The sequence below is a fragment of the Neolamprologus multifasciatus genome, chromosome 13 (assembly GCF_963576455.1).
Source record: "Neolamprologus multifasciatus chromosome 13, fNeoMul1.2, whole genome shotgun sequence".
Lineage (NCBI taxonomy): Eukaryota > Metazoa > Chordata > Actinopteri > Cichliformes > Cichlidae > Neolamprologus > Neolamprologus multifasciatus.
Window position 1 is genome coordinate 27,932,566 of NC_140451.1, and position 72,089 is coordinate 28,004,654.

The 72,089-nt window shown below is 40.0% G+C and overlaps 1 protein-coding gene and 1 long non-coding RNA gene across 3 annotated transcripts; one reads left to right on the forward strand and one right to left on the reverse strand.

Annotated features, from left to right (window-relative positions):
* Nucleotides 1-3,230: 3,230 nt before the first annotated feature.
* On the forward strand, nucleotides 3,231-14,301 carry LOC146505722 (uncharacterized). Of its 2 annotated transcripts, XR_014877573.1 has the most exons (3): nucleotides 3,231-6,154; nucleotides 6,563-6,693; nucleotides 10,280-14,301. It is a non-coding gene; the product is annotated as an uncharacterized LOC146505722 (long non-coding RNA). The 2 variants fall into 2 exon arrangements; XR_014877572.1 differs by having other exon boundaries at nucleotides 6,563-14,301.
* An 8,384-nt stretch (nucleotides 14,302-22,685) lies between these two features.
* On the reverse strand, nucleotides 22,686-48,712 carry b3gnt2b (UDP-GlcNAc:betaGal beta-1,3-N-acetylglucosaminyltransferase 2b). The gene is made up of 3 exons (XM_085182650.1): nucleotides 48,516-48,712; nucleotides 31,553-31,697; nucleotides 22,686-26,290 (listed from the first exon to the last, which is right to left on the reverse strand). Exon 3 carries the CDS (start codon nucleotides 26,263-26,265, stop codon nucleotides 25,072-25,074), a length of 1,194 nt encoding a protein of 397 aa, XP_085038776.1. The 5' UTR covers nucleotides 26,266-26,290; nucleotides 31,553-31,697; nucleotides 48,516-48,712; the 3' UTR covers nucleotides 22,686-25,071.
* Nucleotides 48,713-72,089: the final 23,377 nt, after the last annotated feature.

Sequence of the window (72,089 nt, forward strand, 5' to 3'; positions counted from 1 at the left end):
TCCTTTAGATACTAAGCCAAGTGAGTCTGAACCACTTCAGTGGAGCACAGATCGCCAAAAGTGTCACTGTTGACAGCTTGGAGGAAGAAGAAAACAGAAGCTGGAGCCTTTGAGTTTTAGTACTGTGTGAATGTTTTAACGGCGCCATTCAGGGTTGGGGGGCTTATAGGCATCTATTTATTTCACATTAATGCACAGCTTCTTAGAGATGATTGGCTGATAAACAGCATTAAGAGTCTGTAGATGTTAAAAAGGCCATAAAGGGGTTAGTTCTTTAACCAGTATGGTAAACCAAATAAACCAGATTTTATGTCATAAAGTGAAAGTACAAAAGGTGTGTGGTGTTCTTTAATTTTTGGAGAAGTGAACTGGTGTCTGGTTAAACATGCTTCAGAGGCCAGCAGGGGGCGACTGCTCTGGTTCCAAAAAGAAGTCGGATTGTATAGATATCTCAAAAATGACGCAAGTTTACACAATTTCTCACCTCGGCAAAGACTTTCTCTGTGAGTTTATGGTTTCAGCTGGTCATTTGTAGTCTCAGTCTTACAGCATGATGTTCCTTCTGTAGATTACAGTCATCCATAAAGAGCCTATCGAGCTGGATATGTTTTAGAGCGTGCATTATCTGGTTTGCTTGACGTGTCCGTATTCTAAACACCATGACAGGGATGGCTAAAATATTGCACTTTAGGCTTCAAATCAGGGTACCACAAACCAGGGTGGCTATTTTTACTTTTTATATACAGAATATGTTATGTGCTTTGCTGTCCCGTGTATCAAACATTCATCATGAGCCAAAAAAGTGAAATTATTCCACTTTGAATGCAAGAAAACACACTGTTATTCTTTTATCTTTTTCAATTTGTCTAGTCAAACACAATCTGACACTAAAGTGAAAAAGTATGGATGATATGGTGGCTTTAGTGAAGTCATTCATGTTGAAATTTCACTAATTTTTAAAGACATCTTGGATCCGTATGTCACACCTCGGATTAAACTGAGCAAAAAAGGTTGTTTTAAGAGTTTAAATCTAGCATGATGGCTGGGCTTTAAGATTACTGATTTCTACTGGAGAACTGATTATCATCCCTTTTTAGCTGTATTTCTCAGAAAATGCAGAGCGTAGCTCCTTTCAGAATTTGTTAAGCCTTTTCTTTACATGAGATTTGTTTCTGGCAATGACAGCAATATGTAAAAACCTCAGGCTTGTTTTCTAAACTCCTACTGTTTTAAAGTCAGGGGTTGTCAGCCACTGATACCTGGACACAATGCCTCTATGTAATTTGGAATTGTGATGAGTTGGGAATGCATCCCATATCTTTCATCAGTCAAGGAAATCTGGAAAAAGCAAATACAAATATAACTGTGTGTAAGTTTGCCAAGGCAACCTGAACCACCATGTTTTCCTCTTTCCACAATCTGGTCTTCTCTCCCTGTGGAGATGTGTGTGATGTGCTTGCAATGCTAGATAGAAATCTGATAGAAACTGTGCCATCCTGACTCATGGCAGAGTGTCTGATCTGTATCTGGTGCTCAGTTACAGGAAGTCTCTGTTTTCAGACGCAGCTGGAAGAAGGGTGTGGCAGCTTCCCCTTTTGGACTGCAGCTATCAAAAGCCACAACTGGGTTAAATTTTGGGTTAAATCTCATAACAGAATTATGGGAGGTGTTTAACTATTAACTGGACAAAATACAATGTTATATTTGACTCCAGGAAATACTGATGTCCTTATTTTACACTGAGACAATAATTTCTAGTTAAAAGCTACACTACAGGCTTTGAAAAACTACGTACACCCTTTCTGCTTCCATAAGAACTAGGATGGTAAGTACCAGCCAGGTGCTGCTAATCAAATTCACTTGGTTTGTTGTTCATCAGAAAGCATGACCACCTCTATAATGGCAGAAGTTTTAGTAGTTTGTTGGTCTGGATCAAGTGTGTGTTAACACAGAGCTACAATCTTTCCTGCAGTAGATTCACTCCAATGTCAAACTGTGCGAAGCTCAGAGAAACTGAAAAACCCCCCGCAGAGCTCCAACGACAGGCCTCAGTTAGCACTTGAATCTGAACAAACCACAAGACTTCAGGAATAATGTCCCGAAGAATGTTTGATATGTTTCATAATGTTAGAGTCAAATGTGAGGCCATCTGTCTGACAGCTGAAGCTTGGCCAAAACTGGGTCACACTACAGGATAATGATTCCAAGCACAGCAGCAAATCTCCAACAAAAGGTCTGAAAAAGAAAAGAATCAAAGTGTTGCAAAGCTCAGTCAAAGTCCAGACTTCAACTTGAGTGAAATGCTGCGATGAGACCTGAGGAACAAATCCCCACAAACCTCAGTGAACTGAAACAATGCTTTAAAGGGGAGTGGGCCCAAATCCCTCCACAATGATGTGAGAGAATTATATTATTATTTGATGTCATTGCTGCTAAAAGTGGTTGTACAAGCTGCTAAAATCCTGAGGTGCAATGAATGTTTCACAGGACTGCATCACCTTCAGTTCAGGTTTCTTTGAATTGGCTGTCACTTGAAAAGAGGAGGTTTGACTTGCTGATGTCCTGCAGGTTTTAGATCTCACCCTGGGTCAACACACCTGAATCAAATGTTTAGTTCATTACCAGGCCTCTGGAGACCTTCGCTGTGTCCCAATTCAGGGTCCGCACGCTTGAAGTAGGCATTTTAAGTGCGATTACGTCACCGCCACGCGACGACGGCTGTCCCAATTCGAAGTGTACTTCAAACGCATACTCCAAATGCGCCGTCGATTTCCCCAAATATCAAGCGTGGTCCGATGCACGCTTCGTGGTCCCATATATCCCACAATTCATAGCGCGGCGGTGGGTGTGGATAATTTTGCCGCAAAATACAGCAGAAGGGAGCGGCCAAGAGTGAACTGTCAAAAGTAAGTACTGAATATGACGTCACTTATTCATGTGCGAATGTTTAATAATGAAGAACATTAAAACATTGCTGTTGGCCACATGTCGGCAAAGTTATGTGACACTAGTGATGTTTGTACTTTCAGCCTTAACTTGGTTTTAAAGCCTCTACTTCTAAATATATATATAGTCGACCTTAATCTTACAGAGAATCTGATGATTTTATGGATAATTAAAGTCAGTCATATATCCACAAACACAACAAGCTGAAAGTCAGTGATATATATATATATATAAATATATATATATATATATATTTATATATATATATATTTATATATATATATATATATTTATATATATATATCATAATAATCTGACAATACTATAATATTGGCCATATTATATTTACATTACCATAGTGAGATGACTTTAGTCTCATGAACAACATTAACTAATTATTATTTACTAGCTAATCTTGAAATAACTGTTCAGTACAGAAATGAAGCCCAACAATCATGTTTTACGGTCCTGTGGTCTCAGCCTCAGATACTCAACTAATCAAAGTGATGTCATGACAAAAATGATTGACCAACAAAACATTTTTCTCCTTCATTTCTGTCACACAAAGCTGTATGTAACGTTTCTCGCGGTTAGTATCATGGTTGCTAGGCAACCTGAACAGCGCGACGAAGGCTAGACCGTCCCATTTCACAAGCCTCTCACTTCCGCACTTCTCGTACTTATAGTACGCACCGTACGTAGTACGCGTAGTGCGCGTACTTCAAGCGTGCGGTTTCTTAATTGGGACACAGCCCTTCACAGCATGTTGAGGAGGTAATTTAACCATTTGAATCAGCTGTGTTGGATCAAGGACACATCTAAAACCTGTAGGACACCGGCCCTCGAGGCCTGGAGTTCGACACCTGTGGTTTAGTTAATTGAACCTTTCTTTCTGTTGGAGGCTACTGGTCAAATGTCCAAGAACCTGTTTCACACCCCCAAACATTTAGCTTTAGGATATGAATTTAAGCAGCACAGCATGTTCTGTAAGAAAAACATATTTTTTAAAGGTACCGTTTGACATCAATCAGAAATCAGAGAACAAAATGCAGCCACAAGGGAAACGTAAATCATGAAGTTATGCCAATTCAGTCTGCTGTCTGTGGGCTGCCAAAATGAGAGCTGAAGGCAACAAAGCGTATTAAAATGCAAGTTGTTACAAAATACTTCATCAGTGAGTAACTCCTGGGATGACTACAAAGTCTCAAGTTGATTATGTTTAACAGTGTAAGAGTAGCGCAGAGGGTGGATAGCATTTTAATGTTCACATTACTGCTTCTGAGACAGCGCATCTATTCATTTATGGACACATTAAACTCAATCACATCTTTGTCACAGTGTCACAGCAGTTCAGTCAAAGCACCTTGCTCTGCTAACGCTCTCAAATTAGAATTAAATTAATCTGTTTTTGCTGAGCAATGAGGTTCCCGCGACAGCAAATTACCCATTTACACTCATCTGAGCACTTATCAGATCTGTGTGAAACCCACACTGAACCAGGGAGAGCCTGGACTGTGCACAGACTGCACAATGATCTCTAGTTTGAAGAATCACTTCTCCTCTGGAGAAACAGGGTGCTCATTACATAGGGCCTGCTCGCTGCTGATAGCGAAAGCCAATACATCACATTGCCATTTTATTCTGACTGTGAGAGCTCCACGGAGCGGGGCGACACAGTGGACGGCAATGCTGCACAATGGCTACAAAATAAATGTTTACTCAAGCTGTCATATTTTGAAATCCCATCATCTGCTGAGGGCAGCAGCTCTGAATTATTTCGGTGACCTGCACTGAGGAGTTCAATGCCCTCATTTGTATTCAAAAGCAGAACTGAGAAAAATCCATTCTGAGTCGGCAAAAACAGCTTAAAGCACACTATTGCCATGCATTTGTTTATTGGGGTGCAAAGTAAAGGCATAAAGCAACATACAGGGGCTCAAACAGATTAATGCAACTGTTTCTTTTAGCTTAAGGATGTTCTTTTATTAAGCAGTAAATCTGGAGCCTTTCAGACTGAAAAATTCAGCCCTTCTAATCACGTTTCTGCTGTTAAGAAATGAAAGCCATTTACTTTCCTCTGTGAATCACTTAGGGGCATGAGACTGGTGAGAGAAGTGGCTCAAATATAGACGTATGAAAGCACAGCAGCACCCATGTTCTGTTAACCTCCACTGCTGCAGAAGAAGAAAGGGACAGAAAAGGGAGCAACCCAGAAAGTGGGCTGTGAATCAGCCCACTGCTGCGAGATCATTAGCGAACAAGTGGCATGCCAGTATCAGCTCACTGAATGAACAGTGACAGTGGAGCAGACAAGTCACTCTCTAGTTACTCTCCCCAAGAGAGCCCTTCACTTCCATTCACAGAACCTGAACAAAGGCGGCTAAATTAGTCCCTGGACAACTGTCTTGGGGCTTTTTTTTTGGGGGGGAGCCCGTTCAGGCGGACTGAGTGCAGAATGACTTCCTTGTGAGCTCTACCACCGGCCTAGATTAGACATTTCCGCCTGCCTTTTTAATCACTTGTTAATTAGCAGCACGGCGACTGGATGAAGTCATTAAGGGGTTCACTGGCAGAAGTAATTAATCAACACCTCAGAGCTTGTTTAATATGCTGAAATCAATACAGCCATTGTTTCTCTTTGGGGTCTTTTATTGAATTTCCTTCTTTCAAGGCCCAGGTGAGCTGATTCAATACTTGCAATTTCACTTGTACTTTTTAATGTGATTAGTTTCAAAAGCTTGTTTCTCTGTTGGTCTCTTTGCTCCAGAGTGAGATATCACAACTCCATGCCATAATTTTCGATGTTTTTCTCCCTTTCTGGTCAGTTTTCACATTATATTGATTTCTTTGTGGCAGTTGGCATTGGTTCTCTTATGACCAGTCACACACATAGACAGGTCTGCTGGCAGCATGATGGCATATTCAAGGAAGAAAGCTTATTAAAAACATTGCTTTTATCAGTAATGCTGTAAAGAAAACCTGTGAAAATAAAGTGTAATTGAAGTCCATCCATCCACTTTCTCCTGTTTATTCAGGTTCTGGTTGGAGTTTAAACAGAGACAATACCTGCTGCTCATCTGGGTGGTGTTCCCAAACCAGCTGAGGGACATAATCTCTCCAGTGTGTCCTGGGTCTATCCTGGGGCTTTCTCCTGGTAGGAGATGTAGCAGACCTTTCAGTATTCTGCATATCACAGAAATGGCAGGATGTGAGTTGATATCTACTAAAGAACAAATATAAAAACTCTTTATATATGCAAGCAGGGTGAGGCTCTTTGCAAATTTTAGGTCATTACGTAAACAGCTTATATGCTATACTTCAGGATCACTTATTAAGGTTTGGCGAAAACAAAATAGTTTTAAAATTGTTTAAAACAATCATGCAATAACATTGTTTCTAGGAATCTATATTTGTTTTTGAGCGATTGCCCATCATGATGTGGATAAATAAAGTATTTCTGTTTGGACTGAACCTCCGCTGTGGCTGTGGTCCCTCCTTGGCAGGGGGGAAAAAAAAAGGGGAGTCACTTTATATGTTATATCCAGGATTCCTCTAGGCTGGGCGTAACATTGGCGCAACATTTAGTAGAGATGTTTAACCCTCTTTTCATTCCCAGGACATCAAGTGCTATTGTTTTGTCAAAGTGACTGGCATCTCTTGGAAATGCACAAGCTGTCCTTTGACGTCGGTGCCTGGACAATCCAGTTGCTGCAGAGCATGAACTGTCCTGCATGCTCCAAAGACAAAGTAAGCATAAAAGAAGGCAGGAAGGAAGGTGTAAGACTGTCAGCTAGGAGAATATAACTCTTCTCCTGTTTGTGTTTTCTTCTCAGCTACATTTGTTTTTAATTGATGATGATGATTATTTTTAACTTAATTGTTTGGTTAGCTTTAAGCACCAAAACCTTGGTTACCTTGGTGACCAGTCCAGGTTGTATCCCGCCTATGACTCCATGACAGCTGGGATAAGCTCCAGCTGAACTCGATAAGGAGTTAGGAAAATAAATTATGGTTGAAAATAAAATTAGATCTTGGAATATTTCTGTATACGGTAAGACACCTAAATCATGAGTAGATGCCATGACATTGAAATATACTTACTATAAAAATATTTTTAAGTTGTAATAAATTTTTACTACCTCATGTTTAGTTGCTATTTTGTATTAAAAGTTAATTAAAAATCGTTTTTTAAAATAAAATGAAAATCACAACAAATCTATTATTATAGTTTTTATGATGAGTCTTAATAGAACCGTCATTTTTGACTGGAAACACAAAATGAACACAACATGAGGGTTAACTGCTTACATTCAGAGTCCAGTCTGAAACTCAAAGAGTCTTCTTGAGAGTGGTTGTGACTGTTGCCTCCCACCAGGAGACACGTACAATCACACTGTGATCAAAAGTGGACGCCAAGATGTTGAAGGTGTCAGACCCTCCTATTTTTACTCTAGGCTGACTGAACCATCAGGAGTCAGCTGTTTACTTTCTTGATTTCCACTACCCAAAATCAGCATATATTACAGTGAATAGGAAATGAATAGGGAAAAATATTGAAGAGATGTGGGCACAAATATTAGGTCTTTGGCAACTTCTAAAGGAGGCGAATGCTTGATGTAAGTGTTTCTAAACCTGACTGATGTGCCATAACTAGCTGTTTTCATTTCTGTATGACTTCAAATCGATTTTCCCTCATCTAAGTCACATTTTTGCAGCGAGAAGAGTTTGTAGGTCATTGTCCGATTAATTAACTTGGTGTGGGTCAAGCTTTTTTACAGCAGAACATGTAATCACATTTTTTGGGCAGAAAAATATGATAAATTTGGGGATCAGAGATAGAGCTGCTCATCTAGCTAATGAAGCCTCAGCGGTTCCTCTGGGAAAATACCGAACCCCAAGTTACCCCATCGGAGTGTGAGTGTGTATGTGAATGTTAGCCAAGCCATTGAGGTCTAGAAAAAAGGGTTTGTGTGAATGTGTGTGTGTGACTGAATGAATGAGGCTTGTGGTAAAAAGTGCTCAGTTAGAGTATAAAAGCCTTATATAAGTACCAGCCTAATCACTGTTTCCAAATGTTGTGCATTAAAACAAGCTGTTAGAAGGTAATCTAAGGCATCCATATGTGAAGACCTGCAGGCTGACACTATAGAGCTTTCAGTGCTTGTTAATGGGGGTTTTTGTCTTAAGCTACTGACTGAGGAAAAAAACTGAGAACACGCTCTCTCTGTTGCAAGAGGACGGAGGGTCACATACCAACTCTCGAGGGCTTTTGATTGTAACTGTTTTAGGAGGGGGGAGAGCATCCTGATCATGTGTGGCTCTGAAGGAAGAGGAAGCGTTACCGGCCTCACTTCCACCACCCAGATATTCTGGTGATTTGAACTGGCCTGCTTCCAGTCACAAGGCCACTTATCTTGCATTTCCTCAACGTAAACAGTTTGCAGAGCATGAAAGGCTCACTGTAAGCAGCAGCGTTCCCGTAATTATTCTCCAATCTCAGTTTACCCAGTATCTCTGGCAGTGCAGAGTAAGGGTTTGCAGGGATGAAGAGGTCAAACTCTGATGAAGAGTTTTAGCTGAAGACCCTGAGAGAGTAACTCACAGCAGCAGAGGTGCTTGAAAAGCATGAGAATCAGAGGTTTAAATTATTTTCTGTCAAGCACTGAGCAGGTGGCTGTGAATTCTCATCTCTCTTGCTGAATCAAGCTCATTATATTCCTGGTTTAACGTTTCGTCTTTCCTCCCTCAGGCTGGTTTGTCAGAAAATACTGCAAAGAAGTAAGAGGAAGTGAAATGCATGGTCTGTTTTTAAAGACAAGAGCAATTCCTGTCTTCACAGTATTTGTTCTAAGTAGTGTTTCAAGACACAGAACTTTCATGTTAAAGCTCTGGCTCATGGAATAACAACAGAAAGCAGGAAATGAAACAGGTTTTTACATTCATTAAGAAAACTGGATTAGAACAAATAACAAGAAAGAAATCCTTTGGTTTGGGAGACTTTGTTCTTGCAGAAGTTTTGACTCTTTCTGGTAGATGAATAGGAGGAGTTGAAGCATTCTCGCTGACCACCCTCTTGGTTTTTCCCAGATAGGAGAATGGGTAGACAGAAGGATAAGAACAAATTTGCTATGATGACTGGGAGATAAGGCACAGAGGACATGAAGAGCCCTTACTGAGGACTAAACACTAGAAATCAGAGGGAGGTGGTGAAGGAAGATGGGGTGTAAGACAGGACTAACATACGAACAAACAGTGGTGGGGAAAGGTGTAACACAGTGGTCATGAAATTCCATTTAGAAGAATGCAAACCAAAGATAAAATTTAAAGATAAGATTTTTTTTTAACAAAAAGAGAGAAATAAGATTGCAAGAAGAAGGAAAAGGATGAAAGTCCGGACATGAAAGGGTACAGACTGAAAAGAGGCTGCGACAGTTTTGTGGCTGATAGAAGTCACAGCATGCATGAAGAGAAACCAGGTCAGCTCTTTAAATACACTGGACCAAAATCAGCCCTGATGACAACCAGCTGGCTAGAATTTCTCTGGTCCAGCCACGAATTAAATGATCCAACAAGGCCGACTAAGGAGAGACATCACAGCAGAAAAGTGACAGGTTTGCCACCGGTAACACATTCTCCTCACGGATGATGACAGGTCCACACTGAGCACATGTTACAGACTGAAAGAGACACCAAGGCAGATGTTATGATGCTTGCAACATCATCCAGCATGACCAGTATGGCAAATCCTCAGACCCACTGTCACACAGTCTGGTTAGAAGTATGCAAACTAGCAGCCCACTGGACAGATTGATATCTCTGAAGTTTAACTGACTCTGGGTTTCACTGTGATGATGGTCCCTTAACCTGAGCATACAGATGTATAAGCGCCACTTGTCTTTGAATTCAGTTCACTTTGTCAAACTATTAAATATCAACTTTTGTTGCAATTCCCATTTTTATTGGACTAAAATTTTAACGTCACCATCAACCATCTATACCTGCTGGCTGAATGGGAATAATAGATGCAGAAGGAACACAGATGGCCTTGTTAATAACATTTTCTCTTCAAAGCTTTAGATTTTTGTAGAAATCATCAATGTTCCCAAACACAAGTGCAAAACTGTCAGTGTCCTTGCAACAGTTTGTCACAGTGAAATTAACCGAGTTGAGAAAATTCCCTCTCCCCTCCTTTTGCAACAGCTGAGAAACCCGACGGCCTGTTTTATGAGGAAGAGCTGCTTCAGTTCAGAAGTTCACTGTGAGAAATTCCTCCCACAGTTTTTGTTTTAAATTAATATGCTTCTGTTTTATTCTGTTTTCTTAATACTGTTAGGTGATCTGCAAGCAGTGATGTCCAAACATTTCACAAGGCTGTGGAGCAGCTTTTTAACAGGTACACAATACCTTCATTTATTATTGCTGTAACAGTATAATCTGGGAGAAAGACAGTTTGCTGACAAGGCAGGATGAAACTGCTGATTACTGTAGTCTCATATCGGAGTTGATTCATTTTTTTTAGGTTTTCTATTTTGTTATTGGATCAGGGCTGCAATTGATTCTGCTGTGTGACATTTATTTTCTCAAAATGTGTATCATAAATTAAAAAATATAAAGGTATAATATTATTGTTTAATCTGACCAAGAGTCCAGACTAAAACGATACTCAGTTCACCAGCTTAAAACACAAAGAAAAGAAAAATAACTCAGAAATTGATGCGATTATTTCTGTAAACACACTCATTTTCACTTCCAGTTTGTCACCACCAAGTTTATTTTAATTTGGTAAAACTAAACTATGACCAGAGAAATGAAATAATAATGAGTAAAACCAGATTTAAACAACAACTATGTGAAATAAACTAACTATGGTTTGTTCTCCATGACCACGAGTCTGTTGCCATAATTACCTCCATATTATCATAAAACAAATACTAAGATGAACACTGAAACTAATAAAACTAAACATGACTAAACTGAAAGGAGCAAACCTACTGTTATCAATGTAAACTAGTCAAATATGTTTTAAATTGATTTCACTGCTGTAACACATGCATGTACAGGATGTTTAATATAAGGTGTGGCCTCCGGACAGACCGTGACTCAGACTGCTCGTGGACTGCACAAGTGTCCAGATCTGTTTTTCAGGAATTGCTCTCCATTCCTGGAGAAGTGCAGCCTGCACACATCCAGACATGTTCAGCTGGAGACATAGTGGGATTAAAAGCTGGCCAAGGAAATGTCTGGATATCCTCTGTATAGAGGTGGGAATTTTCCTGTTGAATCAGGTTGGACCACACACCCCCATTACCTCTGTCAGATCAGATAGGGGGCTCTCATACAAATCTGCAACACTCTAGCATGTCTAAAGGCCGGTTTCGGTCAGCTTTAATCAGTTGTGGCACAATGATATTGTTGTCCATACAAAGGTTTTTTGTGCTTTGAGATCACGTGCTTGGGAACTCAGTAAACGGAATCAATTCTGAGTTAATTTGTGTTTGTGGTGAACAAATGATCAATCCTGGCATTGACTACATAACACAACACAACATAATATTTTGAATATGTAATTTACAGACAGCCTCAGCCTTTAAAGCAAAGTGTGAACGCCAGTTTGAAATAATAATCAGTCAGCAGTTTGTTCTTTATAGTTGCAGCACCTGGCTGACTTGCTAATGCGGCTCATGAAATGCTGCTCTGTTGTGCACAATCTGCAAAATCTCAACCGTAGCTGAACTAAAAGCTCTCTCCGTCCAGCTCCTCGTACTCTGAGAGAATAATTGATCGGCTCTGGAGTTTATTATCAGGAGTTTCTCCTCGCTGGCTGTCCAAATATACTGAAAGCTGGAGAGAGGAGTGGAGGAGTTAATACTCTTGGGAAAGGTGCCTACACAGAAAACAGGCAAAGAATTCAGAGAGAAAAAAGACTGGAAGGAAAAAGAATGTAGGGAGAGATGGAAAATGTTGCTTCTGTGTTTATATGATTGTGGAAAAAAAGTTTTAAGGGAATGAAGAATAGGTTGGACAGCACCGAGTGTGGCGTCCTCAGTCAAACTGCCCTGGAGGGAGCAAGACACGTGTTAGAAACAGTGAATTAATGCTTATAAAATCTCTTTTGATGAGGTTTAAAATAAAATACAAAAAAGCAGAAGAATGAAACAAAAAAAGGGAAAAAAGTAGCTGCTTGAGACAGAAAAAAGTAGAGGTTAAAGAGAGAAAGAAAGCTGGAAGCCTCATATTCTCCTTTAGTTGATCTCCAGCGTGTCGCAGAGCTTGCTGGCCCGCTTCATTGCTTGCAGGTGTAATAACACCGACTGATCCAGGGCTAGGCTTTTGGAGTTCAGGATAACCAAGCAGAGATGATATTTCTACGCCTCTCTCTTCTGGAAAACTTCAGCTCAGCTGTGGTCTGCAGACATTTAAAGGATCTCAGCTGGTAAAATGTCTCATATTGCCACCTCTTCATCGTCCATTAACAGATGAGACGAGGTGCAGCCGCCATTCCTGGCTTGCTTTGTTATTGCATTTTACGGCGTTTCTGCTGCATTAAATCATGTTAGGAGCCCTTGGTCGGACAGCGGCTTGAAAGTATGTGATCATAGGCACAGCTTGCTTGTATCATTAGCAGTGTAACGGTTTAAAGTCCCGTTTTTGTGTGTTTGAGCCATAGATCAAGTCTAAGGCCAAATTCAGAAGTTCGATGACTTGTTTTAAATCTTACATTCAAGATCAGAATGTCCTGTTATGATTCTCTCTTTTTTTTAATCATCAATCATAATCTGCAGTAAGATGCAGTTAAAAAAATCTGCAAATTATAAATTTAAATCCCATGAAATTACAGTAACTCAGGCATGAAATGCTACAAACGTAACTATTTAACTGGTGCAAAGTGAAGTGAAGGTAATTTAAACCAGATGGTTGCTGACTCTGGGTCACTGGGGGCTCTCATTTCACATCTGCTCTCCCGGACCAAATAGAAACAGATGTTATGAGTTAGAATACAGCTACTATAGAGATGTTTTGTCAAATAAACCCTACAATCAAACACTCATAGCTGATAAGCAACGAGGGTCTGGAAGCTGATTTTTTTCTTCAAAGATTTTGTATTCTCATTCTTACCAGATGGCTTTTCTCATTATGCAGGATAAAGCAAACACTGCGTCAAACTGTGCAGCTCAGCAGGCCTGCAGAGACTCTGTGTTCCCCAATAAACACAGAAAATCACAGTATTTTTCATTATTGTGACTAAATGAATGAAGCCAAATAAAAATTCCTCTCAGTTTAAGAAATTTCAACCTCAGTTTTTGATGTGAACTGCTGCTGCTGCTTGCGTTTCTGTCCATAGGAGCTGTAAAAAAGGCACATGATGATAATAATTACCATAATTTCTAAAATCAGCATCATGTTTTATTGATTAGAGTTCAGAAAACTTTTAGTTTTTCTGAAAAATTTGTGTTTGCTGAGCTCACAGAGGAAAAAGCAAGAAGCTGCAAGTCTTCCATCCAGAGGAGTCGCCCTCTGCTGGTCTTTCTGTGGGGACTGGTTGTGTGACAATCACTACAGGAGGAAGGACAGGACACACACAGGAAGACTAAAATCCAACATTTAAATCATGGTGGTTAATTGATGGTGGTCATACACGAGAAGGAAGCAGGGATAAAGTACATATGAGTGCAGTGAACTGAGAAACCAGTTAGAAATGATTTACTGTTTCTACTTCCTGTTTTTTCATAGCAGTCTGCTCATTCTCATCACACATCAACAAGACATTTTCACCCAGTGAACTGCTGCTCACTGGATGTTTCCTCTTCCTCAGACCAGCGAAGGTTGTGTGGGATGAATCCAAGAAGATCAGCAGTTTCTGACGCCCCATTCAAAGTCACCTAAATCACTGTTTCTCCACTTTTTCATCTCCAGTTTGAACTCCAGCAGCTCATCCTAATCATGTCCACGGAGTTGCCATGTGAGCCATGTGATTGGCTAATTACATAATCGTGTTAATGAAGAGTTGAACTGGTGTACCTATCAAAGCTGCCATCATGGACATGGATCATTATTTTGGCTAACTCGCTCTCTGAGTGCCTTCTCTTCCTCCCTCTCTACTCTGTTACACATTTGTTCACTTATTCACACAATTGCTTTGAGCAAAAGGCAAGCTTCTGGGTAACCCATCCCCAATAATTAGATTCAATACTTAAGAAACAGACTGACACAAAATTTACACAAACGCCCACTTTAATCTAAGACTTTTTCAAGAAAACAACACTGCGTTTCTTTGATGAGGTCCCACAGAATAAATGTGTATACAGCCTGTTAATGACAACTGTAAGTGTAGCCATGGCCCTAATGCTCCTTTTTTTTAAACATACATCTGTAAGATGAAAAATGAAGAGTTAATAGCCTCTTTGAAGAATTTCCCGTCATGCCCAGAATTAGCCAGTGTGGTTTTATCTTTTATCTGATTTGCGAACCCTCATCTGTGATTGGCCCTGCAACCCAAGAGCTAATCAAACGTTTGGGCTCTTTGCTGCACTCCATCCTGATTACAGAGGCCTCTGTGCTGGCTGAGATTCAATTTGTCCACCTTCTGTGCGTCATGGTGCCTCGGCCTAACCATCCCTTGTTGACGTATTACAGTACCTGTGCTTCCTGATACAAAACACAACAAAAAACCCACCAAATTAAGTCAAATCTCTTGTCATTCTCACACCCTGAAAAGCCACCAAGTGGGCTGGATTTGATTATTCGTCATGGTGGTTAGAACAAGGGTGGTGAGGACTCTTTGCCTCTTTTAAATCTGCAGGAGAGAGCAATCACAGAGGACAGATTACATTTTCATACCTGATACAGATCAGAAAAGGCTGAACTGAGCTGTGAAATTCAGCATAAATTTCCTCTGCTGGAAGAGGTTTTAGAAGCTGCCAGCAGACCAGCCTGCAGTGTGTAAAACTGAAATCAAACACTAAAATATCATCCTCGAAGATCCAGAGATTTGGATGAGGGAGAAAGAGGAGAATACACTTCAGATACTGCGCTGCCAGAAAGCCACATCAGCTTTTATTGAAAGGGATCAAACAGACTTCCATATGAAGCTGAAGATACTCCGTACTGTACTTTTTGCTTGGTTTTACACACTGAGGAGACCATTTGTAGCAACACTAATGGAACTGCTTGCTGAGAAAGTGATGGTCCACTTGGTCCAAGAGAGGAAGAAAGAAGAAATAAGTGAAAATAAACCAAAACTCAACGAGGAAATTTATGATTTAGAAGAAAATTGAGAAACGGAGTGATAAGACGTCAGAAGGGAAAAACAAGGTGTAACGATGTGATTTAGATTTAGGGCATTTTCTCAATGAAGTGTGTATAATCATCAAGTATAATGACAGTTTCAGACAGGAAATTAAAGATGCAGCGATAAGAAAACTTTAAAATCCAGCATTAGGAGAAGTTTTTTCAGCTTTACTCCAAAATCATATCCAGGAGGTTCAGCATATTTATCCATGTTCTGATGGTTCATGCATATTCAAATATGCATTTTATATCACTTGAACATAAAGATTAATCTCATGCAGCTGTTTGCAAAAGCTTAGATTTTAGATGTGAAAAGAAATAAATGTTAATGTGCTGCTGCTTAAATGTTCAAAAGGCTCAGCGCCCGGCACAGATTTGACTAATCCTCCCAAACAAACAAAAAGCTTTGACTCATGATCAACTTTAAGGCATCGCTGCTTCTTTCAGTGGGGAGCACAAGTACAAGAATACTGCTGCAGTTATCTGCACATCAAAATATGAAACACCCAACATACCCACCGCGCTCACGGTGGGTATGTTGGGTGTTCATTGGTGTACTTATGGCCTGCTATTGCATTATGTGGCTGCTGCACATCTGCAGTTCTGTAGATGCAATTGCCAAATGTGGGCAATTAATTTTTGATTGAGTTTGAGTTTTGAAGGAAGTGATCCATAAGTGCTCAGATTAAAGCGTATGGACTCGTAATAAGTTAGTGAGGACCGGACTCAAATTCAGGGAGACATCCAAGTATTTTTTTAAGCTTTAAGGTCTCTCTGTCTCTCCCACACAATTTAACACACAAAGGAGAGAAAAAGGTGAAGGTACTGTAGGTCCTTGAGTGTTACATCAATGTTCTTGGATAAAATATGTGAACACAGCTGGTTAGAATGAAAGCATTCCTGTTCTGGAAATGATGTGAAATTGCCCACAAATGGAATGTCTCCACTCCTGCAGGATACCTTTAACCAAATATGAAGCTTGCAATGGCAACTGAAGTAAAGCATTTCACAATTACACCAAGATATAACTAAAACTTACCTCCATGATAAGTGCCCTGGGTGAACACGAAGGCTCAGCAGCAGGAAAGCCCCGATGCCTGACCTATGCAGGTGGGAGTCATCCAGGAGCCCTGGAGAACCCCTGGGAGAGGACCAGCCAGTTATAGATCAGCATCTGCGTTGCCATAGCGGTCTTTAAAGCTGATGCTAATTTTGCAGAGGAGTAAATGTGCTGTGCTGAATCACTGGCACAGAAACATCACCAGTGGGGCTGAAGTAATGCCCTTGGGATGAGACATTTTCAAAGAAGGGGAAACCAATAAAAGAAGGAAGTAAAAGACAAAATAAAACAGGAAGTAAGTGAACCTAAACATAAAAGTTTAAAACCATGACAGGACTCAGTACTAATCTGACCTGACCCTGAGCTTTAACATCTTATCTTATCCATCAGAAGGGATACTTGTAATTCTCAGAAATTCTCATTTAACCTTGAAGAAAAAACAAATTTATAAATGTTTGTTCCCATGCTTGTTTATTTGTATTTAATGAATCTGTTTAATAATCCAGTTTTTTTCAAGCTAAGAGAAGAAGAGGTGGCCCATTAGAGGTCACACATCCTCACGCGTGATTTGTCCCTGGAGATGACCAAGGACATGAGAGACCAGGCAGTTAATCACAGCCTTCATTTATGCACAATGACACCAATCTTATGGTGTGTTTAGAAAAAGGACAAAGACAGAGAATCGTGTCAAAATCTCGCGTTGCTGCAGCGACACTTCCAACTGCAATCTTTGCATTTTGATTTTCTGATGATGAAATCTGATGATGAAATCCTCTGCCACAGCTCTCCAGGGCCTCTGCAGTCACACCCTCGTTTTTATTAACACATTGCTTTTCCCTCCTTCCTGTCTTTGCCCATCTCTCCCCTGCCACATCTCCCAAACTTCATCATTTCCCCTCTGCGCTCAATTTGCCTCCGTTTTTATTCCCTCTCCCTCATTATTCCTCTTCTCCCTAAAGGATGCAGAGAATTAGAGCACAACTTCCTCCCCCAGAAACACAGGCTTGGTAAAGCTTTGAGTTTCAGAGGGAGCTCAATCAGAACTCCCTCTACTTTCAGAGCACTTCAGCTCTGTGCGGCAGTAAATTGCCTTTCCTTGCTCTTTGTGCACTGCTGTGCAGAAAGAGCTTCATGGTGAAGTTAAGATGCCGGCACTGCGGTCGGCAAACTTCTCAGCGGGTTGCACTTTTGAAGGAGCCTTATTTTTTTTTTTATAATTGTAACCATAACATCACATCCCTACCCTTCCAGATTCCCAGTGCTGTTAAGATTTAATGAGATTTTGCATTTCAGATAAAAATCCATTCACAATAGTTTGGAGAATCTTCAAAGGAACACGTCCTAAATAGAGTATTTCTTGGATGGTATGGTGGCGTTTAAACATCAACAAACTTATTTCCTGCTTTTTAGTGAATTTAGCTGGAAAGTGAAGAGATGTGGATCAGAGCAGTGACTCACTCCCTCCACGGCCACCGTCCTTCAGTGAGCGGCTTCCCTCCTCTCACTGTTTCCAGCTAGGAAAAAACTCAAATGAGACTCAGTTTGTTTGTTTTTTATTTCAAACTTATGAAACATACACATATGAAAATATGCACGACTATCTGCACTGCTAATATGATTTCACAGTACTGTTTTCGTTCCACAAAAGGCACGCAGTCAGGCATGAAAATTTCCCTTCCTTTCTTCTTCCTCCATTTTCATTTTTTCTTCTTTTTTAATAAAAGACCAGCTGGACTGATCTTGTAGTCTGAGTGCTGCAGGGCACAGAAACATTCAAGGATTCAATTAGACATTTAATAACCTTTTCTTCTTCTTCTTCTTCTTTTTTTATTTTCAGACGCCTGTTGATGCCAGAAGCTTTCTGTCACCAGCACAGGCTTAAAAACATGTGGCTGTATTTGCCCGTGTGAGTAAAAGGTGCTACACTGATTTCAGAAACAGATGAGGGAGCGAGAGCTCCTGGGACGCCTGGCGTACAGATCAGCTCATGGGTGCCTGTGTGTGAGAGAAAAATCGCTGCAGCCATCAGTTTCCCAGAATCTCATCTGCGCTTTATCATATCGACTTCCTGGCAGCATCCTGATGATGTCATCCGTGAGTCAGGCTGTGGTCCGCCTGACTCCTCCGTTTAGATTTGATCATCACCTCCTTCTGCTTGACTTTAACGTCAAAATCCGTTAAGCTGACGTTAACTTTAACCTCAGGTTTTGGAGCTATTTTTGGATTTTGGAAGTTTTGTCTCCGATTTGATCTTTGCACTCAAAGCTAGAGAAGCATCTAGTAGTTTGTAGGTTGCTGAGTCAAGGAAATCTCTAGTGGGTTCTGATCCCGAGGTGTCACATTAACACAGGGGTTTCAGCTTCCTGCATCTTACCATTACACACAAGGTAGCTTTTGGCACCAGACTGTGCACCAAAAAAAATACTGGTAGATTTTTTTAGAGTTGGAGGGTTGTCAATCAGAAGACCACATTTCCTTTCAGCACCATTGCTTTTATTAAAATATTTCCTGTCACAGCATTAATGATGGTAAAACCTGATGCTAAATGCACCTCTGCCACATGTATGTTTATGACATACCTTGTCTTGGAGTTGGTGCCATGGTGCAAGGGATGCAGCTACTCTCTCCATCTGCTTTGATACAGCCATAAAGGTCTCATTTGGACCTCTATGTTTTCCACTTTGTTCTCACTTGTGGTTTAGTTTTTGCATATGTACCAGAAGCTACCTAAACAGGTTTAGGAAAAGATTGTAGTTTAAGTTAAAATATTGCATACTGAAAAGGGAAAGGTTGGTTTTTGGTCTGTTGCTTCATGGCATAGATGCCAGAGCGGTTTTGAGGCACTGCTGGTTTTGAGAAAACAGCCGTATTTTACACCCTGAAGTTAAACTGTGCAGGTTATGCTTTCAAGCACAGGGCTTCCAGTCTGAGGTCATGCTATGCAGCAGCGGAGTCTGCATGCATCAGGGCTGTGTGTTTCTTTTCACTTTTCACTGGACTCGATGCACTGCCGTCCTTAACTAATGAGTCCAGCTCTCGAGCTCATTTGAGGGTCAAATGTGCTGAATATTTCTTGTTTGCAAGCTCTTAGATATTCCCAGAGTGATGCAGTGAGGCATAAATATTCAGTCTATATCATACAGTGTGCAATAAAATGCAATGAACAAAAGATCTTTTTTTACTCAAATATATGATTATAAAGACATTAAGTAGGAATGCATTTAAAATAATGCTACAGCCCACAGACAGAGGGAGGCAGGAAGATCTTCAACAGGACATTTTTTCCTCTTAGTAAAAAGAATTCTCTGGAAGAGAAATTGGAAAACTGCTTCATGGTCAGAATGACTCAGCTGTCGCTCTCTGATTCATGTAGACCTGGATCAGACTGTAGGTGGGCGGAGCCTGTCCTGCATCCAGCAGAAGCTCCAGGTGCTTTTACTTCCCACGACGGATAAACAATTAACAGCTTTCTAAGAACAGCTGCGTGAAGGAGAACCATGAAAAATGTCACTTCTCCGGCTCTCCTGTCACCTGGAACGAATTACAATCCTGGAATTTCCAAACGGGCACGAAAGAGGACAATGAGGGCCTGTCTATACAAGCAGGGAAAAGTAAACCTGGACTCACTGCACGGAGCGTTCGTTTTTCCATTTTCACTGTAACTGGTTTCGCTCTCTTTTTGGGAACTGACTGAAATATAAAAGCTGAAGTTTCATAACAAGTTAATGTTACCACTCGAGTCTCTATGATTAATGAAAAGAATTCACTATCAAATAAATTAGAATGAATAAAAACATAAAAACACATTACAGCGCTCAGGTTTGACCCCAGCTAAATATGAGATAACCAGTTTCAACTGCACTTTTCTTACTGTGGAGAAACTAGCTGTTGTTACTTTGAGCAGACATACTCCTGAGCTTAAACAGGATGTCATGGCTACACATGAGACAAGCAGGGACTACTATTATCATCATCCTTATTATTAATGAGTGCTGAAGTCTTCCAAAGGATGCAACTGTGGAACGTAAAGAGGAAAGGGAAATAGTTTTCAAGGCTGAACACCTAAAGTACACACAGAAAAAAAAAAAAAAAGTAGGCCGAGCTCTCTCTCCCTTCCTGGTTGTAATTTGTTTCCATGGATGCGCTGCAGCACACACCACACTGTGAAGCCTTTTTAAGTTTGCACACACTTCAGGCTGAAGGCTTGGTCGATCTGTTCTTATTGCAACAGCAAGTTAAATCTGCTCTGATGTAACAGGATTCAGGTGTTTATTGTTCAGCATTTCTTCTCACTTACATACCAAGAAGACTTTAACAAACGCCAGAATTCTGTGTCCGTGAAGCTGGAGAGGTTGTGTAGGTTTTGGACTCTCTGTTGGCAAAGATCTGCGGAAACAGAGCCGAAGTCCAAAAAGTTGCGTCTCTTTCCCTTAAAAGGTCATTGGATTGTTATCAGAAAGGAGTACGCACCGACTGTCTGCAGAAAACACACATACACCGTTTTTACACTCCCACACCTGCGGGAGAAAACAACTCAGGCATATGACTGTCATCTCTGACAACTTTTTTCTTTCTTTCTCTCAGAGTGAAGAGGTCCAGAAATAAATAAATAATTAATTTAAAAAAAAAAACAGAGAAAGAGAGAGAGCTGAGAGCTTCTGGTCTGCTGATGCCAGATATCTGTTTATATTAATCAAAAAGGTCTGACTTTGTACAGCCTCTGAATCTTTTTGGTTAGGTGTAATCATCTCTGATACAATAAACTTGAAGACTCAGATAAAAAGAAAGAGTGAGAGGTCTGATATTATGACATATACACATATATGCATGCACAGATATGTGCAAAATGTAAATAAAACTGTTTCCACATCAGTGCTGCAAACGTCACAAATCGGTTTAAAAACTGAACTGTGTAAGTAAAGGAAAAAGAACAGTCTAAGAATATATTCAAGAAAGGAGCAAAATCTCACAAAAACGTTAAAAAGCTAAACAAATTTTGCAGCATATATTTCTTAAACGTACCTCTAAATTCTTCCCAAACACACACACACTTCCCACATGCTCACTGAGCGTAACTCTCCTCTTGTTCCTAATCGTGCCCATCTCTGTGCTTAACAACTGAAATAAATGCTGTGAGAAACTGACATCGCACATCCTGTTTCAGCTGTTTGACCCACAGTTTACATTCTTGCTCTCAAGCTGCGCAGAAATCCATATCAGCGCCAAACACGGAGAAAATACCGCAGAATGATCGGCTACTGCCCTCTGCTGGTGAGACACAATTACTACATTAGAATGGACTTTCATTGTTTTTTCCAACTGAATTGAACCACATGCTCTTGTCAATTATTAAAGGTTAACTAAAGAGAGAAATAACCTTTTACAGGAAGTAATCTGTAGATTTCACAACATGAGGTCCACTGTTCACAGACCGGTGAGGCGATGGGGATCATGTCCTCCATTTCATTGACATTAAAAGATATGATATGGAATGGAGACTTGGTAATGAAAAGTTGAACATATATATAGTTTATTAAATTCTGAATACACTGCTCATTTTAAAAGCTTAATGCAAGCAAGAAACTGCAAAACGAAATGTATGCAATCAAACATATCAGAGATATTATCATTAATGCACAGAGACCAACTGTTTTGGAAAGAGGTCAAAGTGCTCAATGTTTTGGAGCCCATGTGACTTACAGCCTCAGTTTCATGTTCTTAGCTGACAGTAGTGGCACACGGTCTTCTGCTTTTGCATCCTATCTGCTTCAAAATTTGATGTGTTGTGGGTTCAGAGATGCTCTTCTGCACACTTCAGATGTCACGAGTAGTTATTTGAGTTTCAGGCCCGTCTTCTCTGGCATTAACACAGACGGCTGTGTGGGAAAATCCCAGCAGTTTCTAATTTTCTCCCCCAGTTTGGGCTTTGAACTCACTGGAAGACTTTGATTTAACAGCGTACCTTTGGGAACAGACTCCTGTGACCCAGAGAGTTTTTTTTAAGCTTCCTTACAAAAAACCGCATTTCTGTTTAACATCATTAACAAGAAAGGACCACACACACACACCACTCGTGTTTTGATTCAGCTGCACTGGCTAAACGTTTACAGTTTGTTTTTACAGCCTTTCATGGATCAGCTGCGTATTATATTACAGATCAGCCTCGAGGTCGCTGTTGTCATCCTCCCAACTATTTTTTTTTTAATATTGGTATATCTTGCTTTGCATGTGTGTATCTTTAGGTTAACTCCTGCTTTAAAATGCTTGTTATAAAAAAAAAAAAAGTGACTTGAGGTTTAAAAAGCATCAAGATTTTTTGTAATCAGACGTGATTGATTTTTCTAAATTCTCATGTACATCCTTAGAAACCATAAAATCACATAACAACATCTACAAAACCATTAAAATATAGCTTTATTGAAACAATCAGATAATGTTAAAGCGATCACATTTAAGTTTGCGTGACATACAGTACATACAAACATCAGGCACAGATTTGGTAATCATCTTTGACTCGTGCAGGCAGCGAAAAGCGTCTGGAACTCACATTAACCAAAGTTTAAAGGAACCACAAAAAAAATAAATCTTTCTGTGGGTTAAAAACAACACAGATACTCCACATAAACTCTGATTAAATAGAAAAAACACACAATGAAGGAACAGCCACGGGCCTCGTTACATTCAGCTGAATTTCCTTCATGATCCCCAGCTTGGACACATTCGGGACATTCAGGCCAGAAAAACACTGACTGTTCAAACTTAGATAAATTGTGCAGCTCTTCCAATCACCAAATTCAACACCCACACACCTGTAGACAATCATCAACAATTAGAAAGCGATGTAAACAGTTCAGGCAGCCGCGAAACTACACAGCGAGGAGAGAGTGCAACGATTAACGGCATGTATGTCAGCAGTGACAGCGCTATGCACACAACAAGTGAAATATTAAATAATCCAGAAGCATGAAATACACGTCTTTCAGGTTCTCATCTTCTCTTTTTAGTGTTGGTCTTATCCTGCATGAACATGCTGAAGTTCAAAAAGAAAAGAGAAAAAACAAGAGACCTGGTGCGATTGTCTGTAGCATGATTTCCAAATGTCACATAACGGATATACGAAGGATGTAGAGACTAACAGAGATAATTAATAAGCCGATGCTTGAAATAAATCAGGTGGTCGGCAGTTTGGGAGTCGTGGGATCGCCACTGTTTACAAAGCTCTTGCAAAAATGTTTTTTGCCGCCACCCTGACCAGCAGGGGGAGCTCTAACAGAGACAAAGTAACACCATTACCCTTCTGTTCTCAAAAGCCACACCAGACTCAGTTTAATCATCTCAAAGATTCAGACTGAGGGTGAATACTTTTGCTGACCTTAAAACCCCCCAAAAAACCAAAAACAAACAAACACACACATTCCTGACCTTTAATTATTAAGCTTCCTAAGTATCTCATGCTGTGTGCGAGTCAAGCATCTCACCGTGTCGTGCACACAATACTGCTCAGAAGGAATTTTATGAAATATGAGGGAAAGGTAAATATGTGCAGGACGTCTCTTGTCAGGTGAATGAAGCTAAACAGCAATGAGCTAAGCATCAACTTTTAAATAAAACACAAGTTCACACACACACTTTAAAGCTTTCACCAACACACAGGTCCCTTAAGAGTCTCTTGCAAAACCCACGGACACTTTAATCAAGTAACAGTTTGTGTATGTACGTGTACAGCCTGTTTTAAAGAATCTAGACTCACTCAGGTCACAGTAAAGCAGCATTTATCCTCATTCAACGCTTTCCCCGGGCACATAGCAAATACTTCACGCTGAAAGCTTGAAATGACACACCTGTGAAAATGGACTTTGGGCTTTTGTTAAACCTTTTTGAACCTGAAGCTGATTTAGACCAGCATTTGGATTTCTCTAAGCCACAACCGGCCGAGCTGCGGAGAGCGAGGCTAGACATCCCTGTCTCATTTTAATTGCTCCAACGTTGATCAGCCACACCAATTAAGGGAACTGCTAAGGACAACTGTACTTTTAAGAAACCCCAAAGGTGGCTTCGGTAAAAAGACCTGTCCTTTAAAAAAAAACATTTCAGCAGGTGGGTTTAATGTTGTGGCTGACTGAGAGCAGAGTCTCACCGGTGGAAACTGAGGAAATGATGTGAACGAAAACTCTGAGCTTTAGAGTCGTGAGTAAATACTTCTGGGAGTGTGGTTGGAAATAGCAGCACAATCTAAGCCTCCAGCTATGACTACGAGGTTCACCGGGAATGCAGGAACCACTGTTTTGCAGTGTTTAGAAAGCAATCAATTGCTTTTACTCACTTCAATAACCTGACCAGCATGTTATAGCTTTACCAAACAGACCCTTGGCTGCCAGGCAGACACTTTCCAGCTCTCATTTATTTAATACAGCATTGAGACACTTTGTGGTGGAGGCGACAGTGTTAAAGCACATAAAGGCCATATAAATAGCTGTGATATAAATATATGAACTCAAAGATATTCACGTTGGGTGAAGCTCCTTTGAAAGTTAAGCAGAGTTAACTCCTCTGTGGAATAGAGCCATAATACAAAATGTGAAAAACCGGCGCTGCCGCGCCGCCCTCATTTTTTCAGGCCACAACACTCAACCAGGCGGAAGATCCGTGTGCCCATCGTAGTAATATCTTAACTTAAAGCTGCCAACTTTGAAAGTTTACACCCTGTTCAAGTTAAAATATTTGGCCCTTTGGCCTTCCTTGTGATCTATCCTGACATGTTTTCGGACTGACTGCAGTCACTGGCAGGTCAGGTTGGGTGTACTGAGCCAGGCCCAGATCTGGATCATCTCCTGCGGGGTCCTTGGGTGAACCAGCATTAAGCTCTTGTAAGCGCAGGGGTTCGACCTGTATTTCTCCTCTATGTTAAAAGTCCTGAAGCCTTTGTGCTTTTCGGGGGCCAGCCCCAACTTACGAAGACACATACCCGTGTAGACGTCATCTATTGGGTACAGCGCTACGCGCTGAGATGCATTATGCAGGCGAATGGCGATGTCGCCTGAATAAAGGTAGCCGCCTCCTCCTGCGTACGGTGGGTACAATCCAACATACATGCTCTCTGGTATGAAGTATTTGACCCTCTTGTCTCGGTGGGGCCCCGCATTCGTGATCACATCGCCCACAAACAGGTCCTTGGCTTTGGGTCCCGAGAGCCCCTTGAGAAAGTCCATGATGCGGTAGGTGTTGACGAAGACGTCGTCGTCGCCTTTGAAGATGAATTGGGCGCCGGAGCAACGTGCCTGGATCCACTCCAGGAAAAGAACTTCTTTGACAGTCAAATTGAAAAATGAATCACGGAAATCCCACTGGATGATGTCTTTATGGCGGGCGTTCTCAAAATGCAGCATACCAGACAGATCTGGGTGGTGGTCTCCAGGTGTTGCGTTACCAAGGAGGAAAATGGTAACTACTGTCCGATTGGCTAATACGCCTGCTTTTCCCCAGGACTGGCGGATGGCCTGGCGGCGATCAAAGTGAGGCACCAGCGATTTGACAGCCAGCAGCAGAAACGGTGGCTCCTTGCAGATATCCAGCTGGTCCATAATGATCGGGTAGGAGCGGCAGCGCATGTAAAGCAGGAAGTCCTTGAAGCGGGGCAGCAGGGAGTTGTAATCTTTTACCTGAGTGGTCACCCTGAGGTTAGGCTGACAGACGTTGGAGGTCAAACTGGTGTCATTGAGCCACTCAGGGATGTCGCTGCTGTGGTTCGTCATGAAGATGTGATTGCTGTGAATGTCCAGAATCTGCTGCTGGCGGTTCCAGTAGGCCGAGCTGGGAGCCACTTTAGCCCAGAAGCGTTTGGAAGGGATAAGAATCTTTTGATGTCCACTTTTGTCTTGGTTGATGTTCCGCGAGATGATGATGAAGATAAAGAGGTTGACCATAGTCAGTGACACCACGACCTTAAGCCTCATCTTTGGCAGCAGCCCCATGACAGATTACCGCACACGCCGACACCTGTGCAGACACGCAGAAGAAGAAACAAAGACTTTAGTCTTCACCACAAACTGATCTTTAGTTTTCAGCTTTTACTTGTTAATATTCTCAAATCACTCAGGTAATTTCAGGTCAGAGGAAGCACGATGGAGAACCGTTATCTATGGTGAAACGTGCAAGTTTACAACTTCCCTCTGTTGAGAAACAATAGGTGGAAAAAGGAAGAGAAGACACCTCAACCACACTGACAAAACGATCACATGGAAACCCCCGTTTGTGTTGTAAGACGTGTAAAACTATGTCAGAATAGTTTGTTTATCCAAAGCAACAGCAAGATTACGTATTGATCTGATCAAGAAGGTCAGAGGTCAAACTGCTGATAAGACTGAAGCACAGTGGTGTCATCTTCACACTGAATCACTTGACTTTTCACAGGTTGACTAATATGGTGTATAATAATGCTTTGTTTGTTTGGCTGTCATAGTTACTTCTGAGTGAACCAGCATGTTCACTCAGAAGTGATGGCTGTGCTTACCAGTGAGGGTTAAACTGATTTCTTACAAAACACTTAAAAACTTCCCGTAAAACTTATGAGGTGGCATGTCTCCATTATCACCATAAGCAAATCGCAGGTAGGGTAGGTTTTTTTCTTGGAATAATTAAAAACAAAAAATACTCCTCATACGACAGACACAAAGACAATTTAACTTTGAGCTACCCAACTAGATCAGCAATCATCAGGCCTTGTTATTTTGTTCACTTTATCTGTGAGCCTGAACTGATCTAATTACCAAGCTGCATGTCCAGACCAGTCCAAACTAAATATGAGAAACCAATTAGCAAATGATCTGCTTGGTGTAAGGAGAGTTCAAGTTTACCACATTAACTGTCGGGATGAAGTACAATAAGGTAGTCTGCCTGAAATCACAGCATACACCTGCATTTCCACATCAAGTTTACTTGTTTACTACGTCAGAGGGCAATTTAACGGAAGGCAAACATTTGAGGATTCATTGTCATCCTCTCTGCTTTTGTATCCTTTGCTCAAACCAATAAGAAATGAGGACGACATGTGAGCTTGAACAGACAATACCGTCCTTTCAGGAGGCTCAGCTGTGCCTCAGGTTTCTGTTTAGTCACGCTTTCCCCTCTGAAAATGTCCTTACCTGGAGTTCCCCTCACTTTCTCAAGTTTCCTTTTTCCTGCAGACCAGTGAAGCAGCCACTTTAACGCAATATTTTCATCAAGTTATTGATAAACTACATGTTTTGGTACTGCTTAACCATACTTGTGACAAAGTCTAACCGAGTGAATGTTTTCACTGTAAGGCTGCACACTTCTGGGCAAATTTCTCAATCTTAACAACACTCTGAAGTCATAAAGACTAAAAGTAAAATAAAAAGACGACTGGATAATGATATAAGATTGCAAGCTCTGAAAGCCAAAAAGGGCCTGCTCATCTGGGAGACATTAGGGCTCATTTAGGGGAAAGTGCTTCTTGATCATCTCAGTCAGAAAAGCCGCTCCCCAGCATTGTTTTCAATCGAATAATTTCAGTGATTTCAATGAGATAAAGACTTTTGCTGCTGTTATTTATTGTTAAAAATCAAGCGCAGCCTCTTCTTTTCAGCCTTTTGGCACGACTGATGTGGCTGTTTGCTTTCACTTTCCTCTCCTGCGTCTGCAGACATCTCATCGCAGAGCTTGTGGGACAGACAAGACACCGAGTTATATTTTAGGTTTAAGAAAATCCCGTTGTAGCATTAAAGATTACAGGACACAGGATTTGTTTGCTGTCAACCAGGCACAGGTAGGTTACGAGGCACTAGTTTGTGTTGCTGGGGATTTTCATTGTATCTGAAAACTGTTTAGTCTTTTTTTCGAAACATTTGGGTGCAAGGGTACTGCTCATCACTGTGTTTAGAGGTGGTGTAGGTGTTTTTAATTCTAAACAACTTACAAGAATTTAATTTTGCCTTCACCCGTTTCCACCAGGTTTTGAATGTTACTCCCTTTAGCCCCAGACAGCCGAGTCAGGACATTAAGACTTATTTATCTTCATTACAATTATCAATGTAAACAGCTCAAAAAGCGGTGCGAGCTCTGCCTGATGAGCTAACAGATCTGAACTGCTCCCTGGATCCTTCCTGCCTCTGTATTGTGTTGCTCTCTCAGCCTCCTAGCAACAACTCTCCACTGCTGCACTCCTGTTTGCTCTTCTTTCTCTATTCCGTGAGCCTCGTTCACTCCTCCTCACTCTGCCCGTCTCCATCAGGTTTCCTCTGTTCCTTTGAATTTGTTCTGACTCAACGCAGGATAGGAATACATCACACTTATCAGTATTATATCACCAAACAGACAAGCATGGACTTATGCTAGTTTTCCTTCAATCTCCTCTTCTCCCTTACTCTCATGGAGAATTAAGCTTTCCCGTCCTCTGCATCCCATACAAACAAGATCACTTCTGGGAAAAGAGTGGGTGGGTCGGTGGGGGAGGCTTCTTAAGAAGAAAGCTAAACAACATGTAGATGAAACCACAACTTCTGGACCTGTAATTAACCACCAGTAGTCTGCAGCTAAATCCACGCATACCTGCCTAAATCTGGCTGACCATCTGCATCTGGTTTAAGACATTAAACTCAGTCATAGTGTTTCACATCGAGGCCATTTTAGCTGAAGTAATTAAGGCATGTTGGTGGTTTGACACACAAATATAATGCTTCTAGCTGTCAGCATTAAAAAGACAAGGTCTACACTTGTGGTTGACACTCACACAAAAACAGATTAGGCACAGTAAGGTCATGCACCAAACTTTAAGCTATAGCTTCAGTTCTTTTGCATTCAGTAAGTGTTGTTAGAGCTGACTCCAGCTTAAAGACAGTTAAAATCAGTTCACACATGGTTTTCTTAATCTTGAAATATATATTAAATGAAAAACAAAACTTAAAGATGTGGAGGCACTGGAGGATGTGGAGATGTCTGGTCATGGTTAGTTCCTGACTTGAGTGCATTTGACAATAAAGCCTGCCTTGAAAGGACAGCTGGCAAGTTCTGCTTCCACCACAGGAGGTCTGTGGGTGAAGACTGAGTGACAGCCCTCCTGCTTCTGCTGGGACCACTGTGTGTTTTTCTATGTTAGGTTGCAGTTTCCTGGTAGGTAGAGTTAATCAGTGCAACTGGGAGCACCTGGCCAGTTTCTCTCATTTTACACAACACATTCGATTTATTAAACACTCATCAAACCAGTAACACTACTGACTAACAAACTCATAATGTAACTTGAGGTTTTTGGATTCTTTGGGTTAATAATTCATATATTCTGGTTTAACACAGAATCTCTCTCATAATTTGTTTTGGCTCATAATGTCTTCATTATATTATGATACGTCTTTCCATGCCTGCGAGCCCACTGAGGTCCGCTTCGGCCTGAGTGACTTAAATCCCATCAGACAGTGGGTGCAATGGTCCACGCCTGCCTGTTCTTTTGGGACTGTGTGGACTCTTCCTACTGATCTACATTACAATCAACTATCTACGGCAGCAGACTTCAAAGTATAACAGGAATGACTATTCGGCCGTCGGCCCTCCAGATGTCTGTGTCCATGTCTGCAACACAGTATAAGCAAGGCATAAGCTGGACTATGACACGGGCACGCTCACCACAGGAAGTGTGAGAGACCTCGAGTGATCCGAGGCAAAAATCAGCTGCAGACAGCTGTTACACAATTCTTCTACCATTTCTTCTATGGAAAACTTATGAATTTTACTTCCTCTGGAGCTCAGTGACCAAAGGCTTACTTATAGGTACACTAAAGGACGAGTAAGTTTGAAGATTAAGGGGCAGGGGGGGGAAGTGCAGTGCTGCAATGGCAAGAGGTGAACTTATTTATTACACAAAAAGACATCAGAGCTTCAAAGCAATAGAAAAAAGTCACTGTTATCATGTTTCATAATAACTGGAAGCAACTGAATTCAATTGTCTGCCACCCACCAAGTATGCTGGAAAGCTGTCTGCAAGTGAACACAACTGACTGATGGCCTTCTTGATTTGATTAATCTAACTAGATCTCGTTACCTCATAAAACCTCATCAATGTATTATTTTTAAATGGACCCTCATTTTAAGGATATTCAAAAACACATTTAGATCCAGAGCATAAGCAGTGCCCCAAGAAAACACAGCATGAGTCACATCCTGTCATCACAGGAAGCAGTGCACACCTATACTTGTTATGGTGCAAAGTACTCCTAAAAATTACAAAATAAGCGGACAGAAAGTTTTATTGTATTTTTTTCTTAAACCGACTGTATGCAGAATCCATACAGAATGAGGAAAAAAAGTCTAATTATTAATAAACTAATAATAAGAAATAGTCTCACTGTGGTAAAAGACAGCAATGGAGCATAATAACGGTTCAGGCAGAGATGAAGAAACGCAATGTCAAACATCAGCAGTGGCGCTTTTATTGCTCACAATAAACCGTTATGGCTCTTCTTTTGCAGAATTCGTTTGACTTGGCTTTAAAGATATAGGCTAATTATACTTTATTTAGATAACGGATTCCAAGACAGTCAGGCTTCTTTTACACAGATACACTTGACTACTTTGATTCAAGTCAACCATCAAAAAATGCCAATTAAAACCCTTTGTGGTATGATTAGGATTTTTTGGGGGTTAAAGGACCACACATTATACACTGAAACAATAGCATGTAATCTATTTTTTATTCCATATAGATACAATTTGCCACCATCGGGACAAGACCTCTCTGTGTGTACTTTACATGTTCTTTACATGGTTAAACCTCTCTCCATTATTCATTAACTTTATGTTTATCTATCATGAAGCTTGTGGCGACACCATATGGTCTCGGGTAACAAACAGGTCTGTGGGATCGTGATGAGATCAGTAATTTACCAGAATACACTAGACTGTGTTTGACCAGTGTGGCTTCCACCTGATAAAAAGGTTCACTGAGGTAAGCCATCCCACCTGAGTGGGGGATGGGTGTGAGACACTACAGAACAATGGCAGCTTGAAGGGCTGGGTTTGTATGCTTCTTAGTGGACCTTAATAGCTTTCATGATTATGTTTAGATGGCTTTAAATACTATACTGTGGAGAGAACCGATGAACAATGCACCTTCCTAAAACCTTAAACTTCATGTGTAAACATAACAGAATATAGCTATACAGACTAAATGAGAGTCTTAATGTGACAGACATGCCAAGAGATGCACTGCCTATTCAAAACATTTCCACGACGCACATTGTGTGATCTTACCTGTGCAGGTGAGTGGGCCTCTTCAGCTCTTGTTCTCCTGGTGTCTCCTCAGCACTTTTACCCCATACTTTTGTGCACTGTCTGGGGACAACAGCCAATGGGGAAAAGGGATCGGGAAGGGGAGGAGGCAGAGAAAAGACTGAATCTGCAAATGAGAGAGAAAGAACCCAGGTGTCAATACTGAGGAAGAGAGCATGAGGACAAAAAAGACATCAGTTCTAATGTTACATACTGAAAGCGTGCTTAAAGAAAGAACCAATAACCCTGATTTAAATACAAGATGATAACTATATCTATATTAGTGTTTCTAGTAGAAGAAGTGGTGAAGTCTGACCCCTGTGAGCAGTCATGATTGGGTGGGAGGGTGTATACAGCTTTTAATAATAAAATACAGTTTTATGTGTGATATTTGGAACAGATGTAGATTTGCTGTGAATGAAATTAAAACCCTGGTGTCAAATTTCACAGTAAAACAGAACTTGGTTTCATTTAATTTCACTTCAGGGAGGTTCAAACATTCTTATGATTTATTTTTGTATCTTTTCATGGTTTTCATTTTTTTTTTATTTTTAAGTTAATAATTTTCCTGACAAGTACTATGACTAAATCTATGTGAAAGCAACAGAGCTGGTTTCCAGAGGGAGTGCTTTCTTAGTACAACAATTAAGTAATTCCCCGTGTACAGTATTCTTACTTGAAATGCAGATCCTAACTTCATGCTGCATATAAACATGGCACTCTGATTGCCCAGTGGTACAAAAAGTGGTTCACTTCTTAACAGGGTATAGTGCTATGGCAGGTTATGCTGCAAACCTATTTAGAAGAAGTGCGCTGCCACTTATGATCAACATAGCCAGGGTTTCTTTGTGTTAGCTGACTTGACAAAAAACAAAAATACTGGCCACTTCCTGTGCTACCTCTCAGGCTCCTAGTAGACACACTTATATTATCGATTTCAACATCCTATGTCACCCTTTTCTCAAGTTTTTGCATTCACAAGAGTTTCAGAAAACCTACTCTAACCTTTGACCTTTACGCCAAGATCCCTGAGATTCAAACTCATTTGATATTTTTAAGAAGCACACCTATGGTATCAATTTGAAGTTCCTATGTTGCCTTGTTCTCGAGTTATTGCATTCACAAACTTAGGCGCCAGAGAGATTTGGTATCATGACAATGGTTTTAAAAATTTACCAACTGAGCGTCAATCAGACATTATCAAAAGGAACAGATGATAGATACAGACAGGACAAAGTCTTGTGAAGTCTTGTGATTTGACGTCCATAAATGCTGAGTGATTCAAAAATCAAGCAGAGGAATTTTCTAATCTGTGTTCTATTAGCTGCGGTTCCAGAAGTGTCAGAGAAACAGATCAAGCAGAAAACATTAAGACATTTTCTGCATCACCAACTGAACCGATCTCCCGTGACAATGTGACGCACAGTCTGCATCCCTGTAACTTTATCACTGAACTACATTCAGTGGTGTTTGTAACACATGACTGAACAGACTGCACGTGGAACTTCTTCGTATAGCAGCAGATAATGTCTATTACACTTAGAGCAGACCGTAAATTAAAAAAACAAAACAAAAAAAAACATCAGTGAGTACGTGGTGTCTCAAGCTAAACTTTGAACATAACCTGATCCTGACCAGGTTATGTGTTCAGAACAAGTTGCCATAACGATCTAGCGAGGTAAAAAAGAACACTGAGTTTAAGCTTGCTAACCCATTTAACTTTACAGCACACCTCTCTGCTCCGGTGTAGGTTATGTTCCAGATAAGAGACCAGTGAGGCGCTATATGTATTTATTTATTTATTTTCTTAGACAGAAATGTTTGCATTTTTCTCTGAGCACCAATCAAGAAATGGTCTTAGAAGCAACTTTATATTTTATTCCCCTCTATGTTGCAGGAAATTTTATGATAATTTGACTTTCCCATATATTCAGTAAAGTGATAAATTAAATGTTTACAGTCTGAGCCTGAGTTTATCTGATATACAGTTTGCCTAGAGGCTAATCACACTTACACATTTGACTAATATTTTTACATTTGCTGCAGCTAAAAGAAAAAGGATAACATCTCACTAAGCAAAACAAACAACATAGTTTATTAACTTATTAAATTGTCCAGCTGACATGTCAGATCCTTTCATGCACCGATGACATACTGACACGTTTGTTAAGTTAGTAATTTTTACAATACTTTTTTGCACACTTTCAGCACCATATACACACACTGTACTTCTATAATCGCATACAGACACACACCATGACCCCCCTACCTCAATTGTTAATCCTTAATGTTTAAATTCCATAAAAATTTAGTTACTGCCACAAAGCTCTGGAGGCTGGTCACTCAAGTGCAGGTAAACATCTGACTGACAGCAAAGCCATGAAACAGACTTCACATTCATGAAAAACAGTGCAGACTATTATCACCATCTCACTGAAAGACAGGAGGGGTTGCTGTATATAACAGAGCTCTTCTCTCCACAGAAACTGGACTTTGTGCTGTTCAGGACTAATACTCATTTTCAGTTTTAGAGATTTGTTTGCTTGTTAATATTTGAGCTTACCCAAGGTACTTTTCCTTCTTAAGAGTCCTTAAACCTGAGCTTCTCCTCCTTACACAGACATGCCGTTGCGTGGATGTCTGCATAAAATCATCTCTCAAAGCATTTTGACTTTAAATTGTGTATGGGAGCAACAAGCAGGATCTTAAATAAACTTGTACAGTTTGTTTTTGTTAGATAAGTCTCTCACAAACAGAAAGAAAGATATAAATATAAAGAGAAAAGTGAAACACAAACACACACACGCAATAATAATCTACTGCTTTTGCCAAAGACTGATGTAGAAAGTTCGTTTTATACAAACATGACTGGGTTTTATTAATCATTAAACCGCCTGTGTGTGCTGGTTAGATATGAGAGGACAGCAGATAGCAAGCATAGGCAACCTCTTAACGAAACAAACTGAAAAAGCCACCGGAGGATAGCCAAACAATTAAAATGGAGTTAATCATCGAAAGGAACGCCTGGCTTTGTTCCATTTCCGTTGCTTCTCGTGCTTTCCATTGTGTTTGTTTGACCATGCTGAGAAACTTTCCTCTTTTCTTTCCTGTATATGCTCCTGTACATAAGTTATTTAAGTCTAAATAACAACAGTTTGTTGGGCAAAAAACTAAAAAAACCTCCCAAAACAAAACTACAATGCAAGAGAACAATGCAAAAGAAAACGGTGCAGTTTTCCTATTTAAAACATTTTATAGCCCACGATCTTAATGCTAAAAATTAATTACAGAAACCAAACACATTTTTGGGTTTAGATTGTGAGTCTTAGAGGGCGTCTAAAATGGACATAAAACATATTTTTGCAGCTCTGGAAATTTCCCGAGTCTCTAAAATGCTGAAAAAGGCAACACAAATTTCAAAAGTGAAAAATCAACACACCCCTTTTTACTTTAAGAACCTGTCTGACCTCTCTTGACACCACTGAAGCTGACATCTCCAGTCACTTCTGTCTCATTTTACTGCCGCTAGGCTTTTCGTACAAACTGCGGATGAAAACGCTAATTACATTTTTAACAGTGAGGTTAAAGCAACGTTAACTGCCATTACTAATCAGATGAATGCACAACTAATGAAGCTCCACTGATCAGCCACGCCCTTCTCAACGTAAAACTTCAGCAATTTTAGGAACTCAAAAATGGGAACAGAAAATGTATCTAGGGCATCCTCTTCACTAGCTGGTTAATATTTGTGGGCTTGTTTTGCAGCAGGTCTGGTTAGCACACATGTCCTACACACTCACGGTTGCAACCCTCCCAAAGTTGTGTGAAACAGGTCAGCAGGGCAGAGAAGCCAAAAAGGCTCAGGCTGCTAACTGCTGTGTGCGAGTGATAACAGATAAGTCTCCTCCACAGGCCACGTCAGGTCTGTGGACAAAGTTCAACCTTCAATTGATAAAGGCTAAAAAAAAAATTCTAACCATTTAGAGGAGCATGCACCTGACTTAAGGGGTGCTAACCCATTTACCCAACTTCCCTTTAATTTTTTGGACCGGTGTTTATGCTGAAGGTAAAACGTCTCGTCTCTGACCCACTTACAATATTTTGGTTTCACATTTAACGATTTCCTCTGTGGGTGTTTCCAGTGGCAATGCATCGCAGTGAAAACTGGCCATCAAGATCTGGCAAAGCAATGGGCAGGTCCCAGTTTTAAGTTTTTCCTTCTAGAGCGAGTGGAGTTTTCAGCATCCTCTGGATCCAAAACAGTTTTTCCACCACATAAAGAAACTGAGCAGAAAACCTGTTAATGACTTGAGGTGACAGAGCCACTGTTCTTGATGTACCTCTCTATGGTCTACTTAATAAATTCAACAACAATAAAAGTCAAGGAAAGGAACGCAGCAGCCACCCATACCAAGCTAAAAATGGATCTGACTGGAACACTGTCACACATTTTTGTTTAAACAAATGTCCCATGAAGCTATACAAAATGAATCTCGGGTTATATAAATAAAGCATGATAATTACTGATGATACTCAACAAGAGGATTACTGCCTGTCCCCAGTCAGGATCATGTCAAATACATTTTGACAGTATGCATCTAGAAGTTCATCATTTCCTTTTATCTCTCTGACATTGTATATGCCTAATGCATTATGTAAAGCACTTTGAATTACCTTTGTATATGAATCATCCTTATCCATGGATTGTAAATTGTTGAGCAGACTCTCTTCACCTTTGTAGGTTGAAACTACCAAAGATAATTCTTCATACAAGACTAAGATATTACTGTACGAAAAATGTGGGCCTAATGGGGACACGGTGCAAAGAGAGGACGACCATAAATAGCCTGAAGGCTGCAACTTAAAGAGGGACTGTCTGAGCTGGAATATATCCACCAAATGTCATGCCTCCGTCTCAGAATTTTCCATTGATGTGAGACAGTCTCCTAATTTTATTTGTTGGTTCCGATCGCTGTGTTGGTTTTATTAAAATGCAACACATGCATAACTAACCTTAGAGGACATTCTGTGAACAATCTCCCATTCATCTTCATCAGAATTACTATAAAACCACAATAACAACCTAAATATTTCAACCTAGAGGTCCCAAAAAATTGATTCCGTTCATGATCCAAGTTAATTGGATGAGTGACAAAACGTTTCTCCCACTGAAAACTCTACGTCCAGACAAAGAGAATCAACCTTTAGGGTTTTACTTACCTCGATGATTGAGCATGCACCGAGACAAGCGAGAGGTCCTTGAAGTACACAGGGTGGGATTAAGTTCCTGGTTTTGTACATGAGACCCACCAACAACAATCCTAAAATAACAAAAGCCCAAAAACTGAACTAATATCAGGAACACTAATTTCCTTATTCAAATATGGCTATGGGGTGGGTTCTACACGGCGACGAACAGCTCTCAAGCTCTGCACATTTATTCTCAAAACAACCTGAGGAAATGTTCTTTTTTTCTCCTAGTAATGCTAAAGTGACCATTTCTAAGCTACAGTATAGTGATGGGGAAATGAGAGACATTCACTGCCTCACAATAGCACTGGAACTTAAAATAGACTGGAATTTCTCATTATCAACAAATACTTGTGACCCTGGCTACACTTAGGCCACCTGCTAGTCATTTGCTCACACTCAGCACTCACTGAATTTAGGTAGTGTCACTCCAGCGTGACCTGATGAGCAAAGATGCAGTGCACTCTGCAAAACGAATCATAAACTTCCAGTCTTTAGAGAAATGCATTGACAAGACCCTCCCTGCAACTATGACAGATAGCCATGTTTCCACTGAAAGGCTAATTGCAAATAATGACAGGAACTCCTTGAGAAAGACAAAGAGATTAACCGAAGATCTCTGTTTAAAGGGATTATAGTGTACATCTTAAACATTATAAAGCTTGTAAAAATGAAGTGAGACATCCTAGAAAGTGTTTGCCAGTAAGGGGAAAAAAAAACGGTAGCTTTGTTTACAGAAATTATGCATCTGATGCTAATGCAGCAAGAAAGGAAATGGACTCTTTAAGCTGATCAAGTGACAGTGTTATCACATCTCCTGAGGAAGACGATAAAAACGAGTAATTTTGCACCTGCACATTTAAATTGTGAAGAAAGCGTGTATGGATTCAGATGACTGCTAAGCCTTAGTTTTAACTCTACATTACACATAATTAAACACCACCAATATCTCAAGGTTTTCTTATAAATCTACCCTTCTCTTCATCCCCTGATAGTTTTATTAAAGCCACTATTCAACCCATGTTATTATGTGCGTGCCAGCACAGCCACACCCACCTCGCCATGTACACTTCTCAGGCTCCTAACATGACATGGTGAGCTGCATGCTTTTTTGCTAAAAAATCTTTTTGAAGCCATTGCATTGTGCATGCACAACTTTTCTTTGTGTCAGATGAGATCAGAATCACATTATGATAACAAGATTATAGTTTTCCATGTATAATTAAATAAGGGGGAGAAAGTCCATAACTCAGATGTCATTAGGCTGGAATCCTTGAATGACCTGTGATATCGAACCCACTTTGAAATATACGGAAGACCTTAAATCCACCTAGGAACAATACAAATGACAAGCCATGTGGTCTCAACTTGAAAATATCTGTCTGGTTCTTGTGCATTAGCGAAGTCCTATAGCTGGTATTGCATCTACATAGTTACTATAAATGGCTAAATGGATACAGATTCTTAGGAACTGAGGCCAGGAAGTTGTTATGTGGTAAAGACAGGAAGCACAAAGACAATGGTTCACACAATGACTGTTGTCAAAAGGGAACTGATGTTTTCATTTTTAAGTGTTTTATTATTGATCATTTTTAATAATAGTTTAGATTTTCCATAAGATTCACCAAGAAACAATGCTTGTAAATTAATTGGGTGACAAAATAGCCACTGACAATTTAGTTTCCATTATCTTTTTTATTTTGAGTTTGTGTGAGTTGCTGACCGCTCATATGTTGCCCAACTCCAGTGTTCCTGTTACCAGACCGCTAAAAGCTACCTCATGACAAAGACTTAATGGAACAGGGGAATACAACAGTAACAAGATTTCATTTAGGATGCAACAATTCACATTTCCATTGAAAGTAACAGCTTATAATATGAACTTACATGCGTTCATAACCACACACTGGAGAAGATGATACATTTTCCAATGATCTTTTATCAGTTTAATAAAGTATTACTCTAACCTTCAGTGAATTAAACCCTACTTACAAAAAACAACAACTTAAAAATCGAATTTCTTTTGCTAAAAAAGTGGGCATCAAAATCTTTACTTTTAAAAGCGGACAACTATAAACCATCAACAAGAACTATGTTGTGAACCATTAACTTCAACAGTAAGTTTTAAACTTAGGAGATTTAGTGAAACTACAGACACTATTAATTATGTTTAAGGCTAAAAATAATACTTTGCCTTTCAAGTTACAAAGTTTATTTTCAATGTGTTCGGAGGGTGAAAACAGCAGAAGGAAATTTAATTTTATGCATCAACTAGCTAGGACTACACAAAGATTAATGAGTCCAACAGTTAGGGGTATACGACTGTGGAACTCTCTTCATTATAATCTAAAGAATTGTACAAATTTACATTGTTTTAAAAAGTCTTACATGTCTAAAACGATAATTCAATATGAAGAATATGAACCAAATTGGAGTTAATTGAAGAAGGACTTTTTTTTCCCCCTCTCTCACCTTATTTTATTCTATTTACTTATTTTTTCTCCTTGTTATTATGTGAAATGGTATATTGCTGATTGTAAATGTGATGTTTGGTGTGTGTTAGGATCTGGAGATAAATGTTAGTGTGTTCCTTGGTTTATGGTGCCCACTTGCACTATTAGTTGGATTGCAGATAGGGGCAGGGTTTAATAAGAATATTTTCTTCTTCCTGCTCCTTTTCACGCATTGTTGCAGTGTTATACCGAGAAAAAGCATGGTTTGTGTGTATGAAAGGACAAAACTGTTAAAACTGTTGAACCAAGTGTGAAATAAATCAATCAATGAAATGACATGAAATGAAAACGCACCTTCAAACTTTCTCCAGGTGGTTTTCATATACAAATAAAGCCAAGGATACAAAGCAGTCTAAACTTTAACTTCGAAAAATGGCTCGGCTTCTTTTAGAGTACTATTGACAGCATAAACGTAGGACCCGGATAAAGACAAAGTAGTACAACTCAGTTGGCTTAGGCTGTAGACATATCCACTGACTGAATGGAGCTATTCTAGAATTTAACCTGAGTGTGCTGGAACAGAACTACCACCATAAATGCAGTCAGAAATACTGTCTTTAGTTTCCTCAGTGTGCCATCATCCTGCAAGTCATCACTTACATTAAGGCAGTTCTGTGAGTGTCCTGGCTATTATACTGGCAATACTGGCATCACTTTAGTTTTCCTCCCATTATCATTAATGTCTTTTTAAGCCCACTGATGTATTTGCCATATTCTGGAGCTACCACGGACTGTAACATTATGGATTAATTCTGTCTACTCAGTAAGCTGTTTTTAATGGATCTTGGGAAAAAGCGGCAGCCAAGCAATTTATAGCTGGTGCTAAGTTGTGTGCAAATACACATCTCTTCATATTAGTGATTAAGAAACCCCAGTATTGTGAAACGACTCCGTTTCATGTGACGGTTATGTAAAAATTTGAACAAGCAGCCATTCCGGAATCTGTTTGAGCAGTATGTCTCAACCTTTGCGGTTTAACGGGGCTAACATTGAAAGGTTGCTAAAGGTTCCGTTGTGAGGCTGATGTAAGGAAAAGGAGAAGAGGCTTGTGTGTTTGATTTTGGCAGTCTTGTGCAGAATACAAAAAGTCAGACAAGTTGAGCCTGGATGCGCAGAGAGATCTGAGCTGCTCTGCCACTCTATGACTGACTTTATGGCTCACTCCACCGTGAGTTGATTCCACTTGTGGGTCCAATATACAGTGGGGCAAAAAAGTATTTAGTCAGCCACCGATTGTGCAAGTTCCCCCACTTAAAATGATGACAGAGGTCAGTAATTTGCACCAGAGGTACACTTCAACTGTGAGAGACAGAATGTGAAAACAAAATCCATGAATTCACATGGTAGGATTTGTAAAGAATTTATTCGTAAATCAGGGTGGAAAATAAGTATTTGGTCAATAACAAAAATACAACTCAATACTTTGTAACATAACCTTTGTTGGCAATAACAGAGGTCAAACGTTTACTATAGGTCTTTACCAGGTTTGCACACACAGTAGCTGGTATTTTGGCCCATTCCTCCATGCAGATCTTCTCAAGAGCAGTGATGTTTTGGGGCTGTCGCCGAGCAACACGGACTTTCAACTCCCGCCACAGATTTTCTATGGGGTTGAGGTCTGGAGACTGGCTAGGCCACTCCAGGACTTTCAAATGCTTCTTACGGAGCCACTCCTTTGTTGCCCGGGCGGTGTGTTTTGGATCATTGTCATGTTGGGAGACCCAGCCTCGTTTCATCTTCAAAGTTCTCACTGATGGAAGGAGGTTTTGGCTCAAAATCTCACGATACTTGGCCCCATTCATTCTGTCCTTAACACGGATCAGTCGTCCTGTCCCCTTGGCAGAAAAACAGCCCCATAGCATGATGTTTCCACCCCCATGCTTCACAGTAGGTATGGTGTTCTTGGGATGCAACTCAGTATTCTTCTTCCTTCAAACACGACGAGTTGAGTTTATACCAAAAAGTTCTACTTTGGTTTCATCTGACCACATGACATTCTCCCAATCCTCTGCTGTATCATCCATGTGCTCTCTGGCAAACTTCAGACGGGCCTGGACATGCACTGGCTTCAGCAGCGGAACACGTCTGGCACTGCGGGATTTGATTCCCTGCCGTTGTAGTGTGTTACTGATGGTGACCTTTGTTACTTTGGTCCCAGCTCTCTGCAGGTCATTCACCAGGTCCCCTCGTGTGGTTCTGGGATCTTTGCTCACCGTTCTCATGATCATTTTGACCCCACGGGATGAGATCTTGCGTGGAGCCCCAGATCGAGGGAGATTATCAGTGGTCTTGTATGTCTTCCATTTTCTGATGATTGCTCCCACAGTTGATTTTTTTCACACCAAGCTGCTTGCCTATTGTAGATTCACTCTTCCCAGTCTGGTGCAGGTCTACAATTCTTTTCCTGGTGTCCTTCGAAAGCTCTTTGGTCTTGGCCATGGCGGAGTTTGGAGTCTGACTGGTTGAGGCTGTGGACAGGTGTCTTTTATACAGATGATGAGGTCAAACAGGTGCCATTCATACAGGTAACGAGTGGGGGACAGAAAAGCTTCTTACAGAAGACGTTACAGGTCTGTGAGAGCCAGGGATTTTCCTTGTTTGAGGTGACCAAATACTTATTTTCCACCCTGATTTACGAATAAATTCTTTACAAATCCTACCATGTGAATTCATGGATTTTTTTTTCACATTCTGTCTCTCACAGTTGAAGTGTACCTCTGGTGCAAATTACTGACCTCTGTCATCATTTTAAGTGGGGGAACTTGCACAATCGGTGGCTGACTAAATACTTTTTTGCCCCACTGTATAAATAGAAAAAAAGGAATGAAATTCCAGACAAATGTTATAAAGGTACTGTTTTACCTGCTCGGCTCTTTATACTTTGCCATATGTGAACAATGTTAATTAGAGGTGGGAATCACCATACATCCCACGATACGATATTATTGCAATTTTTTAAAAATATTTTGCGATATTCAGATTCTGTACATAAAGGTAAACTTTATCAATATTCATTTTATCTAATATCAAAGTCTCGCACTCAGTCTTTCTCTCATTTCAGTTTTATTGTTGACAAACTGAACGGTTTGTATTACAGTCTAGTCCAACTTAACTGAATGCAACCATCTGGTACAATTATAGCTATTCTGAACTATGCAATTTGTGAAAACTATGCAGCCCCTTCAGCAACTGAAGAATTTGAAAGTAAATTAAAACAAAATATAATTTTACATTAAATAAAAAAGTTTTAAACTTAATTAAAATAAAACATGTCTTAAATTAAAATAAGTAAACCGTCATGTTTATTGCTGCCAAAAAAAAGTTAAACACATTTGGACAGTGAAGGAATGTCAGGATTCTTGCTCAGAAAAAGGATCAACATGCTCTGAAGTCGGAGCACAAAAACCTTTTTTGTAACAAAATATCGATTTCTGCTGTCCCTGTATCGATACATTATTAGCAAACAAAATATCACGATACTACACAGTATCGATTTTTTCCCCCACCCCTAATGTTAATTGTAATTTAGAACTCTTTTTCCTGGCAAAAGATGTTCAAGGTTTTTCCCCGGCTCAAAAAGCACAGTTTTGCATAAGGCTTTTGATTTCCCTTGATTTGTTTTTGTTTTCAGATCACTTGAATTTGCCCATTTCCGTTTAGCTTGAGTGTCTGGTTTCTTCATTAGTCCGTTTAATTATCACGATATTAAGAGTCGTTTCAGAATACATTTTACAATACAAGCCTTTCATGGAGGCAGTTAACGCACAATCACGCCAAGAATCACCCCAAAATCGTGCAAAGATATATTTACCAAATTGACAAGACAATGAAAAAATATTTTACTTTTACTTTGGAGTGTGTACACCCCCCCTCCCCTGCTATAAAAAATATTTTATATATATATTTAGTCATTGCTAGATGTTTATTAAATAATGAGTAAACATGTGTACAAACATTTTTAATCACAGCAATGCTGAGGTTTATTTGGGGAGTTGGAACCTGATTTTTTCTTTTTAATGTAAAAGAAATTCTGTTGTATAGTGAACTAACTAAAACTTTATAAATACATTTTTCCCCATTTGAAAGAAGAGCTTACTGGTGGTGTTATGTTGACCTTCATATAAAATCATTTGAATAACTGAGAACAAAATTACTAACTTCTGTTGAACAAACAATGCCCACGAAAGGTTTGCTTTTGATGTTCAGAAACTGAAACAAGTGGTTGTGTGCATAAGTGACTGTGGTCACTTATGCACACATCTTGGCATTACTGCCAAGTTACAAGCTTTATAGTGTGTAAGAACCAAAGAAAAACAAAGAACTCCCCCAAACTCTCTGGGTGTTGGATGTGATCATGAATATTTGAGAAAGAGCAATGTTAACACCGTCGGGTAGCAAACAAATGAACAACATTTAGAGAAACTACGTGATGTAGGATGTAGAGAAATACCTTCTTAAACAACAGAAAATATACACTGCATTCACTGTACATGGGCACACGCACCCCAAAGACTTCTTCTGGGGATAAGCAGTGTAACAAACTTACAGTGCGTGTGCTTTGCTAAGTGAACATTAAGCTGTATAGCTGATCAGGCTGTGACTGGCTGTCTAAATGGGGCCTTGCAGATTTCTGTGTTAACGATAATGTGGTTATAGTACAGATCTATTGGGATGCCACCATAATTAGCACCACCCCTGGGTATTGCCAGATCTCCAGTTTCAGGATGTGCTTAAATTAATGACCTTGAAACAAGAGGAAGACGGCTGAAAAGCCAAATGTATGAATTCAACTCAGAGCAAAAAAGCAGCATATGCAGCAAATAGGGCTGTTCGATATAACGATATATATCGGATGACGATATAAAAACGTCTATCGTTTCATTTTACGCTATCATTTGTTTCGTGGTGTCGCAAAATAAACTGTTTACGGCAATATTTTTTAATTGTTTTGATGGTCACTGTAGCGGCTATATTAATTTCCTAAAATTCTCTCTTTCTCTTATATTTTATATAACCACACTATGGATGGACAAGCGCCTGTATTTATGCGTTGTGGTTAGCAACAACGACGGTAAAACCATCGCGTGTCCGCTTGTTTATGTTCCTCATAAACCTTTCACAATAAAGCTCAAGATCCTGTTGAGACTTTTCAAAATAAACTGAATCACGTGAAAGAGTCGATTATTTTTACGGATGAGAAGTAAAAAAGAGCGGCCAGGTGCTAAAAAATAAACCTTAGACTCAAACGTTAGAACAGGCTTGTGTAATAATTACTCACAAAGAAAACGGCGGCCGTTATAACTTATGTCTAAAAATGTATCGTTTCATGCATCGGTTAAAACACTCGACTCCAGCCACATGACGCACAGCTGGAAACACTTCCCGCAAGTTGAGCTGCCCGAGAGTCACAGAATTTACAGAAAATGTTACGTTTTTGTGATTTATATCGTTATCGGGACGATAGAATTCTTATATCGGGATATGAGATTTTGGTCATATCGCACAGCCCTAGCAGCAAATGTACTCCTGTGCTTGTGTGATCTCTCTCCACTGTAGTATATGAGGAAGAAACCCTTAAGTAACATCAAGCCTAAAGTAAATAACCCTCACTCCTTTCCATGTTCCTTGAGCCACTAATTTGCTTACTACCCATGATGTCTGTATATTTGTCTGTCTGAATATTAATGAAGAATTTGGGTGGTATGGATTAGATGAGGCGACACAATAATCTAGGGCTAAGGTCACAAGTCTTCAATTAAAAGGACACTTGAGTTTGTTCACTTCCTGCTCCGGAGTAGACATGAAAAGAAGTATCCTTTTAATTGGCCATTTATGCAAATAGCCACTGGAAGAAACTATAATAAACTCAAAACAACCTTCTGTTATATTTCACAACAGTGCAAAAAAAATGGAAACAATAGTCATGTGTGGCTATCTATAGTGCACATGGGATGAAGCCCAAACACCTAAAAGGAAACCGTAACAGTTCCTCACCCTCCACAGAGAAACAATGACAGCTGTTACTTGCGGAGGACACATATACTAAAGGAGGTACCCTCACACTTTCTTAAGTAGTTAGCTATCTGTCTATTAGGCTTCTTCACCCGTGGATGGTCTCCAGCTCCACTGTATTGAACTCCTTAGTGTTACAGAAGCCTGCAGTCGATATTCTACCAAAATGGTGGAGTAGGACCTTTTTAAACTACTGGATGAAGGCCTGGGGGCTGCCAAAAATAGCAAACTGATCAGTCTACAAGTAGGAAAACATAAAGAAGATGAGGTGCTGTTTGAATGGGGAGAATGAGGACTTCCACACAGTACAACTGAATGCAATTTTCTCCTCTGAAACAAATGAAATAATTAAAATAAATTTTAAGATACACTTCAGTGGCCTCCGAAATAAAGCCTGTGTGAGAAACACTGCTGTACGAAAATGTGTTAATAAATAGTAAATATTAGCAGAGCTTTTCCTCCCTTAGTGATGCAGGTCTGTACTGTGATGGTATTAAAGACCGACTTAGCAACACAAACAAAAAACAGTCTCACTCAGATACAAAGGTCATTCGTATTCATGAATGTGTCTTTGCGGTTATTCATATTATGTTCTGCAACAGGCAAAAACTAGGTTAGAAAAGGTACAAAAAATATATTTAAGAAAAAAATGATTTCTGTTTATCTTTATGAACTTTTTTTCGGGCTATATGATAACCCAACGGGCGGGGCTGAGATCGATTTTGGTCGCCCGACCGGAAATATTGCTAGCTCCGGGACGTCGGGCTAGCGATTTTGCGAGCCCTGCGTTTGGTTCTTTAGCTGTCAGAATTGCTGTCTGAAGGCCAACAAAGATACCCAACGGATTTACTTTACCAAGCGGATCATCACGGCCATTGGGCCATTTGATTGACCTTTTTTTAATTAACTTTTTAACTTTAAGATGTCACACGGTGTCCATTTTTGGAATTATTGTGATTTAGTAAATAATTAATAAACAGTCACTTGTATAGAACGCCTTTTACTGTCACTATACACTTGTACAATGAGATATAGAGCATCTCCTACTCAGTGCAGATAGCTACGATAGTATCTCATTCATGAATGATTAAACTAGTTTTACGCGAAACCATTAATCAATCACATTTCACACAGCATTATTGTCACAGGCCAAAGTTGGAAAAGTCACTAAGGGGGTAAAATTTGCTGGTTGACTGGCCAGGTTTCTCCCTCAGGTGCTGTCTATTTGGAGCTTAAAGATGAATGACAGTATAATAAACTGAAATTGTCAGACTATGTTTTTAGAGATATATTTTCAGACAATGAAGCCAAGATAACAAACACTGATAACATCAGTGTTTGGGATTCTCTGTATTTTTCTTTGGCTGGCTTTTCACTTGTCACATTTATGTCTGTGAATGATTACGTTTCATGTATACTTTAATGCTGATACAGAATTTAGATCAATTGTACAGCACACTGTCGTAGAAAAATTTAGATTTTCTAAGAGAAAATATCAGCTCTACCAAAATGAATTGATTAGACAGGTTTCTGCTGACCTTTTGAGTCCCTTTTTATTTTTCTTACTGTATCCAAATCAGTATGGGCTACACCCCTGATCTATAGTACAGCAATTTCAAATAAATATCATAGACTGGACAGATGTAATTATAACAACATGTTAAAACTAATACTGTTGATTTTGGCGCCTTTATAATCATTTTATCCGCTTTGTATTCGTAATTCCGTAACAGACCAGTCAGAAACTTCACCATGACTGATAAGGAATGCTCATCCTAAGTGTGGTTTGGATGTTTCTGTCTAAACATAGCACTGGTACAGGGCTGACGCACACACATCTGTGCAGAAAAACCCTTGGAAAATGTTGCTCGTGTGATTCAGAAATTTGATCATGAACTGCATACACAGCAAAAAAAGGCAGAGAACAGACAGAGAAGGAAGAACAGACAGTTATATTGGGAACTTTTTGTTTGTTTGTCCAGGTTTAACATTAACACCAAGTTTAAAACTAACTTTCCTCTGTGCTACTTTTACAGATTGTCCAAAGCAGGGAGGTCAAGCTCATTTTTAACTCAAGGGTACATACAGCCCTAGTTGATCATAAGTGGATCACTTGTTTAATCACTTAATGATAACCTACATGTTTGTGAAATTTCAACAGTGTATCTCCGTATTTTCACATTCATAGGCTTAAAGGCTTAAATTAGGTCCTATTTACTCCAGTTCCTATATGAAATGCGTTGCAGTACAATTAAACACATTTTTTGGATTTTTATTCATTCCTATTTTGAAGTTATAATAAGGGAAGAATGTGTTTACAGTGATATGCGACTTATTTTCAGGGCATCTTAGGCTGGTCAGCAAGAAAGATTATTGAACTTTTTCTATGTTGATTATTATGCAGTGATTTTACTGCTCAAACTTGGCTATATATGGCTAATAAAATAAATATTGACAAACATTTCCATCTTTAAGGTTTAAACAACATGCTGGAATCTGTAAATATATATTTTTTTAACTTCCCAGACACTTTCACTCCCAAAGACTGCTGGCACAGCTCACCAAGAATGAAAATGCATTTTATGGAAAAAATGGATTTTAACCCTATTTAGTAGCCTAAACTGAACTGGGTAGTGCCCCCCTGGCCACATGTTTTGAAATCCCTGCTCTACGCATTCGATGTGACATTTTTTGACTGAGAATAGCTACAAAAATGTCTTACTTTAGTTTCCGATTCAGTCACTTCCAAGAGCCCGAGGTGCTTTCAGTCTCGCTCAAGTTATTGTTAATCATAAACAGATCTTTATATTTGATAGGCAGGTTAAATATTTACTGCATTTAACCCCGAAACGGGTAAGTCCATTAATTCATCAAGGTTAGTCATTTAGCCCTAAAGTAGAATAATGTTGTATTTTTAAAGATAGTACTGCTTTACAAATACCACGGCACTACGTCTTGTCATAGTCTGTTCTTCCTACCGCGTTTCTGGTTTCTTTCTTGAGTTTTCCTGAAAAGGAACAAACACTTTACATGTACAGTCCTGTTCCCCGAGTAACTCGGACTTTCCTGGAAACTTGGGGTCGGTTAACTTACTATGAGGATCTAGTTCAGCTACTCGATATGACTGTTACTCCGGACAGGTGGGGAAAAATAAACTCTGTTGAACTCACTTGCTTGGCAGTCAGCCTAGAGACACTCCGACAGCGGCGAAATAGTGAAATAAATCCATCACGTGCCGTTCCCGGTGGTTAATCGTCGTCTGTTTACCGAGGACCTCCCGTGTTTTCCCTCCGCTAAAAGCCGAGAGCTGCTGCTTATCGCGACTGGTCTATTTTTTAACCGTCTCAATTGTGACTGCACTCGCGGTCGCGGCACCTCCCCAGACCACGCCCTGTACAGTGACGTCACCTAGCGCGCGCTTTATAAAGGCTATTGCATTATTGAAAGGCTGAAATTGTCGAGGCGTCATCATAAAGAAACCTTGCCGAGCCGAAACCGGTTAGGCGACAGTAATTCTTCGAGCTTTAATTCCAGGGAACCAGACTTTCCTGTAATGTTTTGAAGTGCTGTTGAGCAATAGTTCCGGAGGTTTTCTGAAGGTCTCTGGCTGCTTTTTCAACCTTTTTAGTGCCCTGATCATTTAAAGAGGAATGTTTTTATTATTTGTTAACACTAACTTATGAATTATTCAAGCATAAAAAGGCAGCCAACTGGTATGAACCAGTGTTGTGATCTCTCTGTGTGTATTATCATCAGTTAAACATTTTAGTTAACTAAAATAAAAATAAAAACTAGACTTTTGGAATAATAATAATAATGATAATAATAATAATAATGTGTTTATTGAGACTTTTGATATTTACAGTACTGTTAGTCTTGCCTCTGGCATCCACACAATAATACCACATTTAACACTGAAATGAATAAAACCTAAAGTAAAACTCTTAACCGAAAAAAGAAAATTCACTTTGGAAACTAACCTCAGTTAATAATGCCATTACAGATGATATAGAGGCTCTTTCATGAATACAGGTGTGCCTTGGTTATATATTGTCATATGGTCATTTGTAAAGTTTGCATATTCATTATATGCAAACTTTACAAAATCACAAATGCATACTGTATTTGACTTCCACATTAAAGCTTAAACTCTCATCAGCTGTGCCAGTGTCAAAGCCTTTGCTCCTGTGGAGAGTGTGGTAGTGGCGGAGCAGCTTCATCTTGTGTGATGGGTGTGTGTCCTCCAAACAGCAGGGGGTCAGTAGCCATTCTGTCTACTCTTAATGACTGGGACCAGGACAATGGAGCTCTGCTGTGTGGTGGACTAGGAGGGGTAACAGAGCCACAGCTGGTACTCCTATGAAAAGAATGGACATCCAGACTGTGGTCATAAATAATTAACCAGAGGACACACAGAAGTTTATACAGATGGAAGTACATGCTAAACCTTATTGACGTTCATAAAATATATCATAAAGCCAACTTGCTTTCAGCACTTCCTCGAAAGCAGAGGTAATTAAAGGATTGTAAAAAAAAACAAACTCTTGAAGTGAAATAGCAGTCTAGTTGCAGACAGCAATAAAGTTTGAGGCTATTCAAGGATTATATCATCCTTATGATGCTCATATTTGTGGATGCCACAGATGAGCACTTACTATTTCTTGTCTTCTTTGTTGATGCATACTCGGTGTACTTGTAATGTACTGCCTGTGCAGACTTAAATCAAACTGGAGGGTACGTAGATGTCTGCATGGAGTTTAGCATTCACGCTCATGCTTAAATTGTTCTGAGGTGAATCTATGTTTGGTGTGACCGAAGAGGATGCAAAGGACAGGGTGAGATGGAGGCAGATGATCAGCTGTGGTGACCACTAAAGGGAGTAGCCAGAACAAGAAGTGGTCAGTGTGGCTGCCAGCATTTATACATGTATAGTGTGTTTTGACAGCCATGTGTAGTTGCATGGAGGATGTACTTGCATATTAGATTAACTGGCAGTTCTAAGGCTACGTCCACACTAATGTGTTTTCGTTTGAAAACGCATTGTTTTCTCTCCATTTTGTTTTCACTGATGGAAAACGCAGTGCTTTGAAAACGCTCTCGAAAACTTGTGCATTTGAAAATGGTACTTTAACGTCACAGTGTGGACGGCAAAAATGGAGACTTTCTAAAACGATGACGCATGTTAGTGATATGATGCAGTCATGTGACCAATTAAACTGAGGCATTATTCAGCAGTTGTTTTGTTTGCTCTCAATTTTGACAGCCCTATTAAAGATTAATGTCAGTCTGTAGAGTTGGATGTCTCGAGTCCGGTCTTGGTCTTGTCTTGGTCTCGACGGACTTTGGTCTTGGTCTTTTCTTGGTCTGGGATCCCTTGGTCTTGTCTTGGTCTCGCTGTCTGGGTATTGCTGTCTCATATCGACATAGTTGTCGGGAGATTTGGAGTCAACAGTATCCATGACGTACAACGTAACGTTTGATAATGTGTCCTGCACAAAAGCATCAGCTCTAAGAGCCGTGCTTAGAGAGTGCTTTGTAGTAAATCAGAAGAATCGACTCCCATTGAACAAGAGCCAGCTCTTCACTTAATTTCCTTTCGCTGCTCAGCTCTCACACAGTGGCTCAGCTATGCTCCAATCCCTCCATATTGTGGCCAATCACATGCGAGGATATTGGATAATATTATTATGTGAAAAACAAAGAGAGTGAACAAACAAAGCAGCATCTGGCTGCAGTTTAAAGACTTTTTTGTCTTGGTCTCGTCTCGACTTTGTCTTGGTCTTGACTCGGTCTGTCTTGGTCTTGTCTTGGTCTCGATACCCTCTGGTCTTGGTATTGTCTTGGTCTTGGTTTAGGTGGTCTTGACGACAAGTCTATCAGTCTGTACATGCTCCAGATAGCTTTTCTTCAAATTCTTTAACGATCACTCGCTTTTCCAACTTTGTACTTTTGTGTTACTCGCAGCAATAACTCAACCTCATTGTTGGTCCATTTAAAAAAACTTTAGAAGAGCCGGAAAGTAAATAAGCGGCAGACAGAAATGAGGCAGGTCGAATCTTCTTGTGTTTCACACATGCGCAGTACTGGAACGTAAGCGTTTTCGTCCGTTTCAATGTGGACGTGCAACTCTGTGAAAACCACTGGAAAGGATAGTGTGGACGCGTTTTCAAATCTATCCGGGCTAGTGTGGATGTAGCCTAAATTGGCGTAGGCGTGGATTGTTGTCTGTCTCTCGGCATGTCCTGGTTGGACCCCCTCCCCTTACCCGATGACAGCTGGACTCTAGCCAACCATGACCTAGAATCGCATAAGCAGAAGAAGATGGATGGCTGTGTCGTGTTTTGGAGGTTTTACATTCAGTGAACTTTCAAAGTTTGTCTTTGGACATTGGCCATTTGGTTCACTCATTTTCAGCCCAGCCTGTCTACCACATCTTTTTCAGAGGAATGTTTTTGTTTGTAACAGCACTTAATTCTGACCTCTGAGTCATTCAAATAATTAAAAAAAAAAGCTTAAAATGGCACCTAAGGGATGGACCAGCATTGTGTCTATTAATGACAACTTGGCAAATAAGCAGTTTTAAATTGTGTCTTGAGGTACTTTTTAAGTTGAATCTACAAAGAAAGAAAGAAAGAAAGAAGAAGATAACATGCTCTGACAAGCATAAAACTGTAGTTTTGTTCCAACAAGATGATTCTCAGAGAGCAAGTAGGTAGAAATCTTGCATATATTGACATGACAGTAAAACTCCAGGAAATAGGGGGCAAAAAATCCAGCAAAACCTGACTCAGGGCCTGAAAGATGCATCTTGCCCTTTATCTGACCCATCTACTGTTCGCCAAAGCCATTCTTAAGGAAGGAAACAGGAGAGAGGCAAAGCAATGAGTGTCTACAGCCATCTGTGAAGCATGGTAGAGGCTCTGTCATGGTTTGATGCTGAATTTCAGCGAGTGGTGTTAGAGATCTTGTCAAAAGTGGCAGAATTCTGTATGCAGAAAAGTATTATCAGCTCTTATTCCACCACGCAAACAAATCTGTAAAGCATCCTTGTTTTCAAACCTGACAATGATCCCAAACACACTGCCAAATGCAGTAAATCCATACCTGCAACGAAAAACACACAATGGAACACTATCAGCCATAGATTGGCCTCCCCAGAACCCTCAACATTACTGACGAAGTGAAGGAATCATCTTAACAGAGAACAGAACAAAAGACCATACCAAATATTGTATTTCATGATTTTTTAAATTGTTCAAACAAATTGTCCAAACTCTGTTTTTGCCTTAAATATTGTAAATCCATGTTTGCAGAGTAGAATTCCAAACCACAGCACTATCTTTGCACCTATTTTCCTAGCAAAATATAAAGAAACTAGTGATGGCTCAAAGGTTTTGCACAGTACTGCAAGAGATAGCAGCGCTGAGATGAACAGGGTGAGAGTTTTTAATACAACAATGACAATAAATAAACACACACACACACACACACACACACACACACACACACACACACACACACACACACACACACACACACACACACACACACACACACAATTGGAGGCGAGCTTCCGTCCAAGACATCTACAGGAAGCGGTGCCTGAGGAAAGTGGGGAGGATCATCAAGGACTCCAGTCACCCCAGCCATAAACTGCTCAGACTACTTCCATCAGGAACGAGGTTCTGCAGCATCCGGTCCCGTACCAGCAGACTGAGAGACAGCTTTTTCCACCAGGCCATCAGACTGCTGAACACTTCATAGACACCTCACCTTCACTACTGGAACTTCAACATTATGCACTACATACTGTACATTAATGCCACTGTTTTGCACAATATCCAACTACAAACCTCTGTATATTTTATATATTTTATTTTATTGTTTACTCTATTTAATTTGTAAAATATGTATACACACACGTAGAAAAACATATTTAGTATACACATAATGCATATACTATTATATATTGTACATATATTTATTAGTCTCAGATTTAGCCATTCTTATATTTTGCTTGTTTTACGTTATTGTATTTTTGCACAACTCTGTTGCTTGTGAAGCTCGCACACAAGAATTTCACTCACATGTACTGTACCAGTGTACTTGCACATGTGATGTGACAATAAAAGTGATTTGATTTGATTTGATTTGACTTGACACACACACACACACACACACACACACACACACACACACACTGTCCTTCCTATTTGTCATGTTTATATAATTATAGCCCAGGCTCTAAAATTTCTGAAACACTTCAACATGCCCTGACATATCTTCACCTAAAGTCACACCCCTCAGGGGCAACTTTCATTTTACCTCTGACTCATATCGCAGGTTAAGAATAGTGGTAATGCCTTGGAAAGCAAGCAAACTCACTATGAAACTATACACATAAATCTATAGATTACAGTTTCTGTACAGATTTATAACTGAGCTTATCAGGCAAGGAATCTATTAATATCCAAGGTATGGGTACAATAAATTAAAAATTTTAGCGTTAGTTATTATAGTGTTAAGAGTTCCTGCTCACCAAGACACAGTGCATGCTATGTAATGCTTCAGGAGATTTTAAATTACATTATTTTTTTCACTGTGGCAGGTCTGTTTAATCTTTTTTAATACTTGGCAGTTTTTTCTGAATAAAAGTGGGGCGAAGACTTCCGCAGTGAGCGTGATCAACAGGAAGTGGAGACACACAGCAGTGTAATATATAAAGTAATGAAGGGTTGACAGACTTTTGCACAGTAGCATATATCAGCTGTCCTGGAATAGGTTATGGAGTTAGTTATTATATAAAAAAGTGGATGGATTATGGTGCGTTGGGTGAACTGTCAGTACCACAAACACAAACTATTTTGTTTTAGTCAGTCCCACGTGTGCGATGAAAATGGTTCCAAACCAAATGAAAATAGAAAGGTTTTAATAGATTGAAGATACATTTAAAACATCACAATCTATAGAAAAAGATGAATGTATTCAGACCTTTTGTTCTGCTGTATGATGGCACAAAGAATCCGTATTACATCTCTGCTAATATTTTAAGATTTCAATACTCATGCAAGAGGAAGTGTTTCTATTTTTCCTGATAGATTGCAATTAATTGGCACAGATATGGTTCACACCCTGCTGTGAGTTAAGATTACTTGCTCCATATGTATTAGAGATCTTCCATCAATCACTGTATCTTCAGAGGGCCGTGCAGGCTGCTTTATCTGGACTAATGACATTAACGGCGATAGGATGACCGTGGAGGTGGCGGGTGTGAAACAGGCTACAGGGAGCCAGGACTCAGGTGTCTTTCCTGCCTGCCTCAGAGTCTCAGGTGGTCACAGAGGCGCTGTTTGCTGTGTAGGATCACCCAAGGGTGTCCGTTAAGCACAATGTGGCTCTTGTAGCCACTGCTGCCGCCCAGCTGCTCGTTTATCAGGTTTAATCAAAGCAGGACTAACGTGTGGTGCTGCTAATGAGGTTCATGAAACACAACATGTGCAAGAAAGATTTGGAGAGATTAAACACCCACTTAGTCAGTTTTTGGGGATTTATTCACTTTATGCTTGTGCGGAATACTGACTGACAGACAGACTTAAATGATACCAAATACCTCAAAGAATGTAACTGGGAGGAAAGTATAAAAATGACTCACGGTAAGAATGCAAACAGAATTCTTTAAAAATGAATTCACTTGGCTTTGTGTTTAAATTTAATACACATTACTTTTGTTCCAGCTGTCAGTGGGAGTATTTTTCATAAATTTTGTGTTTTGACATTTTTAAAAGGTTTTTGCAGCCTACTCCAGGGGTCCTTTGGTTTTTGGGTCAAAGCAGCATTTGTCTGTATATTTAATGAGTGCAGTCCTGCGGGCTTGTGTGTGGTGTGAGTGATAAACAGCCACCAACGCAACTTAGTCAGGTAACAGCCAGGTCTGCGCACCCACACGTACGTACACACACACACACACACACACACTACAACCTTTTTTTAAAAAAGGAAAAAAGCAGCAATAACCGCTGTTGTGTGTCATAAAAATAACTTCCATATCAACTGAAGAGTAAAACGTGAACAGTATTTTTATTCTGGACATTACCTTGAACCTGAGATCGATTGCTGATGCATAATTTACTCATCACAAAGATTGCCAAATAGATTAGGCAATGCTCCAAATTTAGAGTGCTCAGTCACAGTAAAGGTGTGCCACTGCTCTCCTCCGAGTATATTGTGTGTGTGTGTGTGTGTGTGTGTGTGTGTGTGGGCACTGACAGCAGAGACCTTTTGTTCACAAAATAAAACTGTTATTGTGACAACATGTGATAACAATGTAAAATGTTAAAACTCAAAGAAATTTTTCAGCGCAAACACCAAACAAAAGGCAGCAGAGTCTTTTCATAGCTTCCAGCTGCTGACTGCAAACAGTCGGTAGCCACCTTTGATAGTGTGTGTTCACTTCCTTCCTACTGTAGGCGCACTTACTAAGAAACAAAACTCTTAGAAGAATAAAAAGGAGGTGTTCTAGATAACTGGGATGGATGCTAAGAATTTTTGTACGCCTCTGTAAATGGTGCGTTGAACTTAAGTGACACAGAGAAGATGACTGACAGCAAACAGAAGAGCAACGTCTATGTGTTGCAGCACATATGAAAATATACAATATAAAAAACATTTAAAATATTCTACTTTTTTATCTCACAAACTATAAAAGACCCAGTAACATTTGGCGAGAAAGAAACAAAGCCAAGTTATAGATCATAAAGACACACTATCAAACACAATATGAGGGCAGAAGAGGCGTTTATATAATGATATTTGGTTATACTTGCATATAAAATAACAAATAAGTCGAGGGAAAAGATCTCCTACATCATCATACAAGGCAGGATGGATCCGTGTTTTCATGTTGCTTACACCAAATGATTATCCTAGCACCCAAATGTCACAGCAGAAATCAAAACTCATCAGACAGGAACATTTTTTCCATCTTCTATTATCCAATTTTAGTGAACACTTGTGAATTGTAGTCTCAATTTCAGTTTTTTGCTAACAGGAGTAGCACTCTTAAGTAGAATTGTCAGTGCATTCAGATGTTCTTCTGTATACCTTTGTTGAAACAAGTCATTACTAGAGTTACTGTTGCCTTCATATCAGCTTGAAGCTGTCTGCCCACTGAATTATTGGATATTTTGTCTTTTATACAATTCTCTGTAAACCCTAGTTTGTGTGGGAAAGTCTCAGTAGACCAGTAGTGTCTGAAATACTCAAACTAGCTCACCAGGCACCAACAAACATGCCACATTAAAAGTCACTCAACCCTGTAAGTGTATCATATTTGAAATATGAGTTTTCGAGGCCTCTAGATTATTAATGTGATTTTTTTCTCCTTTTTTCAAAAAAACAAAAACAAAAAACAAAAAACTGGATAAACTGATCAAAAATACCAGATTTTGCAAAAATGATACAAATTTAAAAGTCACATATGCCAATAGAAGTTTAATTCGTTGAAAAACAAAAAATATTAACAAAAGGTGTTACTGCGTCAAATTCCATTTCTTCTGATGCTGATGCTCAGTTTGAACTTCAGCAAGTCGCTTTGATCACGTCTACAAAGCTAACAAATAATATAATAATATTAGTAGATGTGAATACAAACTTTATTTCAATGTAAATGTTAATTCTAGTAAGTATACTCAACTTAAATCGGTTAAGTGGAACATGAGCACAAAAAAGGAGAACAAAAACAGTTCCTTTTTCTGTTGCCTACATTGCAGAGGGTGACTTTGCCTCTGAACAGGAGTGGGAGTGCGATTCAGCAGGTGGGGGACCCCTAAAATCAGTTGTAGGGGCTCAGTGTGGGGAAAACAATCACAACTCACCATAACTTCTATTAAGAGATCCAATAGATTTTCACAGGCTGCGATCAGATGAGCTGTGCGACTGCTGCTCTGAGGTTTACTGCTTTGTTTTTTTTTATTTACACAACTGAATTCAACCAGATGTCTGACCATGAGCACCACAGCCACTGTGCACCAGTCAAACTCTATTCTTTACTTTAAATCCATCACAGTACAGCAAACCTGCAGAGTATTTTCATACCTCAGTTTGTTTTGCAGAACATTTTGCAATAAGAAAAAAACAAAACAACTTCACATCATATGCAGATAAGATCTGGCTTTATAAAAAGCAAAATTCGCAGTTTATCAAATACCACTGAACAGATTTCACCTCTAAATATAACCTCTCTACTTCTTCTCCTCTCCTATCCTGCCCCGTCTTTCTTATCTTTCGCTATCTCTGAGTGAAGTTAGCTCATTCTTTTCTTGCGAAATACAGCAGCTGGATCTTTAGCTAGAAACACTGTTCAGGAGCGGTGGGTTTGTCAGTGCAGGCCATGGTTTAAACTTTGCCCTCCCTGATTCTTCATCCTCGTGGTCTTCTGCATGGCAACCGTATATGTCCTCCAGTCAGGGATCTTGTTCTGTGTAAAAAAACTCCTCCCTACTTCTTGTTTTATCTCTACAATCAGTGTCAGCTTTGACCCAACACCTTAGAGTTTCTGTGCCCCACTGTGCTATCACCAGTACAGGAACACCATCCTACCATAGCCTCCACAAATTCCTAAGGCAGCCTCTCCCTGATAGTGCTCTGTGTTAGTATCGGTGTGCAAGTCAACCTTCAACACCCAAGCCTTCACAATATGAAGTTAAATATGTGCATATTTCTAATAAGAAATGTATCAACTCTGAATATGAATATGAATATGAATGAATATACATTGTAATTAATGTTAAAAAGAAACTTTATTTCTAACACACACAAACAGTTAATGTGTTTGCTGATGTTTGTTGAGCTGATAGAAACATTGCATTTGAAATTACCTGCCACTTAAAAAAATGTTTTTCCCGTTATGCTCCTCGTACTCCTCTTTTAAGTGAAATACTGCAAAAACAACTTATGGAGACTCAAATCAATTTGAAGGCTCGCAGTGACATGAAAAAAAACAACTCTCCTCAAATGCCTAAAATCAAAAGTAATGAACCTGTCCTGAAAAGGAGTAGAAACTAGATACTTGTTTAAAAATTTAAGAAAAAAATACAACTGTGTGCTTTTAGTGCAGGTATGTAGTTTCCTGCAGACAACTAGCAGTTTTTCTCAGAAAAACCCATCTGCCTGTTTTAACGTAAAGTAAGGTTGTGGCTGAAACTTCCTCTGCAATGCTGCCAAACCAGCAATACTGAGGTTTTATTCCCCCCCACCACACACACACACAGAAAAAAACCCCTCCATTCGATCCACCCTGCAGACATGCAAGGTGCACTGCCAGGGTACTTATGATTTGACGTCACATTTGATATGATATGTCACACATAGACAACACCGACCTAAATGTTCTACAGCACAAGCAGAAGGCGCGTATATCACAATATACAATCCAACCATCAGGGCCCCAAGGTCACCGTCTGTGTCTTAGGAATGTGACTGACTGAAGCTTTTAAATTGTTTCACAGCACATAAAACAGATTAAACAGACTGATCTCATCATATTTTACATTCTAGAAGTATATTCATATATTGAGGATCAACTACTATATTGTTTAAGCTTTTCATCAGTATAAATAATATGCATTTTAGATTTTTTTTATCGTTACCCATTAATAACCCTCTTGAGGCAGGACAGGTAATTTTGAAACCTTAGCATCAACACTAATTTCACCAAAATATAAACTTCATTACAATAAACTGGTCGGTCAGAATTATGTTGTTTCTAAACCAAATATCTAGAGTTGCTGGTACTGCATGCATGTGAAGCCTGACATGCTGCAGACAAAAACCACATGCAAAAATCAGGATTAAGATTGAATTTATAATCTTAAAAAGAAAATTATATGAGAAAATCACAGTGAAAACTTTAAATCAACCCCGCCCCCCTCATTTTAAAAAACAGTTTGTGCAGTAAGGGGAAGAAGGGGTTGAAATTCTTTGTCATTGGCCTGTTCAAGCTTCCTCTTACAGCAACAATAGCACCCTTGTAGCTCTTTGGTCAGACCCTGGCAGCGATGTCCTTGGGTCCTGTGACTTTGCCCGTCTGTTCATTCCGCTTGCCTAATCCAAGTGCTCGCTTTCTCAGACTGATGCGAGAAGATCAGAAGAATGTGTGACCACAGAAAGCCAATAAAACACATAGATTAGACAGTAAATATAAGCTTTAACTGGATTTGCTGACTTATTCACAATTAAAACCATCACCTTACAGATATATGGCTGTCAGGCAATATATTTTATTTTATAATATATCTATCTATCTATATATATATATATATATAATCTAGTGATTTCACTAGATTATATATATATATATAAAATAGATATTTTTATAAAAATAAAATCTAGTGAAATCACTAGATTATATATATATATATATATATATATATATATATATATATATATATATAATCTAGCAAAATCACTAGCATATGGGTTTAAAAAAATGTTTTATTTAATGTATAGATTGTGGCAAGGAGGCAAGGAATAAGACATTGACTCAGTTAAATATCTACGCTGTTAGATTTAATCAGGCAAAGTGTTGTGTACTGGATGTGGAAAGCTTTCAGTGTTCCAATAAGAGCAGATAAGTTGGAAATGAACAACAACATTATATTCTAGCAAATCCTTAAAAAGCTCTTTGTCTGAATCTGAGTAGAATCCAAGAAGTGATTGGTTAACACAAGAGCTGATGTAATGTTATTGTGTTGTAAGGATTTATTGTAATACCAACTAACTTTGGAAAACCTTTTGAAAAACGAAACCTGGGGGTGATTGTTCACTTATATTGTTAGAAAATCTTTTTAGATGAACCAACCAAGCAACTGATTTAATTTAGAAATATATCTTAAACAGGGGTGAGGAACACCAGGCCTCAAGGGCCGGTGTACTGCGGGTTTTAGATGTGTCCTTGATCCATCACAGCTGATTTACATGGCTAAATGACCTCCTCAACATGTCTTGAAGTTTTCCAGAGGCCTGTTAATAAGATATTTATTTGATTTAGGTGTGTTAACCCAGGGGGATATCTAAAACCTGCAGGACTCCGGCCTTTGAGGCTTGGAGTTTCCCACCCCTGTATTAGGAGATAAGTTGATGTGATCAAGTCTGGTGTTGCTGACACACACACACAAAAAAGAATATATTCTACTTGACCAAATAAAAACATGACGAAATCTCTAATGTCATCTCTTACCTCAGTGATATTAATCATGTTAGGATAACTGTGACATAATAAAGAAATTAAGCATTTGGATGACATCTTTAGAGTGATTTAATCAAAAGAAAGTTTAGTATTAGTGGGCATGTTGTAATAAACACTGCTCAGCAGGACTGTACATGCTGAAATCATTACCCAATGACTACATGCAGAAAGTGTTTCCTGGAGGTGACTAAATGTTTAATCATTAGCTGTCACTGTACAGCACTTTGGGTCTTAAGACAGTGTTTTACATGCTGGTTAGAAAAAAAGAAAAGGAGGACGAATGCAGCCATTTTTAATTGTTAAACGTAACGGTGAGGTTTCCTCTCTCACTGGTGACACAACATATTTAAAATACATTTTTAGCAGAATGTTTTAAACCACAAATTAGCAAAGAACTGAGCTTTGCTTCCATTTAATTTGGTGATTTCACTTTCAAATTTACTGTGGAAGAAAAGAAATCTGCTCATTTTATTTTTAACGTCTGACCCAAAGGGTCACAAGATGTGATCAGATGATCTGATGTGAGAACTTCACATGACTTTCGTTTTGAAATGTTGCTGTGGCTTTACTTCCCCACATTATTGTGGGAATTATTTGTTTTTCCTGCTAAAAAGCACGGAGCCGGCAGCGTACGGCACAGAGAAATCACAGGAAAGCTTTTATTTTTATGGGAATCATGTGAACGCCTCATAACATGCAGATTGTGAGCAATTTCAGTCCATTCTTTCAGCAGAATCTGCCCAAATAACAAAAATAACACAATTAAAAGCTAATACAAGTGGTGTGGCTTGAAGAAAATTACAAAGATGTGGTTTGTGACATCAGAGAGAAATTAATTTGCCAGAACTCTGCAGGCTGAGCTTGAGGCTGGTTAAGTACTGGCAGAACTGAAAGCAATGTTTTTGTTTCTTCCTCCAACTGCTCCTGTTAAAGCAGAACTCCAGGCTGACCCCTTGATTTCACCCTATTTGTTACTCTTCTTTCGCACCAACGCTTTGCTTGTCCTCCTTTTGTAGATTCATGGATCTTCTCTGTGGTCTTCCTCTTTTACTTTGTCAGCAGCGCCATTAACAACACCACATTTCTCTCATTGTTCATCTCAGGAACAGTTCCAGTATCCCTAGTTTTAAAAATCTGACCTTCTGGGATAACTTCACATTTATTTCATGACGCACAAAATTGTGACTGCTGGAAAAAACAAAAAACAACCCCCCCCCCCCAACTTAATCCCAGCACTGAAATTAGACCTGTTAGTGAATTTGATGCCACAATTGACACCTGCTCTCATATTACGGTGCTGGGAGAAGATGGTGAGATTTGGAAAGGAAACACCTCACTGAGCACCAGTGAATCATATTTTTATAGCTGGTTTTAACCTGCAGAGACAATAGAAAAATAAAAAACAATACACTCAAAGGGACAAGAAGGATAAGACCCAAACGCACTGCCGGCTGGACTTTGAATAACAAATCCAAACACCAGAATTAACATAAAAAAAAGAGAAAAAGACAGACAAGCACAGGGGTCAGAGCAGAAGGCAGCACACAGAAAGACAATTTAACCTTCAAGAAAAGACGATTTATATAAACACAGTAGCCTGATTACATAACAGGACACAGATGGGGATTGAGTGACAGCTAAATGTAATGACCACAGGTAAAAACAATCGAGGAATCAGTTGAAGTATAATTAACACAGGTCACAAAGGAAATATAATATTCAAGGTAAAATAATAAGAAGAAAGAAGTCTCCTGTCTTTAAAAAGAACATGGCAGCACAGCTTACGTTTGCAAATTTGCATGTCAGGACAGATAAGACCAAAGTGGAGCTGTTTGGCTGTAATAAACAAACCTGCATGTATGGTGAAAACCAAGCACAGCAGGTCAGCAGAAACACTGGTTAGGCTTGATGGTGGAGGGCTGATAATTGGAGCTTGTTTTGCAATCTCCAAGTCATCAGCTGAGGTGCTATGTTACGAAGCGGGTTCAACATACCCACGGTAGCTTTCCATAATCTGGATTCACTCATTTCTTCATTTTAGCATCTCTTTACTGGGTAGCTGTCAAGTTTAGAATTTAATTTAAAAATCAAGGTCTTGAAAAGTGAGGACCTATTGCATCTTAAAGACCTCATAGCACCATATTATCCCAATAGAGCACTTTGGTTTCAGACTGCAGGATTACGTGTGATTTTCACATTTCCAAAAGTAGAATGAGAGCAGAGCTTTCAGCTTTCAGGCACCACTCTGGTGTACCCAGCTCCTAATTTGGATTTGGGAAACAGACACCCCCTCTACTTTTAGGATTAGCCTCAAAACGTCATAGTTTCTAGGCTTTCTAGTTAAGCCTAGAAACTACTAGCCATCTCTCGCCCACTGTAAGAAACCTCGGAGTGTTCCTGGATGGCTCTTTTAAACTTGAGAAACAGGTGTCCACTGTGGTAAAAAACAGCTTTTACCAGTTGTGTCAGATTTCCAAAGCAAAGCCGTTCCTTCCTTTAAAGGACCTTGAAAAGCTTATCCACGCATTTATTACATCCAGATTGGACGAATGTAACTCCCTCTACTCGGGCCTCCAATACTCCTCTCTTTGCCGGCTTCAGTTAATTCAAAATGCAGCTGCGCGTCTTTTAACAGGTACGAGAATCCATGAACACATAACTCCAATTTTAGCCAAACTACATGGGCTCCCTGTTAAATATTGTATAGATTATAAAATTATTTTGTTCACTTTTAATATTCTGAATAATTTAGCGCTCAGCTATCTTTCTGAACTACTCCACTCATACAATCCCAACAGAGCACTTAGATCGTCCAATCACAGGCTCCTAGCACAACCTAGGACTCGAATGAAGTCGAGAGGTGACCGGGCCTTTGCATCCGTGGCACCTAGACTCTGGAATAACCTCCCAAGTCTATCCAGTCTTTTAAATCACGTCTTAAAACTTATTTTTTTACTTTGGCTTTTGATTCTGTCTAGTTGGCTGGTCTAGCTTGTTGTGTTGTTACCTATTGTTTGTTGTCCTCTTTTATTGTTTGTTTTAACTGTCTCATGCTTTTACTGACTGTGAAGCACTATGGTCAACACTGTTGTTTTAATATGTGCTATATAAATAAATTTTGATTTGATTTGATTTGAAGTGACCCTAACCCTCAACTAAGTCACATTGCTAGTCTCAATTTGCTGCTTCCAGGGAGTATTTTCCAGTCATGTCTTTTCTCCTTCCTCATTGCCATACATGACTGTTGCTTTTAATCCTTTGTAATTATAAAATTTTGCCTCTCTCACAATGTGTTTTCCCCTCACCCCCAACTAGTCACAGCAGACGGCTGCCCCTCCCGGAGCCTGGTTCTGCCAGAGGTCTTTCTTTTAGAAGTTTCTTTCTCAACTCTAACCTACAATATAAACCGCATTCAGGCAAATTGGTGCTATAGAAATGAAATCGGATTGAATTAAAGTGAACTTTTACTGATTGCCGATGTTTGGCTAAGTGGTCACAAAGCTAATCAACTCATTAAGTTAACCCAGAGTTTTCCCAGAGAAAGATGAAGGCTAAACACATAATGACTGAAAGCTACACAGCTGCTATAGACAAAGGGGCGGGGTGCGGGGGGGGGGGGGGGGGGGGGGGGGGGGGGGGGGGGGGGGGGGGTAGTCCATTTGAAGTAAGAAAAAGAAAAAGCCAGTGTGTCCAACTTTGTAGGTTCAGCACAGCTGAAGAAACTACAGAACTACAGAAGTACATTTCTTACTGACTGTCAGGGAAATCCAGAGAAAATAGATGCTATTGAACAACATATCTTCTTACTCTCCAAGGTATTTTCCTGAGAAAATTGATCAGTCAGTAGGCGATGATTTCCACTGTAGAACAAACTGCTCTGGCGCAGGTTAAGGTTTGTGCATAAACTACAGTGGTGATATATCCCAGTAACAGTGAACCAGCTTTGTAGAACTCAGGGTTCAGCCTGATGTTACCTGGATAAGATGAAATCCTCTTTGTAGTACCCTCATTCAGTTGACCATGAACTCCTCTGCATACCAAAGAATACTTTGGCATGCATGCCATCCGTCTCACACCTGAAGCTTGGCCAGAAAAGACAAGAATCAAGGTGTCGCAGTGGCCCAAAGTCCAAACCTCAACCTCACTGAAGTGTTGTGTTGGGACCTTCAGTGAGCTGTGCATCTTTTGCTGATGCGCTTAATTACTCTCAAAATTCAAACTCTTATTTGCAAAACCAAATAAAGGCTTTTAAAAGCCATTTTAAGCAGGTGTGTTCTGCAGAGCATATTATGTATGGAAGATGCAAATCTTGCGTTTTCTCTCTGTGCAGTGCATCTGCACAAATAACCCCATTTGGATAGGGAAATGTGTGTTTGTCGAGCATTTTCTGAGTGCTTTTTGAAAGCTTGCATGTGTGTACTGCTTTCCATTTGGATAGAAATGTAGTTTCTGAAGGGTTAAACAGAGGTTACTGTGTCAGCCTCTCGTGGAAAACTATTATCTTATTACCTAGTTGTGCTACAGAACAATACATGTAACAAAATTGAATCGGAGCCGTTTTCAAAACAAGAAACTGATCAGTACAACCCATCAATATAATCATTAACATAATCCCTTACTGCTATTATTTAAAAACATTCAGCATTCTCACATGCTCTCACTAAAAAGAAGAAATTTCATGTGTTGAAATCAAAAGAATTTATAGGTTACTATCGTTTGTGGTCTGCGCTTGTTTTGATATTCTGCCTTTCTTCTACATCCAAACTGCGACTGTGCCCCCCTTGGTGAGAGAGCACCTGATAATTAAGGTTCTCCTTTTTGAAAATGCAAGGTCGATGTCAGAGCTCCATTATGGATGTCTCTGTGGATATCACTTCCAAGTTATTGATCAAAAACTGAGCATAGCATTAGCTTGCAAAGGAAATGAAGTTATGATTAATTGATCACTACACCAGCCCACAACAGCTGATGGCAAATAAATATAGGATGCACAAATAAAGCAACTTCATCCTGCCTACAGTGGCATCTGCAAGCCACTTTGCAACACCATATCAATTTACATGCTGTATATGGCTTAATGCCATATCCGGTGGGTGTGGTTGGGTCTTACTGCTGCTCTTCCCATGTTTTCTTGGGAAGAGCAGCAGTAAGACCCTTTCTTTCTTCCTTGGCTGGGACGTTCCAAAACAGTGCTCTACACCACATATTTGTTGTTGATGGAAATCTCTCCTTTGACTAATCCTGCTAAGATGTAACAGATGAGTATCTTTTTAAAACCACTTCAGCTTCAGATCACGCCATACTCTGGTGCTTATTTTATATACTCTAAGGATCTGAATGATGCTATGAAAGAGCAGTTTAAATTCTAAGCATGTAACAAGAGGGAAATGCTGTTTTAAAACAAACTTATAGAACCTGTCACCAGGATGTGATTGCCTAACGTTGCAGTAGTTAGTGACATTTTCTTTGGAGCGGACTGTGTCTTTAAGGAAAACAAGTAAATAAGCATGTAAATCTTAACCTTTGCTGTTATTACAATTCCTCCAGATGGAGGAAATTCCTGAGACACCACCTACCAAACAACCGTGCCGAACATCACTGTTTGCATCTGTGGTCTCCCCACTCTCCTGAACCTCAGCAATTATCTCTCCACTCGAGTCATCACGTATGTTTTTGGAATGCACTCGAGAAACCAAGACTGGGGAAATGGATACATTAAAAACCAGAGCAGCTTTCGGACATGTGTATTTAAAGGTTGTGTTGTCTGCTAGGTAACAATGAACCATTTTAAAATGAAGTATTATCACATTATCCATGCTAGTGACAGAGCAGGAGGTAAAGTAATTTGAAGAAAGAAAATGCACACGTTGTTATTGTAACAACATGGAGGAAAAGATTACCTTTTTTTTAAAAAAATGTGCTCCAAGCAATTTCAGTGCTCCATTATGGATCAGAATTTGGTATTATGAAATTATACTGCATGAAATTGGAGTTTATTGCTCTGTTTCATTTCCATGCGTTGCCTGGAAATTAGTTGCTAAGCATGGACAGCAGCCACAGGATTGCATGATTATGTAATTGGGTAATAGAGGCAGAGAGCAATTCAGTGGGTAGAGAAAAGAGGATGCAGCTTCCTGCAAGGGACATTTTCCTTTAGTTTGAATGCTCTAGATTTTATTCCTTTATTAAAAAACTTCATGTGAATGCCCCAGTGCTGCTTCTATGCGGTGGTGTAGAAGATACTCTAAATGTAGGACAAGGACAAAGTGAACCCCCCCCCCCCCACAAAAACAACAACAAAAACAAACAAACAATTGAGGCAGGGCACACATGGGGAATACATGGGCCCATAGAGCAGAAAAGACGCAACTATATAAACACTGGGGACTAACTGGAGCATGAGTTCTGATGGAAGCCTCCAGCAGGACAATGTGCCATATCACAAAGCTCAAATCACCTAAAACTGTTTTTTTTAAACATAATGCATTCAACATTCAACAGGGCGATCGTGGCTCAAGAGTTGGCAGTTTGTCTTGTAATCGGAAGGTTGCCGGTTTGAGCCCCGGCTTGGACAGTCTTGGTCGTTGTGTCCTTGGGCAAGACACTTCACCTACCGCCTACTGGTGATGGCCAGAGGGGCCGATGGCGCGATATGGCAGCCTCGCTTCTGTCAGTCTGTCCCAGGGCAACTGTGGCTACAACTGTAGCTTGCCTCCACCAGTGTGTGAATGTGTCACGGTCTGCCATGCAGGACTCTTTACTGCAACAGTGTATTTATTTACAGTGCAGAAAAATAACAATAAACCCTTGTGTGCTCCCTTGACTCCCGTGCAGAGCCTTCTCCCAAAATCTGTGTCTTTGTGCTCTCCGCTCCCGTGTTTTCGCAATCTCTGTGCTCGCTGCCTTCCTGTTTCCACGCTCCTCCTGGGGGAAAGAATACCAGAGGCAGCTGTCAAGAAACACGCTCTTGCAGGTATGCACACACTGATTTAAACCTAAGTCAAGACACTGACGTGGAGTCTTACGCAACAATCCAGCACTGAGGAGCGCTCAGCCAAACTGTTAAATAGCTCCCCGACGAGGCTTGATCAACTTCAGGTGTGTGCGCTTCTCCTCCTCAGGTGTGGCCAGGCTCCTGGCTGCCGCGCCCACCAGGGGTGAAGAACAGGTGCTCTGCCACACCCACACACCTATACACAAGGAAACAGAGGACAGCAGCACCAAAAATACACATGTCCATACTTATTCAAAGACCGTGTCCTTTAGACCCAGGTCTGTGACAGAATGAATAGTGGAATTGTAAAGCGCTTTGAGGATCTCGAAAAGCGCTATATGAATGCAATCCATTATTATTATTAACATACTCATGGCCTCCATAGTCACCGGATATCATTCCAATAGAGCACCTTTAGGATGTGGCGGAACAAGAGATTCACATCACTGATGCCAGTTGGCAAATCTGCAGCAGCCATGTGATGCTATCACATCAGGATGGACCAAAATCTGAGAAACATTTCTGGCACCTTGTTAAATCTATGCCACAAGAAATTAAGGCAGCTCTGAAGGCAAAAGGATGTGCAACCAGGTACTGGTAAAGTAGCCATGATAAAGTTGCCAGTTAGCACATCCAGAAGCTTATTTTCTGTATCCCATTTAAGTCAGGATTTTGACAAAGCCACATTTTATGCAAACCTTTATTTACCAAATTAAACAGACTGAGCCGAGTGTCTTCATGTGTGTACTGTACAGCAGTCTGCTGCTGTTGCCTGTGATACGGGCTCACAAGGGAGTAACCCAATAAAGCAAACCGGTTACACCCTTTTCCCGTGAGACATCTGAACAGTCAGATGTGGCTGACATGGCACACTAGATCAAGTCTGTGTCACTAGAGTTTCACTTTCCCTTAAAATATGAACAAGAGAATCTGTGGGAGGGGAAAATGAAACCTTACTCTTCAGTTGCCACTCAGAACACAATTGTGTCTTACAATAAAACTCTGGTTTCATTTCTAAAGGGCTAAAGAAGTTAGTCAAACATGCAGTGGACAAGGCTTGAACGGTTACACAGCAACTAGGCCTCCTTGGGGGTCTGTGGGAGCACTGGAGACCACAGACAGAATGTCCACTGGAGTTTAGAGCCAAAAGGTTCCAACTGGGCCCCAGTGGGGCCATAGTGACCATGTACATAAATTACAATTAGACAAATTAGGCTCCAGCCCCAGCCGGGACCCTGAAAAGGATAAGTTGAAGAGAATGGAAATTGGAAAATGGCACCACAGCTCTTACTTCTGGAATTTCTTTTGCAGTACATCAATAAAATTGCATTTAACTTTTAATTACGATTTGAATCAGTCACCTTCTCTCAACCTCACATGACAGTGCAACAACATGTTCAGTGGTTTCACCTTCTCCACAGTAGTTGCATTTCCCTTCTATAAATATGCCAGTACAAACTTGAAGGGCCCCAGCTGGGTAGGTGTGGGTGAACGGCAAATCCATATTTCTACCACACAGGGCCCGAGTAGGTATGCCTAAACATGGCCTACATGGGGAAACTAGTAAGCAGATGTTTTGACTGCAGAAAAAGTGCAGTTTCTCCACAACTGGTTCAAACTGGCAACTTCAAGGGAGCTTCAAATATGGTTAAAATGCAAAATTTAAGCAAATTTAAAGGCTTTTAGTATTCAGTAATCAAATTCAAAGGTAAATACTCATGTCTCAATGTTTAAGATACTTATCGCCTGTAAAGGAGACTATTTCAAGCCTTTTAGTTCATTTATGATGAATATGGTTTGTAGCTGATGAAAGTCAGAAATCCTGTATCAAATTACTAGAATCTCTTTTAGTAGAGTCTTACAGAGATTGTCTTGAACACTTGAAAAAGGCAGCTGGACTTTTGGTTCATTTCACCTTTCATTTAACAGGCTTCTTCAGTTCTGAAACTATTGATGGAAATTCCCTCAGGTATTTAACCCCAGTGGGTTCTCAGAGGTGATGCATGGGACCCATTAAGGGAAAGTGAGTCATCACATGAGCGAAGGTGTGAAAAAAAAAACACATAAAAAAGTAGGCATGTCTTTACCCTTGGGTCAAAGCTTCTGTATGAAATTGTCCCACTCGAATATCATGTGAGCTGATGAGATCACATGAAAGAAACCGTGAGTGGGGGTTGAAATGTCTGGGAAGGGAACCTCAACACTTCAGGTGGCTGATAGATGGTGGATTACATCGCCTATTTTCAGTGGTCAGTTATAGAAGATGAGCTCCTTAACTCGTCTCAATCCGTTTCTTGTCACCTTCGATAACACTGCTGAATCTGTGGTGTTCAACTGCCAGTAGTGTCACGGCTGGGGCAGCAGTCATGTGGTGTGGTGAGAAAAAGGATCCAAAATGCAGAAACTGGCTGGGGGGCGAGTGAGCTTTATTTACACGAGTGACAAAGTGGCAAAAACAGGAAGAGCAGAGCGGGGGGTTAACAAAACCTAAACTGGGGAAAACTAAAGAACTAACCTGAAACCCACATGGGATGAGGAGCAAAAATGGCACAGAGACTGTTGGGCAGAGAGACGCAGAATTTACACCAGGTTACACAGATGACGTGGCGAGGAACGCAGGCAGACACACACTATAAATACACACAAAGTAATGAGGGAATGACACACCAGAGGGGAAAACAGCTGAACCTAATTAGACACAACAGACACAAACCTTCAAAGTAAAACAGGAAACTCACAGACCGTTTTACAACACAAAACTCGGGGACACAAAAAGAGCACAAGGGGTTAGACACAGGTAGGAAAAAATAAAAACAAACCCAAAAAACAAATACAAAATCAGAATAAACTAGAAAATGATAACAATAGACTCAAATCGCTGGGTCACTGACCCAGGATCATGACAAGTAAAGCACAGTAACAAAATGTTCAGCAGATTATTTGGTAGTAGACTTGGCACTGTGCAGGTGCAAAGTCCTGATGGAAAAGGAGGCTGGCATAAAGTTTGTAAGCAGACAGCAACATGAAGTACATCGTCTCAGGTTCAGGAGTCCCTTTATATTAAGGAGACAACAGTACCTGAAAGTGTCTCTACATGGCTTCAATATACTGACAGCCTCGTGTCACTCCTGTGACGATCTCCCAAGTTCTTGACAATCTTCTTAAGGCTATACTCATTCTAATTGTTTGTGTCACCTGCTACCCAGTTTTTGTTCCAGTCAGCTTTCCGTTTCTATGCTGCACTACAGTTCTTGGCAAACAATCAGGTATGATAGTCACCTGGACAACAGTGAGTTTTCCCCAGGTTGTCAAACTGGGACTCTCACAAGCTTTGAAAAATACCCCCCACCCCCTTCCCAACAAACAAAAACAAGCCATCTGTCACCACCACATGTGTGGTACTGTCTCTCTTTTGGTAGGAGGGGCTAAAATGGCTTTTAATGTTGAAGGCTGGCTATGCCTGATACAGGAGGTACATCTTAGGCCCCTTGTGGCTCTTATCAGATATCACATTGCCTGGCCTAGCAACCACCTAGCAATCGGCTAGAGTGACCCATTGTCAGCATGTCAACGTCTACTATCTCCAAGTATCATTTTGCCAAGAGTACTAAAGACCAATAAATAGTGTAGCACAAGCATGCATTATTTCTAATTTACTGAAGAGCCAATTCTCACGAGCTATATGCCAGAACTGATACATGGCTTAAGATATTTCACTATTTCACATATTTCATACAAATAGAAGGAGGAAGAAGTTTAAAGAAGTTAAAAAACCCACAAACCCACATCATCAGCTGCTCCAGTCATCAATTTTTACTTCTGTCATTGTAACTGGAGACTGCACTTAAAAGCATTTCAACAGGTCTTTGCCAGACTTTTAGAAAAAAAGTGTAGATTCTTTTGCTTTTATTTATTTATTTTATTTAGAAAGAGGGGCAATACATATTAATGAACATTTTAACAAATGTAAATATGCCAGATTAGCCTTGGGCTAATTTCCATCTACAGACCCTCTGGCAGGTTGGTGTTAAACACAAGTTAGTAAAAACTAGTGGTGCAACGGATCACGGTTGATGCGAAATCCGAACCGATCCCACTCCACGGTTCGGTACGCACGTGATCATAGTTGTAAACGTCCGGGAACCCAGCAATATTATCCCATTCCTGCTTCTCTTCTACTTAGAAGCCATACTTTTTTTAATAGCTGCGCTGTGGTTTAGCATAGTTTTCCTGAATAATCCAATGATTTCCCTAAGGAAAAACATTGTCTGGATGGGGGAGGATGTTGCTCTAAAAGCTATTTTTACATTTCTGCATTTGTCTAGATGTGCAAGCTATCAATTCCATAAGCACCAATGCACTTCCGTACTATCAAACATGCAGGTTTTTGAGCTGAGTGCTGATAACAAGGTGGGTGGTCTCTTTTCCTATTTAGTTTGGAGGACATCCACATATTACATAGATGAGCTCTGGCCAGACACCATGCCTGATCTCTGGATCATGGGG

Excerpts from the sequence above, each read along its gene's own strand:
- b3gnt2b (XM_085182650.1), bottom strand. The coding sequence starts at position 26,265 with ATGGGGCTGCTGCCAAAGATGAGGCTTAAGGTCGTGGTGTCACTGACT.